The following is a 72,089-nucleotide window of genomic DNA, read 5'->3' as shown; positions in this document are numbered from 1 at the left end:
ACAAGTATTTTTATATAACAAATCTTTAAATGCATTAGTATTTACGCAAAGGAAACAAGTTTGAATCATAAACCATGTTCATCGTCTCAAACCACGCCCGAAGTCCGTATGGAAGACGATCGTATATTTTGACTCCCCCCCCCCCCCCCCCCGCCTTCTACCTTTTGCTACATGCCGATTTAGTCAGATACATCAGTGTAATAAACCATTTAACAATTCCTTTTCGGGCAGTTTCTAATGATGAATGAAGCAGAGACTGTCTACTAACAGGACTAAAGTCAATCACTATGACAGTGCGTCAGCACATGCAAGGTGAAGATAACGAACAGTGATCAATCTCATAACTCCTACAAGCAATACAAAATAGATAGTTGGGCAAACACGGACCCCTGGACACACCAGAGGTGGGATCAGGTGCCTAGGAGGAGTAAGCATCCCCTGTTGACCGGTCACACCCGCCGTGAGCCCTATATTCTGATCAGGTAAACGGAATAATCCACAGTCAAAATCAGTGTGCCAAGAACGGCTTAACAATCGGTACGAAACACGTCAGACAGCATTTGACCTAATGCGAGGTTGTATTGACGAACTAGATCGTTATAACGACCATAGAATTTGCGAAATGCTGACTTCAATCGAGACTGTTGAAATCCCTGTACCATCAACTTGTTTGTCAGTAGCTTACCTCGATTTAAAAACTGACTATACCCAGAACAAGCTCTTGCATATCGAATCAGTTGAGATATATAAACAACATATGCAGGTGATAATGGAATATTGCTACACAAATATGGGAAGTTGACGGTGGAGAAGCCGTCAGTTAAAGGTATTTATATTTTCCAGCAATTATCAAAATAATGAAAGGTGTAGGATCTAATCAGTTTTTGACACTTAAATTTTTTCACTATACTAACGAAAAAGACTACTAGAATCTATAATTTACTAGTCCTGTTGATTTGCTGCTGAAAGTAAACGTCCGAGTCGCAATGCGACGAGGGAAAGAGTGCGGGAGTGGGCTTGTCCCCTCTTAAAGAGAGTGGGAGTCCGGGGGAAAATGTAAATCTAGATGCAAATTGTTCATTTGAGACAAATAAATGAAAATTTGATGACCAAATTTATCCTCTATTTTTCCTGATTCTCACATCAAACCACCATATTTATGCTTGAATATTATGAAGAATACGTCGATGTGTAGCATAGTACCGTATTTTGTCGAATATGATATGCACTTGTTATTCAAGGATATTTGGTGTGAGAAAGGGGTGCGTATTATTTACCAAATAGTGGTTTTTTCTTCAGGTGAACCTCTGCGGCATTGAAATAAAATTGGTATCATTTGATAATATAAGTTTGATACCATCGCGACGTGCCAAAATTTTCCCGCGAAAACGTCAGCTTGTGGAATTTTATACAAGACAAAACCGAGATCTGTCTGGATTTCTGCAGAAATATCCATTTTTTTTTATTTAGTCATATAATTTATATAAAACACTAGAAAGTGACTTTAGCCTATTATAATGTAGGACAGAAAGTCACAGGACGAAATGTCACAAACAAAAAGTCACGGACAAAATGCAAAAAGTCAAAAAAGAAATTTGATGAAAGTAGAACAAAATGTCACCGGACAAAAAGTCACAGTTTTATAAGAAAATAAGATAAAAAGTCACAATTAATTTTTTTATGAAAGTAGAACAAAATGTCAAAGGACAAAAAAGTTTATAAGAAAATAAAAAGATAATTATTTTGATATACATTTGAAAACATGTTGTTTTTGTAAAGTTTAAGAAGATATATATGCAAAATTTATATTAATTGCAAACTTTAGATTGTGATGACAATTATAAAATTGTTATTCCTTTTATCATATGTCTTGTAAAATATTATTTTGATTTTTAAAAAGATTTTTATTGAGATAAAATAAGAATAAGATTTGTGATCATTTGGTTTTTAGTATACTACATATCAAAGCTGACATGAATTAATAAATAAGTACACCTTTCTCATCTTATCCGCCATATTTCTCTCAGGTAGCCTAATTTACTCTACCCGTATATACCCCAAATGTAAATGTCACACCTCAGTGATTTTTCTAGGTGGACTCAACCAGTGCACATCTCCGATAGTAATGTATATGGAATGAAAAACAAATGAAATCAGATTTTAAAACATTATTCTTTGTTCAAAATTACAAAATATTTATTGTATACCAATGCAACATTCTGAAAGTTTAGATAATTTTGCCAAAAATGCAAAAAAGAGCTTTTCTTGCATACTTGCAAGTGCATGCAAGTATTTGCAGTTTCTTATGAAATAAATGCGGAAAAATCATTTGCCAATTACATACTGATAGAATGGAATAAGCAAAGAGCATAAAATTTATTATTCATATCAATTGCAAAATACAGGTACATGCCATATGCATAATATGTAATGCACATGGCATATTCGTCACACACAAAAAAAACGTATCAAATACGGATGTCTACTCAACAGGTATCGGAGATTTGCACTTACCGAAAATATTAGATTCTCTTTATTCTGATAAATCCACGAAACAAAATGATAAACTCCATTTGTATGTCGTTAGAACTTTACAACACGTTGTCGTTCCATTATACAGACTGCGACACACTTCACCCGTGCCAAACAGGGTGTTTTAAATCAGGGGAGATGTCAGAGTCGAAATTATTTCTTTGTATTGAATGCTTGTCTGGTCGAGGTTTTGCAGTTTATAGAAATCGGGAATCTAATGATATACACCTAGCATCTGGTTGGATATATTGCGTGCACAATTCAAAATTTATTGATGATCATATACAAACTTGGATATACAAATAAGGGAATAATGATCGAAATATACACTTGTGTGAAAATGCGGGTATTGCATTTACAATTCATAATAAACAATTGATTACACAAAGACACATATAAAAGGAAATATACAAACGAAAATATAATTTTATTGTCTCTTTGGGGACCATATAATTATTTATGGTCTATGTATGTCCATATTCATTGATTGAACAGGAGAGAGAGAGAGAGAGAGAGAGAGAGAGAGAGAGAGAGAGAGAGAGAGAGTCTTACTTGGATGTACAATCTATCATTTCACAGAAGGAAAGAAAATCGATCACTGATATAAATGTAAGCTTACAAGCATTAAAAATTTCCAGCTATTTAAAAATTTGTTAATTACAATATATTGGAAACTTACAGGAGTTGATGCTTATAATTGAATTCATTACAATTTTTAAAAAAATATATTAGTTTGAACTGCGCATGTAGAAAATACTGACTTTGTATGTTAGAATAACGGAAAGAAGTAAATTGTCAAAAACGTGGGGGAGAGCAGACCAGCCTCCCTGTCCACCCAACCCCCTGTATACGTGCCTGAAACAACATATCCATTCGTGTTGAAAGAAAGGTGCATACTTGCATTTCATTAAATTCCAAAGGAGCTCGAATTTATGTGTTCCCCTATTAATTATTTTGTATGTAAGTTTCTTTCCAGACTTTAGAATCACGCATATGCTTTCAGTCAGAGCAGAAATGAATTCATTTTGAAGTACATCTAGTTTGAATGTAAATGTGGGATTCCTTCTTTTAATTTCACCAGACTCATTAGAACCCCCTCCCCAAACTATGCAGCTTTATTTTTATTGATATCTAAATCGGTATATGAATCCAGATATAAATTATATCATGTTTTTTCGTAATTATATAGATATTGATACTAATAATGAAAAAGGAAAATGTTTATACTCTTGCCTTTTGCATATCTTACTAATGCATTACAGTATATTGACACTATTATATCAGATATAACCTCGACACGAATTTTACTGATTTATAAATACTAACATCTTATATATCGAATACATTTGAATTTGAAATTTCGACGTACAGAGGTATGTTTATTTTCAGTATATATCCATTGCGCCAGATCTACGAAATGAAAATATTTATGAATAAATTACACTCAAGCCTGAAAGTAATCATTACGGCATGTTACAGAAACGTTAAAACACAGATATGATATAGTCCTGCAATGCATGCATGCGATTTTTCTGAAGACATGTATTTATGTATTCGTGAATGAAGTTCCTACGTTTAAAAATATCTTGGTCTTTATGAATTTTGTCTTGTGATTTTAGTTTACCATTCCTTACACTGCGTAAATAAAGGAAAACTTGGTAAAGAGTGCAATTCTATACCATACAATCAGTATACATGCATGTGTTGCAAAGCAATATGTACATGTAATAACCAGACATGTATCGTCATTTTTCATTGGGGGGGGGGTTTATTCAAAATTCCTTGCCATTCAAAATAATAGTTTAAAAATATGAACGAAAACAGCAATAAAATTTAAACAAACAAACAAACAAACCAAGATGTTTGGTCCGATGTTCAGTCCTAATGTGGGTGTGAAGTGTTAACGAGTCTTTTACTTTGACTGCCTCAATAATTTCCCCCTTACACTTCATTTTCCTCAGTCGTTGGGGGTGGGATGGGGTGGTTAGAGTCCTCTACTATGAGTGCCTCATAATATCGTCATTTTCTTAATTGGTGGTGGTGTGTGTCTTCTACTACTATATCAGAACTTTTAAGCTGGGGTCAAGTGGGGGGAGGGGGGTTGTCACCCAATATATCTTTTATTTGCATTACAAAATAACAAATAATGGATATTGTTATTAAAGGTGGGGGATAGCCACTCTTGTCCCCTCATCTTGATTCTGTGTGCTTGATAACGACGCATAATATGATAAACTCAATTATTACATTTTGCATTAGTATAATTAATTTGCGTCGAGTTCAACGCAGAATGCAATAACTCAAAATAGCATAGATATATAAAAGATCTATTGAATGCCAAATTAGCATAAAATAAAGTAATTGAAAATAACGTTATTTAAAGATATGTTTAATTCTTAATTATTGCGTGCTTTAAATGAATCAAATAAATCTGTATTATCAATCAATGAGAGCAATATTGAGTTACACTTCTCTTTTATTGAATTAACGATATCATTTGTCTTGATAAGAGCGCGATTATTACAAGATCATCAGTTGACCCTCTCTCTCTCTCTCTCTCTCTCTCTCTCTCTCTCTCTCTCTCTCTCTCTCTCATCCCATGCACTCGTACAGTGTTCTATATGCAAATTATATATGCATAAACAATTTATGTACCTAAATGATTCCCTGATATATAAATCTGCAAGACTCTGACCAGTAAGACATGCGATATAAGGATTCATGCACAATACAGGATAAATATTATACTCTGATACTTCCCCTGATTGAAGATAGCTGATCGGCACGAGCTAAGTGTGTCGCAGTCTGTACTATGGGCAATGGCATTTACTGTAGGAATACAAATGGAGTTTATCGTTTTGTTTCATGGATTATGCAAATAAAGGGAGTTTTACTACTACTTAAAGTATTTTCGACAAGTGTACACGTACATTTGCGATCCTTTACAGATATTACGAGTAGACCCAGGTAAATAATCGTTCGCATTCGATGCATTTTCATGGCGAGCATACATGTCGTGTGCATAAGTAAAGTAGTGATTATGTATTTGCATTTTGCTTGAAGTAAGTATGAATGGTATAGATTTTATACCCTTTGCTTATTCCATTTTATCAATAGATAATAGATGGAATATTTCTCCGCGTTTTTTGTATAGTTTTGACATATTTAATGCAAATGTACGAACATTCACGTAAAGAAAAGGCATTCTATATTTATTTATCCAAACCTTTAGAATGATTTCTCAAAACAAGAGGTAAGTGAACTGTGGTATAATAATTGCTATATACACAAGTTAATGACTTTTCATTTCTTATTATCCAATAAATAAATAATGAACTGAAAGTGCAAATGTGGCAAAACAAATAACAATAAGAATGATGGCATACGTTCCGTTCTACCTCCTATCTACTGGAAGAAATGTCTGGTGTTTGAATAACAGCTTTAGGAAACATTAGTGTACACCTGTTATTGTTAACTTAAAAGTATATATGGGGTCTTATTTGCTGAGTCATTTTTGTGACTTGTCCTACCGATTTTGTGACTTTTTGTCCTGTGATTTTTTGTCCTATACTGATTTTGTGACTTTTTGTCCTATGACTTTTTGTCCTGTGACTCTCTGTCCGTATACCTTAGAATACATCAATGCAAACAAATTTTACACAAAATGTATTTCGGATCGAAAGGTGTGCTGTGGACGATTATCAACTTTGAATAAATCGAGTGGAATCAAATTTTATCTTTGTAAGAATTGTAGGTATTCTATATTAATTATTTTGCTTTGAAAAATTAAAACAAAGCACTTACATGTATGTGGATTCAATATCGTTTTCACACAGAATAAATCGATATGTGAAGTTTTTATTACAAGTATGTGCAGGAATTTTACAATCTAGGCCTATGATGTTAATCCCAATTACATTTGCAGTCCGATAAATTTGACCTTCATTTGGTCTTTATTTTACACGCATACCAAACATAATAACTCGAAATTAAGGACACCACAGGGTCGTCCACTTCTACTTCATACTTAGATATTTTATTGAACCCTCGATCGAGGCCTCTGCTGGTGAACTGTTAGTCCCCGAGGGTCTCTACAGCCCAGTACTTCATTACTAGCTTGAAAATACGGATGTATATTTAATTGCTGTTATAAAATTTAGAAATTCATTTCAAAATTAAAGATTATCTCCCTCACACATAGCTCTTATCCTTAGACGAATTTGACTCCACTTTGTTGGCACACTATTTTTGCCTATAAAAGCTCTAAAACTTCATTGTTATTTCGGATTTTAGTTGAGCATCACTGAAGAGACATTATTTGTCGAATTGCGCATCTGATGCATCAACATTGGTACCGTATAAGTTTTACATTGAAATACAACGGCAAACTAACAATTCAACTTTATGACAAACGGGATGACTTCAACTTCTCCATCGTCACCTTCCCATATTTATGTAGCAAAATTCCATTATCACCTGCACATGGTGGTTATTTCTCTCAACGGATTCGGTACGGAAGAGCTTGTTCCACATATGGTCAGGTTTTAGATCGAGGCAGGCTGCTGAATAACCAGTTAATGGTGCAGGGGTTTCAGCAGTCTCGGTTAGAGTAATCATTACGAAAATTCTATGATCATTACAACGATCTAGTTTTCCAATACAACATATCATTAGGTCAAATGCTCTCTGACGTGTTTCATGTTGATTGTTAGGTTGTTCTTGGCAGACTGATTTTAACTACTGATTTAAACTTCGTTTACCTGATCAAGATATAGGGCTCACGGCAAGTGTGACCGGTCAACAGGGGATGCTTACTCCTTCTAGGCACCTGATCCCACCTTTGGTATATCCATGGGTCAGTGTTTGCCCAACTCTCTATCTTTTATTACTGATGCGGTAGATAAGATCGATATCTTCACCTTTATCCAGTGTCTGTCTGTAAGTTCCACTGTCCGTCCGGACGTCCTTTCATCCTTCCGTCTATAATATTTTCATATTTTCGATTTTTATCATAGTTTTATCATAATCTAAGACCATGCCTACTGGCCGCCTTCAGAATTGTTTTTATCGTCACGGAGAATTGCTATTAACAATTCAGTATTGAAATGCAATGACATTTTCAGGTCTTTTGAGTGAAAGCTCACGTGAGCTTTCCTGATCACATTTTCTCCAGCGTCCGTCTGTCCACACGTATTTTCATCTCTCTGTATGTAATGTTTTCACATTATCGACTTCTCAAGAAGCACTTGGCTAATTTCAACCAAGCATGCCACAATGCATGCTTGGGTATTTCGTTCAAATGAAGAACCATATCCTTTTCAAAGGGAATTAATCAACAATTAGTGAAAAACGTGTGACATCTTCTAAACGTTTTCGTCTAAAGAACCACCAGTCAATAGTCAATCAAACATGACAAAAATCATCCTTTAGGTACGGAATTCAAGTTTTCTTAATAAAATGAATGGTCATATTTTATCGAAGGGGAATAATGAAGAAAAACGTGGCCATTAAAAATCTTCTCTCGACCACTGTGCTAGAAAACTTGAATTTACATGAAAATTTCCTGAGAAAGTGAATTCAAATTTGTTCAAATCATTGCCTCCGGGGGTAGGGTGAGGCCTTAATAGAGGCTTATGCAAGCATCCCTGGCTAGTGCAGATTAGAGTTTGTTCAAAAAATGGGGCCCGTAAGTAGGGTGGAGCCACAATAGGTCATAAAATTTATACAAAGGAATATACAGGAAAATATCCTCAGAAGAGCAGAGACATGATTAATCAAATCAAGCAAGTGTCATTAACTAATTCAAATTTCTTCAAATTGCATTCCCTGGAGGTGGGATGGGATGACTATAGGAGATCAAAGTTTTAAAAGGGAATAGATGTATATAAGCAAACATCTTTGAAACTCTTCATCTCAATTATGGTTGAACCACTAGTCATGTTGATCTACAAGTACATGTGTATCTTCAGCTAGTTCAGATTCAAGTTTGTTCAATCCAAGGATCCCCGAAGGTAGGGTGGGATCAAAACAGGTAGTCATGGTTATGTATGGGAACATACAGGACGTTAATGAAAGCAAATTCTCTTCAATGGTACCTTGGCCACACTGAATATTAGCCAAATATTTATGTAACCCGTCGATAGACCAGGACAATATTCTTGGGTTTTCAAATATTATATTCTATGGAAAAAACCCACAACATTCGTACAAAATACTTAACATTCATACTTTACATGCAGTTAACTAACTCTAGATATCACCAAATTAAATTTATGCTTGGAAAGATTTCGTATATTATATGTATAACATTAAACTCTGAACTATTAATATAATAATAGATAAATCTTACCAGTCTGAATAACCCTATACAATATAAGTCCTTCATAAGCTACGTGCTTCAACCTTGACAGTGTGCGTAGGTATGGGGTGGACAGGTAAAATGTTTTTAATAGGCATGTGAACACTCTCTCTCTCTCTCTCTCTCTCTCTCTCTCTCTCTCTCTCTCTCTCTCTCTCTCTCTCTCATACACTCTTTCTATCTCTAACACAAAGGACATGTAAACAACCCGAACAACAAGTAGGTGGATCCAAGATCCAACACCTTGCTACATTTATCTATACGTCTGTCCGAAAGTTTCATAACTTTCGAATGGCGAGTGATAGTGCTCTCATATTTCATATGTGCATGTATTGTGGCAAAGCCTTCTTATGGCGCCAAAAATTTTAGCCGTGGACTTTGACCTACTCTTCAGACAATTTTCACCAATTAAATTTCTCCTAAACTATATAAGATAGAGCTTTCGTGTTTGTATATGGATTTTTTATGACAAGACCCTGGAAACTTGACTTACTCCAGAACAGCAAGGTCATGCTACTCATATGGCATTGGGGCATCCCCACGTTCGGTTACGTCATAACCCTTTAGGGCTAAGTGAGTTACAATATGGGATCAAATGTTCATGGGATTAAAGGTTGAAAAAAATCTTTGAAAAATCGCGAAAGCTGATCAAAAACAGAACCAATGTGATCTAAGTTAGCAATGTGGTTTATGGGCCTTTTGTTCATTTTGCATTAATAACATAATATCTTTTTAAAATTTTTTAGAAATAATTTCTTGATGTATTGACCTGAGACTGTATTTCATTCATTATACAAGTAATACATCCTAGTTTATTCCATATTTCATTTTAAATAAATTCTGGGGTTTTTTTTAAGTTTCATCATTTATTAAAAAGTATACATATTATTATTTGGGATGAAATATCCTCAGATACTCCCGCATAATTCTCACCAATTGGATTGGATGTATTTTATTATGATTATTTTATACAAGGCATATATATGAAAATACATGATATCACTATATATATACAGTGAAACTTCTCTAAACCGGCGGGCTCTCGGAGCGATAAAAACGGCCGGTTTATAGTGATGGCCGGTTTACGGAGAATTTAGCATTTAGAGACATTTTATCTCAATATTTTTCAAAGTAGGTACTGTTCACTTTGTTCTGGTAATCTATGATAAATCATCGGTAGTGATCAAATTGGTGCGTTTCTACTTGCAGGTCATTATAAAGTCTCGCTGAAATCATCTAATTTTAAACTGAATATCTATAACAGGATACTTAAAGAAAACACAGAAGCCTATTATTGGAATCCCTCTTACCTAAAAACACTCTGTTTACATTCATCGCTTATATCATTAACAAAGTTTGGACATTTTTAAAAAGTACAGTAGTAAATATGAAATTGTAATTTGAATATTTCTTAGGTATTTTAAGTCTATGGAAACCAAGAAATTTAATTTATTATTTAATAATTATCATTAACAGTCATGGGTTTGTTCTTTATCAACTACCGCTTATATCCATGCGATAGTATGGTGCAACAATATGGCGTTTGTTGTACTTATTCATTCAATATGTTCCTAGCTGTTTTTTTACACTTTGTACAGAATTTGGAAGGGTCGCTTGGATTAGACAAGTGCCACTTCATACCCAGTATAGCACAGGTAAACAATAGGAATTAGGGAGGCCACTTGTGTTTTTCATACCTCCGGTAGATAATTTCCCACCTGGCCAGTCGATCAGTCAATTTGCACACCTGCCCAATTTTGATCACTCTTTGGCCAAAATTTTCTGGTATTTAAAAAGTGTCCGGTATTATAAGGTTAAATTACACATGTTTGTTAACAAATGTACTTTTAAAAGTGGCCAATGTCCGGTTTTCAGGGGTGTCACGGGTCTTCGGAAATGACCTTAAAAACAGATGACTCGTGTCACAGTAGGTATGGCACGCTAAGGAACCCTCACCGCTCAATGGCCGAGCATAGACCTAAATTTGAAGCCCTTCACCGGTCTTAATGACGTCTCCGTATGAGTGAAAAGTTCTCGGGTGAGACTTTAAGCAAGATACAATCAATCAATCTGTGATTTCGTGATTGTCTGTGTTTTGAACACACACACCCCCCCCCCCCCCCCGCGCATATGACATACAAACTGTCATATGTATGTACAACAAAGTAAAAGAAAATCTAGACTCTTTTCTAATTCAAATTTTACTTCGGAATATAGTTTATATCATGAATATTCTTATTGATAGTAATTACTATACTACTCTATAAACAATTAACGATTTATGGCATGCACCAGCATAGTATTACTCAAAACTGACAATAATACATGTATCTGTTTACAACCGACCGCGAAAAGGAGGGTAGAATTATATTTTAAGGTATTTCTCCCATTCATTAAAATGACAAGGAAAAATGACTGAAACGCGTATTAATCAACTGCAACTGAAGAACAGAGGCATAGCCGGGGGTAGTTTCTTCCTCGACTGACGATAAACACGATATCGCTCCCTACCCGTTCCATAGATAATCTATTATACCAAAGGAGAATAATTCCTCTCTCGACAACGAAGGAAATCATTCTGTCATATGTCGGGAAGAGCTGCTAGAGTTTTGACGTTGAATACGCCACTGAGATTTTGTATTTGACGTCACAATGCCGAATTGTGCGGAAAATCTATGCTGCCGGTGAATAGTTTGAAGACTATCATCACTAGCGCAAATCCTAGCACAGAACCGATCACACGGCAGGGGTACATCTATTTTGGCTATAATAGTCGGCTTATTGTAAGATTTTGATATCGAGAAAAATATACTGAGGTATGATAGTGCCTTAGCTACTCGTGTCTGAGATTACAATTGCCAATACACATGTACCACGTATTACCTAAACATGTACATGCCTTTACATTCAATACAAGTACAAGAAATATCAGAATTCCTAAATTGAATTAAAGTTATGCTACTTTCAACTCATTTAAATGTTTAGGGAATAAAATTCCACTTTGTTTTTAGGGTGTTCATCAGAAAAATGTTATAAATGAAGAATGATATTTGAAGTACAAGCTAAATCCTATCTTTAAACTGTCCAATAAGTCATAAATATACTTGGTCTTTTATCAATACTAAATGTGCATGCTTTTATTCAAACATTTCAATTTTCAAAACTTATTTAGAAAGATTAACGATAATGAAAAGGAAAAAGATGTGCATATACATACAAAACCGTTGTCTACTGAGCTCTATATCTGAATTATTGAATTTGAGACAGTTCATACATTTGATAGTTTGACACCACACATGAAATATTGTGCAATGAATCAGTGTTTATATATGATTGATAAACTTAATCTATATAAACATTAAGTATAAAGGAAAAATATGAAACTACAAGTAGAAAACATCCATTTCTTCTTTATTGACATTTTCCTTCCAAACTGGCCAGAAATCGTCCTTTGCAAAAATTTGCCGATCACCCATTCTTTCGTAAAATTAGTAAGCTTATTGTCTTTTAAAATAATTCTTTAATTTGGATTAAAACTCTGTTGTTGATTTTTTTATTTTAACTTTTATGTTGCACATTGGACATTTCCCTCTATTTCCTTTGCAATTATGACTTCTTCATAGCCAACTTTTGAAACGCCCTCTGCTGAAAATCAAAGACAATTTTCATTGGTGTTCTTTTTTTCATTGATTTTAACTCATTAATGCATGTTTTACCTCATATCAAAATTTGGAAAAAATATCTATTGTAGAAACTTATTATGTCCGTCACCCTTCATTGCGTGTCTGGTGCATTGCCTGTATTTGAATTGCTGACGTTGAAGAAGTTTAAAAATCACTCAAATCAACTTTCGATAAAGAAATTCCAATTCAAACAAATTGTTAAGTATTTCGCAAGTATTCGTTTAAAGAGAGATCGAAAAAAATAATTGACACCGATCCAGTTTGTTCGAGTATCTTGCACTGTCGCATTCGGTCAATTTGGAAGTGATTCAATCTGTGACCAAGTGAAAGAAAAACTAGATGTATCAGTAGAACAATACACTAGAAACTGTCTTTATACTGTCTGGAATGGGTTTCTGGAACATGTGCGGTAAGTTTCGTATAAAAGTGTTTTCTGTAGCATTCAATTAAAGATAAAGATCAATTCAACACAATTAGCAGTGCTTCAAGGCAATACAAGCGCTATTTCATGGTAATCAAATTGAAAAATAAAATTACAAATGTAATAATATATTTCTGATTGAATATATAATTTCATACAATCAGAGTGAATCTGAAGAAGTAGACCCGTCAGATCAGCAAAATATATCGATCCGGGATTCATTGTCATCCTGTCAATACGTCCTGCTCGTTATATCCAATATGCATTGACCTCTGAGGTCACCAATAAAAGAGGGGTACTGCAAACGTGTCAGATTTGTAAACAATTTAAAGATAAAGATCATTGCAACAAAGTATCAAAGTTATAAAAAGTCCTTATGATAATGAAGGTTTAAACAAAAGTATGTTAGAATATAAAAACACACATCGTGTCTTCATTTTGTATTCAAAAACTGAGCAAATGCAACGAAAGCATTCGTATATGACTTGAGACTACGATCTTTTAATCTCTTTATTTACACAATTTATTTACACTTATAAAATTGCCAATGCTTCTCTTTCCATATTCGTTGCACCATTTTACATTGTCCTCAACAAAAGGAAATTGATATGCATGACTGTTTCTTTTGACAACAGGTTTTATTCCAGTTCTGCTATTGTATGATGTGCAAACAAAGTGCATAATCACTAGATCATTAGATGTATGCGGTTCGACTGGAGATATGTACAATTGTCAACATCAGCAATTGAAATTCGTACCAGGAAACATTACGTCAAACATTACAGCTATTGATCTTTCTGACAACGACATAGTGAATCTCCAGGATGACGACTTTAACGGAATGTATAATCTGAAAGCCATTTATCTTAATCGGAACAGGATAAAACACATCAAGAAGAACGTATTTCAACATCTGCCTAATTTGTGCATTTTAGATCTAAGCTCAAACCAACTTCGCAAAGGATCCATAGAAAAGGGGACATTTCAAAATATGAATTCTATTCAGGACCTCAAAATTAATGATAACCCCTTTCCTAATGGAGGATTTCCTGACGAAGAAATAGAACGTCTTTCGTCCCTGAGAAACTTATCAATGAGCACCACTACTTCAACTTTGCATTTTTCTTCAAAATTTCGAAGCTTAAAAACTCTTAAAAAGTTGGAAATTGATTCTCATGTCGATTTTCAGTTAAATAATAAGTCTTTTGAAAATCTTGCAGAACTCAAAATAGAATATGTACACTTTGTTTTTAGTGACTATTGTCCATGCCGAAATATTGACGAAGATTTGTTTTGGGCGTTTGCTAACTTAAAAGGCCTGCACTTTCAAACTTCGTGTGGTATGCGATATGCACTGAAATCGCTGATGAGACTTCAGTCTAAGACATTGAACTATCTAAACTTTTCAAGTTCATTCGCACTTTCTGCAGAGGTATGCATGGTTCTGAATGAAAATGAAGTGAAGTATCTGAGAAACGTCTGTGCTAAAACTGTTAGTTTGAAGGAAACGGGTATTGTAAGCATAGATGCAATGAAATCCTCCTTATTTATGAAATGTATTGAACAAATAGACTTGTCATTTAATCTGTTGCGCAACACGCCTTTTGCGTATGCAATTCTAGAAGCACCGCGAATCAAAGTCATAAATGTCAGTCACCAAAGTAGCCGTGGTTCATATTCATCTCCCAGTAAGAACCGAAAACCAATGTTTCAACAAATGCCTTTTAATTTGACACTGTCGCCTTCATTAGAAATTTTAGACATGTCCAATACAATGATTGATGCAAACACAACCAAGTTGAAATTTGAAATGTACGGAGCTAACCTACAACGCCTCAATTTAAGATACATCAGTTTCTCTTTTTGTACGAAAAGCAACTTCGAACTGTTTTTTCCTCGGCTGTGGTTCCTGGATGTCTCTGGTGTACAGTGTAACGATTTATATGTAGCATTTCTGAAAGATTTTCACCCCTTGTCGGAACTCTACATGAGTGATGTAAATCTCGATGTCGGTCTAACAAGAGATGTGAAGGGTGAATTTCTTAATGGTCTTACCAACCTGAAGGTTGTCGATTTCTCAGAGAACGCTTTAAAAGATTTACATCCGAACATTTTTCAAAGTCAGTCATTGTCTTTGGAAACATTAAAACTAAATGACAATCTACTCACTACAGTTCCAGATGCTCTTCGTGTTGCTACGTCACTACGAATTCTTGAAATGAGATCCAACAAAATTGTATCATTTTCGACCGAAGATATCATTACCTTAAATCATCTAAAAGGCGTTCAGATAGATGTTAGAGGTAACCCCTTTGATTGTTTCTGTAATGCCATTGATTCCCTGCGCAGGATGTCTGATCATCAAGAACTATTTCTTCATTTGAACGAGACCTACTGTATTGAGGAACCAACCAAAACGTTATTAACGGTAATTAATGATATGCGTTCAATAGAACTACAATGCATGTCAATGCGGTGGTTAGAAATATCGACTTCTGCTCTGTCGTTCACTTTTCTGTTTCTTGCAACGTTTACAATTTTATACCGCTACAGAATCCTCGTGCGTTATGGCATGTTGAGAATCCGCTTATTTTGGAGAAAAAGTTTTTCTGCAATCATTACATGTAACATTCCTGCATATGACGCATACATTTCATATTCATCCATTGATTTTGTTTGGGTACGTACAAAACTTTATCCAGCATTAACAGAAGAAAATCTTCAAATTGCACTTCAAGATAAAGATTTTGACCCAGGTAGTCCCTATGCAGAAGAAATAGTTAAATTCATTAACATGAGTAAATATGTTATATTCGTTATAACACGGCAGTTTATCAAATCTGAATGGGGATCCTATGAAATTCAGGTCGCAAAAATACACGCAATTCATACTAATGCAAAACTTGTTCTGATCATCAAGGATGGAATCCAAATTGAAGACCTTCCAAAAGACTTCTTGTTTATTTGGTGGAAAATCAAACCATTGGTGTTTAATGAAAACGAAACTGAAAGAAAACAAGCAAAATTTTTCAAACGTTTAATCACCACTATTAAGGATTAATCGAATACAATAACACAGCTTTTCTTGATGTTGTGTACTTTATATATATGTCACACTCAAGAATTTTTCACTGATATGTAGACGTCACCATTGCCGGTGAAGGGCTGCAAAATTTAGGCCTATACTCGGCGCTTACGGCCTTTGAGCAGGTTGGGATCTTCATCGTGTCACACCTGCTGTGATATGGGGTCTTGATTTTCCCGGTCCCATCCGAAGGACCGCCCCGTATAGTCACCCCTTACGAGAAATAAGATGTACTGAGGACCTATTCTAACCCAGATCCCAACGGAATTTCAATTTCGGACATAAAATAGACTTGTTTCAAATTAATAAGTTTCAGAGCACTTACGAAAAATAGCTTTAAAAAATAATGCATATATTGTAGCTATAGAACAACTTTTATAAACAATTTTTGCCTTTAATATCTTTATAAATTGAAATTATAGCCATTTCCTTATGAATGCAGTTGTGAACAATTCGTGTATGAATCTTGATAGATAGGTGCTCTATATAAATACCTTGGGATTTCGACAAACATGAAAGTAGAAAATACAATTTTTGAATATGCATGAGGATATGAACTCTGATATATCATAGTAGCATATATCAAGAATCGCGTTAGCGAGTTGTTTGATAAAATTAAAACATTTTCATAAAACTGTTTGTAAGGTAAATCTTAGTCCAATTTCCAAACCTTTTCCCCTCAGCTATGCAAACGTTTTCTTTTTTCTGAGATGCTATGCATATTGGGATACATTGACCATTGAAAACTACTTATGAATCATCAAGACAAATACATAATTCCTGAACGTCTTGTAAAATTTTAATTTCGCATTTGACGTTTCATTTTTACAACGCATACAGATAAAATCATTTTGAAATGATGCGACGAAACTACTACTATTCCGTGAAAAGTGACCTAAAAATAACGTAAATTGTAACACAATACACGTATCAACACTTCGCCGCAAGTTACGTCCCTTTGCGGGGTCAGCCAAAGGTCAATCGGTGAAAAACCCAGTTTTCCTTCTTTACCTTACCAAATGTAAGATGTTATTACTTTGAATTTTAGCCAATTACCAAGTTTTCATACAAGTTAATGGGTTGCCCCAATCTGGGGCATATTGTAGTTGACTGCAATTGATGGTAAAATAACAGATGTCAAAGCTACAGATAGGAAAATTACAAAGGCCAACGTAGGGAAATACGATTTTTATCCGGAAGATGGCGGACAAGGGACGTAACTTTCGCGAAGTGTTGATACGTGTATTGACATAACCATACTAGAGACATATCGACATGTTTATAGAATAATTATGTATGTTTGTTGTTTTTATAATTACTAAGAAGGTCATATGTGAATAAGACATAATAATCCGTATTTGTCATTGAAAACCTCTTTAGTTCTCGGATACATGGTTAATATAATATCATATCTTCATGTACACTGTTAATCTCATATCCTCTCTTTATGGGAAGTGTCAATTATATTTGTGTCAGAACGCAATCTTTTTAGATGTATGTAATTATCAATTAACCTAATGTACATAGATTTAGCAATCTTGATATCCATAGTAAATGAAATAATTATGTATATCCAGGAGTTCGTGTTTGTCCAACTCTCTATTTTGTATTCCTTATAAGATTAATCACTGTCCATTATCTTTCCCTTTCATATTTGTGTAGAATGATATATATTTATTTATTGGATTATCTATGATACTTCAAGATCTTTGGTATGAAATATAAACTTTGTGAAATAAATTCTACAATGGACATTGTGTTTGGAATATCGCGAACGAATTGGAAATGTTGTCTTTGGTTCGAGAGTCTCCCCATGGCTCGGATACATTCCCTGACTTCTACACAGTAAGCAGATTCAGATTCCGAAGTCCACACTATACGATGTTAGAAGAGCTATACGAACTAGAAGGCTTCCCTGTACTAGTGCTTACGGACGTGCATTTAGATTGAACACATTGTAGCATTGATAGGTTGTGCTTTCACTTTAGTACAACCAAATATCAAGAAACAGTAGACGTTGTGTTATAGTATTTTACGTATTTACTTGGATTTTGTTTTGACGAAAATAAACACAGCTGTAAACTTTTCGAAATTGTTTTTAATGAAATGTAAATTTTATCTTTAAATTTATTTTCACGGTACTTGACCTGTGTCACATACGTTTGCAATGTGTATACGAAATATCGGGACTAAAACAAAGTTTGGAACTCAAAAGAAAGTTAATAACATTACGTTTCACTTGCGCACCTCTTGTATACATATCAGTGATGGAGAATTAAGACAATCCATTTCTGATACAAAAAACATGTACCTGATTTGAAGATTGTCTTTCGGAAGGTTGCAAACAAATATCCTACTTAAACCTAAAACCCAAAAGCGTAAGTTATTAGATTAAATTTCTGATGCATACTGGTGGAGGGTAACATAAAACTAATTCACAGCACCGTGTATATCCTCTACTATATGTAGATATCTGCTCAGATTGTTAGATTTCCTCAAGTCATTGGAAGAACCGATAGCTAGGCAATAATATTGTAAAAAATCAGATTTTATACATCAATCTCCAGGTACGTAGAAGGCCCCCCATCATACTTTTCCTGACATCTGACATACTTTTCACGTTATTATCACATACAATCTTCGCTTTATTGCATACAAATATCTATTTATTCGCTTGTTCTTTTTCTTTTTATTGTAGGAGTAAATGGTAGAAGAAATGCAAGGTTGAACTGATGAAATGAACTCATGCATGTACTGCGTAAAGTGACGGATAAAGTCCCCTTTCCCTTTTTTCCCACGATTTTGAAATTCAGACAGAACTTATTTTCTAACTAATCAAGAATATTCAGACAAATATGAATGGGAATGTTTCATTATTGCTCCCCCTTCCAATTCTGCAAACGATGCTGATTGCTTCACATGTAGTTATGTGTATTTGTTTACTGAAAGGTTGTCCAACTTAATGCAGAAAACGAGATATCGTTGGGCATCCTAAATATCAAAACTACGACGAAATCAGAAACGATGTAATAGTTCGATATTCTTCATTGGAAGAACAGAACGTAAAACGAGTGTTTTGGCCGTCTTATTTCTATTCATATCATAACTTTGCATCATTTAAGTCTTCCTTCTATTCTAAGAGTTAACACTTTCTTATTCATTTCATAGATTTAAAGAAAATTGAAAGTCTGTATTTTAAAATATGTATTTTGAAAAAAATGTTTGCTATGTCCTTTACACATGAAAGGTGAAGATAACGAACAGTGATCAATCTCATAACTCCTACAAGCAATACAAAATAGATAGTTGGGCGGACCCCTGGACACATCAGAGGTGGGATCGGGTGCCTAGGAGGAGTAAGCATCCCCTGTCGACCGGTCACACCCGCCGCGAGCCCTATATCCTGATCAGGTAAACGGAGTTATCTGCAGTCAAATTCAGTGTGCCAAGAACGGCTTAACGATTGGTATGAAACATGTCAGACAGCATTTCACCCAATGATAGGTTGTATTGACGAGCTAGATCGTTATATCGACCATAGAATTTGCGAAATGCTGACTTCAATCGAGACTGTTGAAATCCCTGTACCATCAACTTGTTTGTCAGTAGCTTACCTCGATTTAAAAACTGGCTATACGCAGAACAAGCTCTAGCATATCGAATCAGTTGAGATATATAATCACCATATGCAGGTGATAGTGGAATATTGCTACATAAATGTGGGAAGTTGACGACGGAGAAGCTGAAATCATCACGTTTGTCATACGGTTGAGTTTTCAGTTTGCCGTTAATGTCTACTTTCAATAAATTATCTGAGGATGAGCAGATGTGGACGACTCGGTGGGTCCTTTAGTTCGAGCTCACAGGGATATATCAAATCGACATATGAATGAAAGTTATTATTGGAAATAGACAAAACGTCATCGATATATCGAAATGCCGAATTGAAGGCCAATGTAACTTAAAGGTACGTACAATTATTTTTTGTTGTTTCCAAACTGACATAATTAATGTATCTATAATAACGCTATATAATAACTTGTGTTTCGTAAACTATCTACGTTCATCCAAGATCGAAGGAATTGCCCGACACGGTAGATAGATATTGCACAGATCCAAAAATACCTTGGAAAATAACACACAGTAAACTAAAAAAAAAAAAGAGTCATGTGGACAGAACGGCTTCATTTTGAAAAAGAAAGTATTCAAAAATACTTTTAAAACTAATATCAGTTATACCTCTAACGCTACTAAGACCACCATTAACCATCTCATTTCATCTTTGATATATCCAGGAGTCCGTGTTTGCCAAACTCTCTATTTTGTATTGCTAATAGGAGTTATGAGATTGGTCACTGTTCGTTATCTTCACCTTTCATTAAGAAGCAGGCATCTTCAGCTAGTTTAATTTCACTTTACTGAAATTCAGGGTAGACAGGGGTAGTGTGGGTCACAATAGAAGTTCAGGGTTATAAATGGAAATATACAGGAAATTAATTGAAACAAATTTTCTTAAAATATATACGAACCACATCAAATCATTTCTAAATGCAAATGTGATTAAGTTTTGTGAATTCAAGGTTTTTATGCCCGAGTGACTATAGTCGTAAGTATATTGTGTTTTATCTGTCCGTCTATCCGAAGCCTTATCCTTATTCAACACTTTTGAAAGGTGAGTAATAGGACTCCCACATTTGATATCCACATGTAGTGTAACAAAGCCATTTTATGACATTAAAGTTTTTATGATTGGACATCGACCAAAGAAAATTTAAACCTATTCAATATTCCCTGAACTATTGCAGATACGGCTTTCATATTTGCACACATATTTCTTATGGCAAAATCTTTAATTTGAGGTAGAGCATTTGCTTCATAAACGGGAGGTCGTGAGTTGGAGCCCCGTTCGTGTCATGGCCGCGTCAAACCTAAGACGTAGATATCGGTAAATATTACTCCTTCGCCAAACACTCGGCATTTGGCATCGAAAATCATGGGTCTGTCGGAAATGACCTTACAATCGAAGGTCTCGTGTCACGGCGCGTTAGTGAAAGAACGAAGATAGGCGACAGAAAGGGGAAGATAACGAACATTGATCAATCTCATAACTCCTATAAGCAATACAAAATACATATAGATAGTTGGGCATATGAAAATTTTAAAACTCTGTAATTCTTTTCCAATTTTTCACTCATATATTTCTAAATGAACAAACCTTAAGTATATACTTAGGAGAAAAAATTGAATTCTTCTTCGATACATAGTTGCACTTAATTGAGTACAACATAGAGACAAAATGTTTAGCAGAGTCGTAAGATCTTTTGTGAAAATGGCCACCGGACCCCCAGGAGTAGTGTGGGATCACAATTGGGGATCAATTACAAGCTTATATATCGGAATATACAGGAAAATGTTTAAAACAAATACTCTTCAAGAGTAACCGGGCCACACTAAATCATATCGAAATGCAAATATTCCTGAATTATGTGCATTCCAGTTTTTATAATAAAGTGGCTATAGTCGTGGGTGTATTGTTTTTTACCCTCCTGTCCGTCCGAAACCTTATCCTTGTTCAATACTTTTGAATGGTGAGTGATAGGGCTCATTTCATATATGCATGGCATGTGATAAAGCCTTTTTATTGTACCAAAGCCTTAAACCTTGGGCATCGACCTACTGTTAAGAAGGATTGCTCCTTCGCCAAACGTTCGACATTTAGAAGTGAGATCCATGAGTCTTTCGGATATGACCTTAAAAACGGAGGTCCTGTGTCGCGTCAGGCATTAGTGCGTTATAGAACCACCACTCCTATGACCGTAATCGCTAGGTGTAGGTCTGATATTTGTAGAACGCCACCTACAACTGGGAATATCTCAATATGAGGGGAAATATTTCGAAAGAAACGTAACACAAACAGCCGACCAACCTTTCATTTCCTACCATGAGCCCCGTGGGGATCCGAGTTAGAATATGTCCTCGATACCCCTTGCTTGTCGTAAAAGGCTACCAAATGGGGCGGTTCTTCGTATGAGATTGCTAAAGTCGAGGTGTGGCAAAGCGAAAAAGCCATAAGCGCCGAGCATAGATTTACATTTTGCAGCCCTTCAGCATTAATGGTGATCTCTCCATATGTGTAAAAATTCTCGAAAGGGATGTTAAACAATATTCAATCAATCAATCATGCCATGATGTTTGACGTTGTAAACTTGACCTCAGAAGAGTAAAGTCATGTTAGTCAGAATGGTATTGAAGCGAGTTTATGTCGTGTGAATTCAAGTTCAGTCATGTCGTAGCCCTTTTGGGCCACAGTATGGGATCAAACTTTTCACTGGAATAAACATTGAAATAATCTTACGGTATTAAAATCACAATAGTTAATTAATAGCAAGGCCAAGGTGACTCAGGCACGGGATGATGGCTCGCTAATCAACTTTTTCCTATGAATACTACATCTTTTTTATGATAATATCATTAATATTCCTTTTTATATAAAATATCAGTGATATTCTTCATTCATTATCCTATCGATAAACACTCAAATAAGCAGGTATCTGCTTCTTTGATAGGAAAGAAAGCACTTGAGTCTTTTGGAGAGGGCCTTCCTTTCTTCAAAACTGGTTGCAGTAGCTCAGTGGTAGAGCGTTCGTTTCGCTACCTAGAGGTTATGAATTCCAGTCCTGCTCGTGCCAAGGCCACGTCAAACCAGACGTTAGAATAGGTAGTGATTATTCCTTCACGGAACTCTCGGCATTTAAGGTAGTACTCTACATCGTCATAATGGCTGACTTCCTTTAAAAACATGGATGAAAAAATCGATATCAGCAATATTTGACTTTTCCTTTTCCATTTAAATACCTAGCCGGGTAGCTCAGTAAGTTAGAATACCGACTGCTGATCTGTAGGTCGCAGGTTCGAGTCCAGCAGGGTTTTTTAATTTTTTTCTTCAGATTACCTTCTTCTAAAACTGTATTTTTTGACAAAATAAAGTAAATTCGAAAATTTTCAACTTCAAAATATTGTTGTACATATCCTCCACTTTTCATCTACATCAAATTTCTCTGGTGTAGCATACCTCCTTAAAAGTGACGATTGTAGGTCTTTCGGATATGAACTTAAAGACTGAGGTCCCGTGTTGCTCTAACTCTAACTGCTACGTCCCGGAGTGTTATGTCTAAATCTGTGATAGTTCACCTATGTACAGCTTATGACGTCTCAGTATGATTCTCGACGGGACGTGAAACAAACAATCAGTCAATCAATCCTTTCTCTAATCAGAAAAGATTATTCCTTTAACCTTTCTCTACCGGCGCATTTTAGAGGTTTTTAAAGACTTAATGACAATATTTTTAAATCGATTTAAATCTGCATGTATCACGATTTGGGGTAGGCATATGATTTATGATTTTGTTAGGAATTGGACAGGGACATTTTTTTTTTATAAAATTGTTCATGGTATCCCATGACCTCAAAGGGTCTACGAATTCACAGGTCATATAAGTGCACATTTTCACGATTTTTCTCTCTGAAATATTTATATTACAACCCTAATCTCGGCTGAGATTCAGCTTGGCTGAATATCGGAGCAGTCCTTCATAATTCATGTCTGGAAATTTACTCTCGGTTTCGGCCCGTTCTAGAAATTAATATGCGCTTAGGTGACACTACTGTTCGCTTCAAATAAGTGATTTGACTGTTCAACTAACTCTCTATCACTATTAATTTTGCATTGCTTACCGTTTAGGTATGAAAATCCCAAAATGAAAATAATCACCAAATTTTCCGTTCAAACGATAACTTCCATGGCACAATATTTTTTTCCTGAAACTGAAGAGTTCCTATAGTCTGTATTATCTAGTTACTGATACATTGTATCGCCACATACCGGCTTGTCTTTCGCTAATTTAAAAAACAAACTATTGGAACTCTTCAATTTTGGGAGATAAATATTGCACCATGGAAGTCATCATTTGAATAGAAAACTTAGTGATAGTTTGTTTTATGGAATTTACATACTTAAACGGTAAGTAATGCAATATTAATAGTGATAGAGAGTTAGTTGAACAGTCATATCACTTATTTGAAGCGAACAGCAGTGTCACTTAAGTGCATATTAATTGCTAGAACTCTAGAGCCTGAGAGTAAATTTCCAGACATGAATTATGAAGGGCTGCTCCGAGATTCGTTGAAGACGTCAGTCTAAATATTCAGCCAAGCTAAATCTCAGCCGAGATTAATTACAACCCCTCTCACTAGATTAGAGTCAAACTAGGAAATCTTAGATGTATGAGCTCATGTGCCTTTTAAAATACTACAAAAGCATCACAATCAAATTAATCAATTTTATCGATAAACAAATATTTTGATTACTAAGTAACAACACGCATGGTACAATTTTGACCATAATTTACCTCTCTGCATCTATTCGACACAATTTAAACATAATTACATTGCATGATGATTAGTACATTTTAAAAATATAATATTACAATAGATCTTCATCATTTTAAAAGGTTTTTAACAAAAATATGAGGAACAGAATTAAGGTCATAAAATGGAAACTTCGTACTTTATATACATATCCATCATTTTCTAATAAAATGACGTCTTACCATTATGTTCCACTAAATAGAATAAATATTGCAACATTAAAACAAAAATCTTTACTGTTAATCTAATAAGATTTAATTTTTCATATTCAAATATATTTGGTTGCTAAGCAACAACAACATATCAAATGTTATCAAAAAGTTCTACCTGTTTTCCTCTTAAAGTTCAATGTATGCGAATGTTCCAGTACTTACTCTCAATCACGAAATGTAAATGCACTTGCATCATATTTAACAAAAATTTTCTGTTTATATTCAACCTCTGAAACCCTATTTCTAGACATAATTCTTGATACTGGGTTGTTCCGATAGGGGCATGTGTTGACCAATATCTGTCTATCGACTGGAACTTCACAGCAGACATATATAAGATAATGCCCAAAAATCTGGGGGGAAGTATTTCTTATATTTAGCCCCAAGTAATAATGTATTGCCAGAGCTTTTGAATGCTCAATTGGCTCTGTAAATGTTTTCTATAAAAAAAATTATGCGTTTAATTACTTATGAAATTTTATAAGAGGTAATGGTAGTGCACATTTCATAAAAGTGTTAGATGCACAGCCAGATTAATTTTGGTAAAGGTAATCTTATAATAATGCATTTTGTTATTCATTTTAAACTGGCAATCACTGTCACAATATCGGTACTTCAAAACTAGCAATCCCTGTACAGTTCCTCTTCGGTGAGAGGCTGTGAACTTCCTTGGAAAGCTTATGACAACCCTTTCCCTTAGATATGGCCATCTCAGCATAATGGTTGGTGACAACAGAGATGGAGAAAACCAAATCTTCTGTCAAAAACAGCTTCATAAAAGCTGCAGAACTCTGAATAATTGGGTCCCATATCTGAAAGGAAATTGCAAATAAAACAGTATTGGCCACCATACCTTATTTGTCAGCATTTAGATTACTTGTCATACCTTATAATTTGAAACAGAATGATTTTCCGTATTTTGTCTCTTTTTGTATGCATGTGATACCTAGTAATGCAACGATAAACAATAAAATGGTACACGCATACCAGTGTACCATAACGCCAAGATTCCATAATTTGTGAATGTTTAATCTGGATTTATTTGAATGTTAACCAAATGTATACGGATTTAACCCTATATTCAACCTCAAATTGAATGTCCGGTTGTCGCTCCGAATGAAATCCCACATTTCTTGGATAAGGTGTTCCCGTGTCCTCCACATCAGCATCCTACCAATGCATGTCTGGATTTACCAGTAGACTGTCACTAGTGGAAGATACCTGGGAACTTCCCACTAAATATTGGTATTTCGATACCTTTTTTAAAGATGAAAAAATTATAATTAAGAATTATTGGTTTGTTTTAAAGCAAAATATAACTTTTATGGTTGCACAGGACAGTTTTGCACAAACGTACTGGTCAAATCTATTTAAAGATAGATATGTCCTATATTTGAAGTGACATTTGGTAAGGGATTACATACATCTATTAGAAATGAATGGAATATTTCATTATACATTGCGAGTGTAGCGGAGTGGGTAATGACAAAAGAGATATGCATCATGTAGGTGTCAGCATTATGTCTAGTACATACATGTACATGGGGCTAAATACTGAAGAAATTCAGGTTAAAACCTACAGCGAAATTACTGTAACTCAGAGGTAAAGTGAATGGCCCCAGATTTAAAGTGGAATGAATTGGTTCTTCATTGTACACAGTATTTAAATCATCTTACATGGTACTTTGATGGGGTGTGGAATTAGTCGGTTTTAGAGAAAATCTAGGCAAGGAGGGGGCATATCGTAGCTCGTAGCAAACCTGCACCAGCATGTATGGATCACATGTAATTTATGGTCATAAGCTACTAAGTGTATATAAAATACATGCATTTAGATAAAATAGAAATTTATATGATTTTTCATTACTAGCCTGTCATAACCAGACTTTGATTGATGTTACCCCCTATTTGGCCAATACATACATTTCGTTTTTATTTCTGTTACAATATGAGGAAAATAACCTAAATTATGGTAATAAATTCTATCATTACGATTTACAATAATGTAATATGTGTTTTCCTAGCAGATTGTGCTTTATTTTCATAGAAAGAAAGTGATATTATTGTAGATAGTATGATTTATGCATTTATATGTAACAATGCAACGGTACATTATTTTGCTGGCCTTGTGACGTAACAATGCACTAGTACATGTGTGACGTTAGATTATTTCTTGACGTAATGAATTACTGTATGACGTTATCAGTATATTATTATTATCGTTAGACGAGTCACTTGTTTTAAGCGAATCATAAGAAAAGTAGCGGATTCAGATAACACTTCAACATGTAAGTGCTGATATCTTTCTGTTTTGATTCTTCTTCTTTTTTCTTCATCGGAAAATGGGTACTGTGAAGGGTGACATCCAGCGTTTTTAAACTAATTATGGCAGATCTAACTGTGGTAGCGGTGATTGGACATTCATACATCAGAAGACTTGACACATTTTTAAAAGTTAATTCGGGTTATGTAAATTTGTTTAGACCAAAGTCTATTCTCTGCAACGATTCGTGGTCAAGGAGGATTAACAGTGAGAGGCTTAGCGACATCTAAATTACTGTGCAATTTTTCCCGAGCCCCAGGCATTTGTGGGTTTTGTTGTTTTTTGTTTTTTTTTTTGCAAATCGGGGCAACGATGTGTTACTACATTCACCTGCAAAGGTTGTAAGAGACATCATTTCTCTTACGAACTTTCTGATTCATGGTACGGGAGTTAAACACATGATTGTAGGTCAACTTATTCGTCGTAACCTCAAGAAATCAGCGCCTGGATGCAATGACGCGGTTGTTGAAATAAACCTGATCCTGGACTCTGCGTTTGCATCCTAACCAAATGTAACATTTTGGAAATATAGGTTTTTTTTTAGATAACCCCCAGTACATTGGGCCCGATGGAGTACATCTGTCTACAAAATCGTTTAACAATGAGCCAATACCTATGGTCAAAAACCTGAGCAGCATTAAATATGCGGTGATCAACACTTGCAGGCGACTGAGGCCAGTATATAAATAAATTAAATTAGATTATGTCGAAGTATGACATCGTCTTGCATCGCATCTACATGTAGCTCTTAAGTTTACAAATTGCAATACAAGTTTATAGTTTTTAAGAACATTTAGGGTGTGATATAAATAATGTTAATGTCATGGGTCAATGACAATACAAACACTTAAAATATTATATATGAAGTTGGCTCTCGAAATACATTTAGAATAGGATTTCTAAGTAATTGACGTTATTTGTCCAAGATGTTCGTTCATAATGTACAGGTGCACGATCTCTAAGTAATTTATGTTGCTTTTTTAAAGATATTTGTTTGCTATGTGAACTGCCCGTACATGATCTCTAAGTAATTCATGTGACTGTTTCTAAGTTGTTAGTTCACGATGCCTCAGTACATGATCTCTAAGTAATTCATGTTACTGTTTCTAAGTTGTTAGTTCACGATGCCTCAGTACATGATCTCTAAGTAATTCATGTTGCTTTTTTAAAGATATTGGTTTGCTATGTGAACTGCCAGTACATGATCTCTAAGTAATTCATGTTACTGTTTCTAAGATGTTAGTTCACTATGTCTCAGTACATGATCTCTAAGTAATTTATGTTATTGTTTCTAAGATGTTAGTTCACTATGTCTCAGTACATGATCTCTAAGTTATTCGTGTTACTGTTTCTAACATGCTAGTCCGCTAGTTGCCAGTACATGATCTCTAATTATTTCTTGTAACTGTTTCAAAGAAATTGATTTACTATGCGGCCTGACAATACTTGATATAAGTAAGTACCGTTTCCAATAGGTTAGTATATTATGTCTCGGTACATGATCTATAAGTAATTCCTACTACTGTTTCTAAGATTAGTTCACTATGTCTCAGTACTATATCTCAAGTTATTCCTGTTACTGATTAAATAAAAAATGGTTTACTATGTGATCTGATAGTATATAATCTCTACATTATACATTCATGTTACTGTTTCTAAGACGCGAGTTCACTAGGTACCAGCATATGTTCTTTTAGTAATCGGGGTTACTGTTTCTAAGTAATTGGTTACTTTATGGACTGCCAATACGAGGTGTTTTAGTAATTACAGGCATCGATTCTAAAATGTTAGCTCATTATGTACAAGAACCGCCACAGTGACTGAGAGGTTAGAGCGTTCAGCCCGCATGCGAAAGGCCGGGTTCGAATCCCGGCCGCGACAGACCTTAGTCGTTAAAATAGGTAGTGACAGTTCCATCGCCAAACGCTCGGCATCAGGTGTGAATGTCACGGGTCCTTGGAGATGACCTTAAAAACGGATGACCCGTGTCACAGTAGGTGTGGCACGCTAAAGAACCCTCACTGCTCAATGGCTGTAAGCTCCGAGCTTAGGCCTAAATTTGAAGCCCTTCACCGGTCATGGTGACGTCTCCATATGAGTGAAAAATCTCGAGCGAGACGTTAAGCAAGATACAATCAATCAATTATTATGTACCAGTACATGATCTATAAGTAATTCATGTTACTGTTATAGATATAATTTACGCTATTATTTTTAAGAGCAACTAAATTTGTCAAAAGCTTTAGGTTGGGAAATATCATGTAATTGTAGCAGGGGTTATTATCCTTATAATTATGAATTCATACATACATTGTAACTATAATAATAATTGCATTTTCCTCAGTTGTAACCATGCCGCGGAAGCGGCCAGCCGCAAACGAGTCTGCAAAAAAATCAAAAAGAACGAAAATTGATAACCAGTCGGCGAAAGCAGTCAAGCAACCACTAAACATCGATTACGAGAAATTAGCTGCAGAGATTTTGAAACAGCAAAATGGCAGCAAGAATCAAAACCATGCAGAAACGGATGAATCAACAGAGTCAACTGTAGCTCAGTCCTCTGGCATTGTGGATCAGTCGAATAGTCCTGACATTAGCCATATCATCTCTACTTTAATTAACCAAATATTTAATACAGGTGAGCCAGCAAAACCCATGGTTTCGCATCCTATCTCTCTGTCTGATGGTATCCCTCTTGGTTCAGTGGTAGCACAACGCACAAAACAGAAAATCTGGGAAAACCAGTACATAGATTTACGTGTGTTGCTGCAGCAGCGTGAGGATCCTGTCGCGTTGAATATTACTGCTGGGTCTGTGACAATTCAGCAGCAGGGGTCAGCAAAACCCAAAATATCACTGACTATTAATCAGTCGACAGACGCTCTTTTGATTTTCATAGCAATATATCTTGAAAAAGCTCCAAACCAAGCACTGCATTTGTTAAAGTATTGTTTCTTTATCAGGGAAATGCACAAAATATTAGGGGAGGGGGCTTGGAGAATTTACGATGAAAATTTTCGACAATTGAAAGAAACAGTAAATGTGCCATGGCAAAAGCCGATCGAGGAACTCAGAATAAAAGCTGTCACATATGTATCCCGTCCAGCCCAACAGCCTTTTCGGAAAGGGTCAAGCAGAGCGCAAATGTGTTTCTGTTATGCATTTAATAATGGAGAACAGTGTCAAAATGACCTATGCCTTTATTCACAAACATGTCATGAAAACCATTCAAGAACCAGTTATAGAGGAAATAAGAAAAATCAATCCTCAAATATCAAATCAAGAGCATCAACAGCCTCAGGGGGAATTTCTGCTCCCAACACCAGTTATCCCAGACAAGCTAAATTACTTTCTGGTCCAATATGATAGATCTCTTTCAGATTACTTAGTGCAAGGGTTTAAAAAGAGTTTCCGGTTGGGCTGTGTTGCTGATCGTGACCCACATATGTCTCATATATCAAAAAATCACAAATCAACAGCAGTATCATTGCCTATTATGTTCAAACTGGAATTTAAAAAGGTAGAATAGCTGGGCCATGTGATGAACCCCTTTAGAACATTTCACTGTGTCACCTTTAGGATTAGTGCCAAAAAGTACTTCAGGAAACTTTAGAATTATCCACGACCTTTCTTTCCCTAAAAATCAGTCTGTTGATGCCAACATTCCAAAGTAATTTTCGGCGGTTCACTGTGATTCAATTGACAATTTTGTCTGTTTTGGTTCAGAAATTTGGTCAATATAGTTTAATGGCAAAATCTGACATTGCAGATGCCTTTAGAATAGTTCCAATTCATCCACTAGACTAGCACCTTTTAGGTTTTCGTTGAAAAGATTCATTTTATTATGATATGCGTTTACCAATGGGAGAAAGTAGCAGTTGTCAAATTTTTGAAGCACTTACCTTTGAGTTACAGAGGAAAACGTTTTCAAGGCAGCAGGTATCTTTCATATCCTGGATGATTTTTTCTTTATAGGCCTACCGAACTCGTCACAATGTAGAGATGATCTAACAAGTTTTTTTATTTCTATGCAAACAAGTGGGTATCCCGATAAAGATGCAAAAAACACAACCCCCTACAACGAAGTTAACTATCTTTGGGATTGAGGTAGATACTGAAACGATGGAATGTAGACTTCCCTGTGAAAAAGTTGTTAAGGTTAACAAAACGCTTAATCAACTGGAAAAAAAGCAAAAGGTATCATTAAAAGAATAACAATCAGTCATAGATCTCTTAAATTTTGCATGTGGGGTTGTAGTACCAGGCAGAGCTTTTTTTCGGCGTTTAATCAATCTCACCTGTGGTTTAGATGATTCTACAAGGTATATTAAGTTAGATATGGAAGCTAGAGCTGACTTAGCTACCTGGTCAGATTTCATTCAACACTTTAATGACAAGTCAGTTTTCTTAGATATGGAATGAATGTCTTCGGATCATTTAAATTTGCAAACTGATGCATCAGGGTCACAAGGTTATGCAGCAGTGCTAGGTTCTAAATGGTTTGCAAATAAGTGGTCAGATGCTCTTGTGCAATATCAGATATGTATCAAAGAACGTTTCCCAATTGTAATTGCTTTAGAAATATGGTGTCAGGAACTTCGGAACAAGAAAATTCGATTTCTATCTGACAATATGGCGGTAGTGGATGTTATCAATAAGCAGTCAGCAAAAGAACATAATCTTATGACATTGTTACGACGGCTTGTGCTGGTGTCGATGCAATACAATATTCATTTCAGAGCTAAACATGTTTCAGGAAAATCTAATGTACTGGGTGACAGGCTCTCTCGTTTAAAATTTCAGGAAGCTTTCAGGGAAGCTCCATACTTGGCCAAACAACCAACACACGTTCCATGCCAGCTTTTGCACATTTGACACTGATGGCATGCGACTTAATACAAGCCTCTCTGAACTCTGCTACAAAAAAGGCATATCTACATACATGGGATAAGTTGCGTCATTGGTCAGCATCAAAGCTTACTCTCCCATTACAAAGCTCTACAATTTGTAACTTTTTGGCTCACCTATATGAAAACAATTATTCGGCAAGCATGTTAAACTTGCCAGACCCATCCCAAAATTTTCTAGTACAAAAATTGTTAAAAGGCTGTCAAAAATCATGTCATGGGGTAGACTCGCGACTCCCAATGACAGGGGAAATTCTTATGAAACTCATCAATGCCATACATTATACATGCTCCAATTTTCTTCACCGTGTGTTATTGAAAGCATTGTTTCTCACTACCTTTTTTGGATTTTCCAGACTAGGGGAATTAGTTACCAAGTCAAAACAGGCTATAGTTCAAGTAATACAAAGGTCAGACGTCCATTTCGAAGCAAAAGAAGAGAAATTAAGAAGTGTAAACTTAATTCTAAGTCATGCAAAAACTATGCAAGCTGACCAATCAATCACTATTTGCTTAGAGGTCCAGCCTGACAAGGAATTATGTCCAGGTTTTGCTCTCTTTCACTATGTGCGTAAATTCAAACATTCAAGTGGTCCCCTTTTTCAGTTTATTAACGGGGTTCCAGTTTCACATTCATTTGTTTCAAAACAAAAGCAAAAAACTGGACAGAATACCTTGTCATGCTGGACCTCTAAGCAAATAGTAATTGATTGATCAAAACAATTAGCAAATAGTAATTGATTGATCAAAACAATTAGAGGCAGCCATTTCATTCATGGGTTTGAATCCAAAATTGTACAGAGGTCAGTTTTCGAATCGGAGCAGCAACACTTGCAGCTAGGTTAGGTTTTTCTGAAAATGCGATACAGCAAATGGGTCGATGGAAGTCTGATGCTGTAAAAAGATATATAAGGACGAGTTCTTTTACTATTTCAATCTAATGAGTCAGAATATGTTTGTAATATTCTCCTGTAGGTGTCGTTAGATCACTCAACATTAGATGGGTCAGATTATGTCTGCCATCACTCTATGACTCTTAGTCTATGTAAGTTATTAGCGATGAGTAGGCCAGATTATGCTTCTACTTTCTCCTACACCTGTGCTGCTAGTATACATGTACTCCTGTATGTGCTAAATAGGTTACCCTGATGTAATCCAGGTCGTAGAGTCAGGGGTTTTGCGGGCTATTTGTAATTGTATAAGTATTCTATTGTGTTATGTATTATTTTCTCAAGATTTTCTTATATTAGAGAGGATTTTCTTTCCTCTGGCACGTTTATATGTTGTTTCCCTTGGGTGGCGGTCAATCCAATGTTTATTGGATTTTGTTGGCCTATTGTTTGTTGTCACCTTATTTTTCATCATAGTGATTATAATTATCACACTATATCTTATCATGTAACTTTGGGAGATCTTAAACCAAGTCTACGTACAATTTGATAAGAAAGTAGGATCTCCCTAATTGTTTATCTTGATATTTTCTTGTCATTAATAAATGACAATTTTACAACTACAATAATTACTTGTTTGTTAAGATGAAAAATAACTAGCTGCGATAAACATGTTTTAACTTCTAGATTTACCATATAGAAGGCATAAAGGCTTTTTTATAAACATAGAAAATTCTTGGAAAATAACCTCTACACCAGCGGCCATGAATGCCCATTCAGATTAAAACCACCCACCCCCTTCTCATTGTGCACTAAATCCAACCCTTCTTACACTCGCGCGTCAGGTAAGGAGAGAGAAGAAAAAGTAGGGAAATCAGACTGATTGATGTCGAGCCAGGACAGATTAATTTATGTCAGATATATTCAGCTCTTGATAAACAATTGGGTGTTATACACTTGGTTTAGATATCATAAAATGTAAATGTTTTCTTTCATGAAACGACAAATCATGGCATCAAATCGCGGTTAATTAATCGTGGATTGTTCATAACATAACAAAACAGCAAACTCTTTTTTCTAATCCGCCTATGTGGCTACGTCAACTTACATGTTTATACTGAATGCATGATCGTTTGGGTCATCCTGCAACATGATATCCAGGGCATCTCCTTCATTTGACATCAGGTATTTTTGAAGATGTAACACACAAGCCTTCGCCGCGCCGTGTTGTTTTCGCTGAAACGGAAACACGTGTATCACCCCCTAGCGCAAACATCCGTGCATCTCCTTCATTTGACATTGGAAATAAGCCTTCGAGCTTTCATGGGTTATCCTTGGTATTTATGTATGTATGTGTATACCGAATAAATATTTATTTCTTTTATTTGTGTTACCCGTGCACAATTCAGAAATCCCCGAGGCCGCGATGCGGATCACAGAAAAAAGTACATAATGCGGACTTATCTATTTTGTTTTCTTCGTTTGGCAGAAAAAAATTATTACTTACTATTCCGAACAAATATTACATAACGTTTACGTCTGAATTTGAAGTATGTTATTTATTTATTTTTCAATTTACTCTACCGATGTCACATTCTCATTAGGAGTTTTATGAAGTTACAAGTAGGTGGTGTAAATGTTGTACCGTGGTTCGTTTTCAGCTACGACTTTTGTCGCTAATTTTAAAGAAAACCGCGAGGCATGTCCCAAATTTATTTTAGAAAAACTACCGAGAATTGTTACACGAACAACGGTCCATCAAAAAAGAAATGTCCTATACTTTTACAGGCTCTATTTACTTTTCCCTATTTCCATATATGAATATAGGTTAAACGCCGATCTGTTTAAACATGGAGAAATAAAATCGTAAGAAAGCATACATGTCCAAAACAAATCCTATTTTCTTCGAACTTCACCAGGCATTAAAAATGATTTTTATATATACTGAAAGCAGAGAATATATGCTTTTCAAAAATGTAAAAAAAAAAAATTGAAAAAAATGTTGCATTGATAGGGAAAATAAAAAAAATCATATCAACGGGGGGATGGCCTTGCGACAAAGCGTTGCGTCATATTTAGACGAAACCATCTTTCACTTTAGGTGCTTTTTTAAAGTTAATGGCTTTCTTCACTTTATTGATTTTTACATAGTTTAAAAATGGAGAAAAGTTTCAAAAATATGATATATAGATCGAATATCTTATGGCCATATTTTCAAAGATTTAGAGGCACTCTTTTCGCGTAGTCCTGTTTTTACGCACCACCGGAGTAGAGAAGGTGTTAATCTAATTCAATGCATCACTGGCTCATTGACAGTAATTAAATCTCTGGAGTGAAGGGAAGTTTTAAAATCACTTAGATTTGGGGGTTTTTAAAGGGGGATTTTTCGTTTAAATCAAGGTCAAGTTAACCTTTACTGTAAACTATTTCTCCATTGTCGGCTTTAAGAGAGGTTGGAAAACGTGACCGAGATCCAACGAGTTTGTATGAGTAACTTATACTGTCGCATTCGGTACAGGAGGTAATTTAACCTCTGACCAGGTTGTCCAAAGACGGCATGTAGCAATAGAACAAGGCGCTGGACATTTTACGTTTGTGAAGTATTTCGACAAATTAAGACACATTCTTTAGACTGTCTAGAATGGGTTTCTGGAAAATATGCGGTAAGTTTCTAATGATAGCGTTTCATCTAACATTCTTTTAGAGCAATATAAGCTGATGGTACATGAATTGAAAAATAGAATAAAAATATGATAAAATAATTGGAATTGAATACGTATAATTTCATAGAATCAGAGTGAATCTGGAGCAATAAACCCGTGAAATCAGCAAAAACTGTCGATTCATGAATCATTGTCATATTTTAAGTAATTCCTGCTCGTAATGTCCAATGTAAATTCACCTCGGAGGTTACTGGTTCAGAAAAATGCGAAAGAGAGGCGCTGCAGACGTGTCAGATTTGTAAAGAATTTAATACGCAAAATCTAAAGCAAATTCAGTTATGAATTTTATTTGATTGACACATTTTACTAAATTCAATTACTTTCTTCCACTTAAATACTTAGTCATTCATGACACGATGTAATAATTCAAATGTTAACTTCGTACGACCTCGGTCTCAGAACATGCCAATTATGTTCAACAGTCATCGTTCCCATGTCCGTGTACATCAAAGCCGAAGATAACGCACTGTGACCGGTCGACAGGGGATGCTTAAACTAGGCACCTGATCCCACCTCTGGTGTGTCCAGAGTTTCGTGTTAGCCCAACCATCTTTTTTGTATTACTTATAGGAGTAATGAAATTGATAACTGTTAGCTTCACCTTTCATAAATTATACCGATAGGTGTCCATTGCTTCATAATTGTATCGTTGAAAAATACCGTCAGTTACACATTGTATTACTTTGAAGATCAAGATTACATCGGATTTATATCAACTTTAGATTTGTAATGATAATGACGGATAAACAAAATATATCATGTGTTTATTCTGTGTCCATAAAATGTGCCAGTGGGATGAAAAAATGCGAACGTGACTTGGGACTACGATCTCAACGAAATTTAAATATCTTCAAATTTTCAATGCTTCCTTATCCCTGTATGTTGTATAATTTTACATTGTCCTTCACAGAAGGAAATTGATATGCATGGCTATTTGTTTTGACTGTTTCCTTTGACGACAGGTCTTATTCCAATTCTGCTTTTGTATGATGGGCATGCAAAGTGCATCATCACTAGATCATCGGACATATGCGGTTTGACTGGTGACGTGTACAATTGTCAATATCAGCAATTGAAATCTGTACCAAGAGACATTGTTTCAAATATCACAGCCATTGATCTTTCTCACAACGATATACTGAATCTGAAGGATGGCGACTTCAACGGAATGCATAATCTGAAAGCCATATATCTTAATCGGAACAGGATAAATCACATCAAAAAGAACGTATTTCAACATCTGCCTAATTTGTGCATCCTAGATCTAAGCTCAAACCAACTTCGCAAAGGATCCATAGAAAAGGGAACGTTTCAAGATTTGAATTCTCTTCAGGAACTCAGAATTAATCGTAACCCATTTCAAAGTGGAGGATTTCTTGACGAAGAAATAGAACAGCTTCCATCACTGAGGAACTTATCAATGAGCGTTACTACAGATACCTTGTATTTTTCTTCAAAATTTCGAACATTAAAAAATCTTAAAAAGTTGGAAATTGATTCTTATGTCGATTTTCAGTTAAATAATAAATCCTTCGAAAATCTCGTTGAAATCAATATAGAATATGTACATTTCATCTTTAGTTACTCTTGTTCATGCAAAAATATCGACGAAGATTTGTTTTGGGCATTTCCTAACTTAAAAGGCCTGCGCCTTCAAACGTTGTGTGGCATGCGATACGCACTGAAGTCCCTGATGCGATTCCAGTTTAAGAAATTGAACTATGTAAACTTTTCTCGTTCATTCCCATACTATGGAGACATGATTGGTATGAATGAAAATGATGTGAAGTACCTGAGAAACGTCTGTGTTAAAACTGTTAGTTTGAAGAACACAAATAGTATTAACATACCTACAATGAAATCCTCCATATTTATGAAATGCATTGAACATATAGACTTGTCATTCAATACGCTTAAAAATTCCAATTTTGTAGGTGCAATTTTAGAAGCAGTGAGAGTCAAAGTTATAAATTTCAGTCACCAGAGTTACTGTGGTTCATATTCATCTCCCAGTGAAAACAGCAAACTAACGATACAGCAAATTCCATTCAATCTCACACTATCTACTTCATTGGAAGATTTAGACTTCTCCAATACGCACATTGATCCCGGCACAAGGAAGTTAAAAATTCAAGTGTACGGAATTAACCTGAAATGCCTCAATTTAGGACATACAAGTTTTCCCCTTTGTAGGATGGACAACTTGAAACTTGTATTACCTCGACTGTGGTTTTTTGATCTCTCTGGTGTACAATGTAAAGATTTAAATGTAGCATTTCTGAAAGATTTGCGTTCTTTGTCGGAACTCTACCTGAGTGATGTAAATCTTGATTCCGGTCTAACACGAGATGTGAAGGCTGAGTTTCTTAATGGCCTTACCAGACTGAAAGTGATCGATTTCTCAAAGAACGCCTTAAAAGATTTACATCCGAACCTTTTTCAAAGTCAGTCATTCTCTTTGGAAACGTTATTACTAAATGGCAATCTATTCACTACAGTTCCAAATGCTCTTCGTGTTGTTACATCATTACGAATTCTTCTACTGAAATTCAATAAAATATCATCCTTTTCGACCGATTCTATCATTACCTTAAATCATTTAAAAAGCGTTCAGATAGATGTTAGAGGTAACCCCTTTGATTGTTTCTGTAATGCTATTGATTCGTTGCGCTGGATGTCTGATCATCGAGAACTATTTCTCCATTTGAACGAGACCTACTGTATTGAGGAACCAACCAAATCGTTGTTTTCTGTCATTAATGATATGCGTTCCCTAGAACTACGATGCATTTCAAGGCAGTGGATGCAAATATCGATTTCTGCTCTGTCGTTCACATTTCTGTTTCTTGTAACATTTACAATTTTATACCGCTACAGAATCTTCCTGCGTTATGGAATGTTGAGAATCCGATTATTTTGGAGGAAAAGCTTTTCGATAATCACTACATCCGACATACCTGTGTATGACGCATATATTTCGTATTCATCCAGTGATTTTCTTTGGGTGTGCTCAAAACTTTACCCAGCATTAACTGGACAAAATCTTCGAATCACACTGCAAGATAAAGATTTTAACCCAGGTAGTCCCTATGCAGAAGAAGTAGTTAAATTTGTTAGCATGAGCAAATATGTGATATTCGTAATAACACGGGGTTTTATCAAATCTGAATGGGGATCCTATGAAATTCAGATCGCAAAAATACATGCAATTCACACTAAGGCGAAACTTGTTCTGATCATTAAGGATGGAATCCAAATTGAAGACCTTCCAAAAGACATCTTGTTTATTTGGTGGAAAATCACACCATTGGTGTTTAATGAAAATGGAACCGAAGAGAAACAAGCAAAAATTTTCAAACGGTTATTCACTATTATTAAGAATTAATCAAATGGAATAACACATACTTCCGTGTTCTTTGTGGTGTACTGTACTTATCATACAAGAACCCGTTTTATTTGTGGATATAGAATACACTCATTTTAACGCAATACGTTTCAGGACAAATACGAGAAACAAAATATTGATTGCATTAAAAAATACATGTATGAAAGCTGCACGACAATTTTTATTTTTAGTTTGTATTATTCAATGTTTTTGCGTTTTATATCTTTACAAATTGTGTGTATAGTCATATTCCCAGCGATGCAGTTATTGACATTGCATGAAAGAATCTTGACAAATAGAGTATGTCTATTGTAACGTCTTGTGATTCCAACAAAAATGACAATTCTGTATTTTGTGATACTAATATGCATAAATAATGACTTACAAATTGCTTTGTTTTTACAAAAAAAAAACGCATTTAGGAATTCAATAGATAGTGCCAAAATGAAATGGTAACTCATTCATGGCCAAGTATTGTATATTAGGTGTCGGTTTTCGCGCCTGTTGTACATTTTTATTTCTACTTAAAGACCAAAAAAACCACCGTACGGTTGCTTCACGGATGACTGAATGTGGGCGGAGCTTATCCATGGTCAATGTTATTTACCTGGAATTTTTCTGGCTAAGAGATCGGTTGTTGTGTATATTTTTATGATATACACAGGAAATTTCTCAGGTTATTACAAATTATGCTTAGTGTCTTGATTTGTGCAACAAAAAAAATAATTAAAATTTCTACCTACATGCATACCACATTTCTATTTCCCGTAAACCTTCAAACTTGGTCATATTTATGTATTGCAAATGACAGGTTTAGCCCATTTCTAAACATTTGCTTTTTAAAACTTCGAATTAAATTGTTATATATCGTATATAGATAATTTCCGAAATATAATATTACCCGGCGTTTCCAGGCACTTCCTGGTGTCCCGGGAGTTCGCGGTGTCGTGGGTGTAGTAGGTAAAATATCCATGTTTCGAGAGAATGAATAAATCCAAGTAGATCTGTGTACATGTACAACCAAATGAAGAATGGTCAAGATACCCCTCCATATGGGCCGTCTGTAGGGTTTCTGTAGCTGTAGTGTTTGCGTAATGGTGGTATCCCAAGCAGAAGCTGACACGAAGTATCCCCCTTCGTCTCTCTCTCTCTCTCTCTGTCTCTCTCTCTCTCTCTCTCTCTCTCTCTCTCTCTCTCTCTCTCTCTCTCTAGGGTTTCTGTGGACGTAGTGTTTGTGTAACGATGGCATCCCAAACAGAAGATGACACGAAGTCTACACCCCCTCCTCTCTCTCTCTCTTTAGGGTTTCTGTGGACGTAGTGTTTGTGTAACGATGGTATCCCAAACAGAAGCTGACACATAGCTAGTCTACCCCCCTTTCTCTCTCTCTCCCTTACTCTCAATCATTGACTGAATGAGTAATTATTGTCCTATGTATGCAACACTATTGCCATGCCATATTATTTCATCTATATTATTGCTACATCTCTCTCTCCCTCTTTATAAACATAAAACCGTGATAAATTATAAATAGCTCAATAACTCTCTCTCTCTCTCTCTCTCTCTCTCTCTCTCTCTCTCTCTCTCTATAAAGCCGTGATAAATTATAAATAGAAATATCTCAATAACTTATTTATGCTTTTTTTACTGTTGTTTGATTTCTGATTGTGTAATTTATAATCCATGTGGTATCTCAAACAGAAGCATTTTTAAAACTACTGTAACAGTTTTACTCATGGGCAATATAACCATTATACATGTTGATGTGCTGCGCCAATAAAGAATTGTTCATGTTTTTATAAATATAAAGCCACAATAAATCATTAATAGAAAATATTCCAATAACTTATGTTTGTTTGGTTTGGTTTTTTTTTTATTATTATTGTTTGATTTCTGATTGTTTAATCTATAATACATGTATAAAGATGGAGAGAGAAAATACGATGATAAATTGCATTGTATAGGGGACGTTAGAAATTAAAATATTCTAGGTGCGAGTCAATGCTATCAAAATTCAGGTATACTGGGGCTTTCCTCGAGATCTGAAGACTGCCGGTAATCATTAGCCATGATTGTTATCAAAACATCTTTCTCGGGTAGCTGTAGACCACGGTATCTGCAAACGTCAATCAACCTCAGCTCTATTGTTAAAAGTTTGATTGACCAGCGGCTTATCATTGATCGCGACACAGGTAAAATTTGGGGGCGTTAACTTAAAGTTGGGTCTTTAATTTCAATATCTGTTTATATTTTCTTTAATATATAGGTTATCTTTTGATAGAACATAATCATTTCTCTATGGATTGGCCCAAAGAATAACTTCTAGTTGAGACATTTTAATTTCCTTCTGACTTCGATGACAAAACGTTAATCTTATCACTATCTGGTGGCATAGATACAGGTCAAGCCTCGAACATATATAAAAGATCCTAAAACAAGGTTTAAACCCAAGTCTATGTCTGGAATTATAACCTTCTAAATCCACGATTTCTCTAAAACTGGCCATTTGTCACAGAAATCAAAACGGTGATATAGTGACGTAGTATGGGTAAAAACATACACTGTTTTCCAATGACGTAATAGGGAAGAGCGATGATTTCGCCATTCTTTCTATAAATAACAATATTTGAATAGCTATTTCGAATGAATACTTGCAGTTTTTGACGAAATTGAATTTCAGCTGTGAAATTTTCAATATGATTTTTAATGAACTGTCAGCTTTATTTTCAAATATATCTCCACCGCACTTGACCTTTAAGTGTGGCAGTGTTTTAAGCGTTTGTTGGAAGATTTAAACCAACTTTTCAACGTCTTATATTCATACATTCGGTTGAGCATCACTGAAGAGACATTATTTGTTGAAATGTGCATCTGGTGCATCAAATTTAGTACCGTATAAGTTCTACATTATGACCCCTGGTTCGAGGCCTATGCTGGTGGACAGTTAGTCCCCGAGGGTCTCTACAGCCCATTAGCTAAGTACTTCGTTACTAGCTTGAAAATACGGATGTATATTTAATTGCTGTTATAAAATTTAGAAATTCATTTTAAAATTAAGGATTATCTCCCTCACGCATAGCTCTTATCCTTAGATGAATTTGACTCCACTTTTTTGGCACACTGTTTTTCCCTATAATAGCTCTAAAACTTCATTGTTATTTTGGATTTCATACATTTCGGTTGAGCATCACTGAAGAGACATTATTTGTTGAAATGCGCATCTGGTGCATCAAAATCGTTACCGTATAAGTTTTACATGTGCATAGTTTGATTCATTTTTTCTATTCTAAAACTGAATATTTTCTAATTCATTTCATAGATTTAATGAAAATGGAAAGTTTTATCTGAAAATATGTATGTATTTTAAAGAATGTTTGCTTATGCTCTTTTTCGTAAAGGTATATACGTACAAAAATTGACATGTTGTTGTTTCCAAGCTAACATGATTATTTTGTTCCCGAACACATAGTGTCGGAAACATATTCTATTTGCTCCGTTTTCTATTATTATTGTTTACTTCTTTAGTGAGAAATGTTGGCGCTAATTTTAAAGAAAACCGCGAGGCATGTCCCAAATTTATTTATTTTTTTGTAGTAGAAAAACTACCGAGATTGATAACACGAATAAGGGCCCATCAAAAAGGAAATGTCCTCTACATTCACAGGCTGTATTTACCTTTCCCTATTTTCATATATGAATATAGGTAAAATACCGATCGGTTTAAACATAAACTTTATCAGGCATCAAAACTCATTTTTATATGTACTGAAAGTAGAGAATACATGCTTTTCAAAAATGTGAAGAAAAAAATATTGCATTGATGGGGGAAAAAATCATATCGTGGGGGAAAATGGCATTGCGACAAAGCGTTGTGTCATATTTAGACGAAGCCATCTTTCGCTTTAAATGCTTTTTTTTTTTTAAAGTTAATGGCTTTGTTCATTTTATTGATTTGTACATAGCTAAAAAATAGAGAAAACTTTCAAAAATATTATATATAGATCATATATCTTATGGCCATAGTTTCAAAGATTTAGAGGCACTCCTTTCGCGTAGTCCTGTTTTTACGCGCCACCGGTCAACTTGACCGGTGCAGTAGAACAAGGGTTAATCTAATTCAATGCATCAATGGATCACTGACCGTAATTACATCTCTGGAGTAAACGGAAGTTTTAAAATCACTTAGATTGGGGTTTTTCAGCACTTAGATAAAGGAGGATTTTTCGTTTAAATCAAGGTCAAGTTAATCTTTACCGTAAACTATTTCTCCATTGTCGGCTTTAAGAGAGGTTGGTAAACGTGACCGAGATCCAACGAGTTTGTATGAGTAACTTATACTGTCGCATTCGGTACAGGAAGTAATTTAAGCTCTGACCAGGTTGTACAAAGACCGTATGTATGAGTAACTTATACTGTCGCATTGGGTACAGGAAGTAATTTAAGCTCTGACCAGGTTGTACAAAGACAGAATGTAGCAATAGAACAAGGCACTGGACATTTTACGTTTGTGAAGTATTTCGACAAATTAAGACACATTCTTTAGACTGTCTAGAATGGGTTTCTGGAAAATATGCGGTAAGTTTCTAATGATAGTGTTTCATCTAGCATTCTTTTAGAGCAATATAAGCTGTATCTGATGGTACATGAATTGAAAAATAGAATAAAACATATGACAACATAATTGGAATTGAATACGTATAATTTCATAGAATCAGAGTGAATCTGAAGCAATAAACCCGTGAAATCAGCAAAAACTGTCGATTCATGAATCATTGTCATACTTTAAGTAATTCCTGCTCGTAATGTCTAATGTGAATTCACCTCAGAGGTTACCGGTTCAGAAATATGCGAAAGAGAGGCACTGCGCACCTGTCAGATTTTTAAACAATTGAATATGCAAAATCTATAGCAAATTCATTAATGAATTTTATTTCATCGACACATTTTCTTTAATTCAACTACTTTCTTGCACTTAAATACTTACTCATTCCTGACACGATGTAATAATTTAAAATTTAACTTTGTACGACCTCGGTCTCAGAACATGCCAATTATGTTCGACAGTCATCGTTCCCATGTCCGTGTACATCAAAGCCGAAGATAACGCACTCTGACGGGTCGTCAGGGGATGCTTAAACTAGGCACCTGATCCCACCTCTGGTGTGTTCAAGGTTTCGTGTTAGCCCAACCATCTTTTTTGTATTTCATCGGATTTATATCAACTTTAGATTTGTAATGATAATGAAGGGTAAAGAATATATATCATGTGTTTATTCTGTGTCCATAAAATGTCCCAATGGAATGAAAAAATGCGAACGTGACTTGGGACTACGATCTCAACGAAATTTGAATATCTTGAACTTTCATAACCCATTTACACAATCAAATTTTCAATGCTTCCCTATCCCTGTATGTTGTATAATTTTACATTGTCCTTCACAGAAGGAAATTGATATGCATGGCTGTTTGTTTTGACTATTTCCTTTGACGACAGGTCTTATTCCAATTCTACTTTTGTATGATGGGCATGCAAAGTGCATAATCACTAGATCATCGGACATATGCGGTTCGACTGGTGACGTGAACAATTGTCAATATCAGCAATTGAAATCTGTACCAAGAGGCATCAATGTTTCAAATATCACAGCAATTGATCTTTCTCACAACGATATGCTGAATTTGAAGGTTGGCGACTTTAACGGAATGCATAATCTGAAAGCCATTTATCTTAATCGGAACAGGATAAATTACATCAAAAAGAACGTATTTCAACATCTGCCTAATTTATACATGCTAGATCTAAGCTCAAACCAACTTCGTAGAGGATCCATAGAAAAGGGATCACTTCACGATGTGAATTCTCTTCAGGACCTCAGAATTAATGACACTCCCTTTCTTGATAGAGGATTTCCTGACGACGAAATAGGACGTCGTTCATCACTGAGGAACTTATCAATGAGCGTTACTACAGCAACTCTGCATTTTTTGTCAAAATTTCAAACGCGATGGCCGAGAACTTAGAGCGATCGCCCCGCATGCGGAAGGCCGGGGTTCGAATCCCGGCCACGTAATACCTAAGTCGTCAAAACAGGTAGTGACAGTTCCATCGCCAAACGTTTGGCATCAGGTGTGAATGTCACGGGTACTCGGTGATGACCTTAAAAACGAATGACCCGTGTCACAGTAGGTGTGGCACGCTAAAGAACACTCACTGCTCAATGGCCGTAAGCGCCAGGCATAGCCCTAAATTTAAAGCCCTTCACCGGTCTAGGTGATGTCTCCTTATGAGTGAAAAATTCTCGAGCGAGACGTTAAACAAGATACAATCAATAAATCAATCAAACTTTAAAACAACTTAAAAAGCTTGAAATTGATTATCATGTCGATTTCCATATAAGAAATAAATCCTTTGAAAATCTTACTGAACTCAATATAGAATATGTACATTTCAACGAAGATTTGTTTTGGCCGTTTTTTAACTTTAAATGCCTGCGAGTTAAAACGTTTTGTGGCATTCGATACACATTCTAATCGCTGATGAGATTGCAGTTTAAGAAATTGAAGTTTGTAAACTTACCTCACACATTCCCGCTCTCTGGAGAAGCCATGACGATGTATGAAAATGATGTAAAGTATCTAGAAAAAAAAAACGTCTGTGTAGAAACTGTTAGTTTCAAGGGCACGCGTATTGTAAACATAAGTACGATGAAATCCTCCCTATTCATGAAATGTATTGAACAAATAGACTTTTTGTATAATACGTTAAGAAACTCCCCGTTGGTATTTGCTATTCTAGAAGCACCGCGAATCAAAGTCATCAATTTTAGTCATCAGAGGTACTCTAGATCAAATTTATTTCCCAGTCCAAACCGCAAACCAATTATTGAACAATAGCCGTGTTTCGATTTACTCCGGAACACAGTGTTTATTCTGTGTTTAGTCACGCCGCGTCAAAAATGTTCCACAGGGTTACTTCCGGTTTATCGTTGTTTACCAACAGTCGACACTTCGTGTATTAGGCCTAGGCTTAATTTTGTCGATCATCATGAAATTGAAATACACATTTAATAGTTTGGGGTGTATGCGCTACATATTTGTTTATGAGCGTTTGATAAGCTACTACTGATCTACGAAATACAACGAAAGACTTCGTCAAGAACAGAAGACGATGCATGTCGTGTAACTCACACAAGGCCCATCTGTCTAGTAACCGGAGGGGTAAAGGAAAAGAACGTATTAGACTCACTGAAACCTGTCAAACAGGTAAAATGAAAATTATGACGACATTTTATATATATACAAAACACAATGTGCACTGCTTCATAAAGCAGGCATTAGGTCCACTCGGGTCCAGTACAGTCTAGGGCCTATGTGAAATAGAATTTACGTTACCAAATCAGGGCCAAAATGGGCATAAACATGTAACATATATAACCAGGTCCATTCCAAAGACTATTTCTACCTACGTAGCTATTAATAGCTACCTAGGTATTTAAAGCTACTTAAAGTAGCTACTTTTACATGTTTTTAAAGAAAGAAATAAATAATAATTAAGGCACATCTTTTAAACAGGTCAGTCGTTTTATGTATCATGTTGTGCATGTGCATGACAAAATTCGGAGTGTAAATTTAAATACTTTACGAGGGTGGAAAATGTAGAGGAAATTGCATGAAAAATCAACTCAAAAACTTTTAATGTAAGAGTGCATGAATGTTAACTTTAAAATTAATAAAGATTTGTAAAACATTCTAGACTTCTTATCATGTATCTTTGATCCTAAGTTCCTAGAGAATGGAAGTGGGTGCAGTTATTGATGCAAATTTGAAAGTAATCATTTTTTGTCCAATATTTTTGTGGTATTCATTGTCAGTATTAGTGAATCAAGAAATTTGGTACACGCCATGTTGCGCCGTTCCTGCGTTTGGCCACGAAATGCAAGTAAAGGAAAACGTAGGTAAAAAAATAGCTACCTGGAGTAGGTTTAAATACCTAGGTAGCTATAAGTAGCTACAAAGGTAGAAAGAGTCTTTGGACTGGACCTGATAATTATTGATATAAAATTTAGATAATGACAATACACAGTGAAAAGTAATAGATTAGCTATAATATTATAGGTATTTGAAATGGCTTTATTATTTAAAGCTAGTTTAGATTGAATTAGACTGGGTTTCTAAGTGCAATGATATAGCCATATGTGGGTGAGGATAAAATTATCTACTTGGGTATAGTCAATATGCTGTCTAATTTGAAAATAATTATTTAAACTAATACTTGTGTTACAAATTAAGTCTTTGGAGTTTGACTTCCAATGATGTACTCATGTAATTGGAAGAATTTTTAGCATGACTAGTTATTGTTGTAGTCATTTTATTGACTTTTCACAATCCAGTAGGTATTTGTGATTACTGCTCATATTTATATCACTGAACAAAATATATATCTGATCATGATTAAGGTAATATTATTCCTTTCAGCAACATAATTTCAATTATGTGTTCATAGACTGGTTCAGCACAATATCTAGTATACTTAGCTATATAAATATGCTAATCAAGCTATATAGCTTTTTAAAGCTAATTGAAATTGCTTGATATAACTATTTCAAATCTTCTATCAAATATATTTTTAAAGCATAAAAATTGAATTTCTAAGTGAAAATATTTCATCCTTGTACTTGAAACAACACACTGTAAACAAAAAAGCTTCTTAAACTCTGTACCTTAGGAAGAATTTTGATTCAAAATTGTCAAATGTTTAGGATTATTTAGTTGTTACAGATTCCACATTGTAAAGTCATCATATACTTATCAAAGCTTCGACACACACAAGGTAGTGGACAGTTATCAATACAAAAGAAATTCTCTTTTCATGAAAATTCTTAAAATGACATATGATCTATATCTAGAATAGTGTTGTGGTTAGTTCAAAGTACATGTATATTGTTATGTGTCATTGCACTTGAGAAATTTAATCGAAACTAGCTTAATGAAGCTGTTTGAAATAGCTTTATAAAACTATATAGCTAAATATAGAGATTGTGCTGGGCCTGATAGATATAGCAATGCAGAGGAAATCCGTCATATGCATCAAAAGTTTGAAAAAGGTGAATTGACAAATATAAATAAAATCATGAAAACTCATACATTCACAGTTTTAATATGAATTACTTCATGTATTTCCAAATAAGTTAAAAAATATATACATGTATGTACAGTGAACAGTATTTTTAACAAATACATGAATTATAATTTCAGCATTATTATTATTATTATTATTTTTTACATCTTTGCTTCTCAAATTGACAAAAGTCTATTATCAATATTGTGGCATCCCTCCTCTTTTTCAGGTATATGGGAACAGGATCATTTTCCATGCCTTTCACTTGAGGTCTTCAGTTTCATCATTAATCATCTGAATGTCGGTATGCCAAACTCTCATGATGTCATGCCATTACTGGATATTCCTTAACACTGGTTTATTTAAGCCACACTATCTATAACATTGCCAAAATATTAGACTGAAAATTTTCAAATACACAAGATTTGAAGCAGCAAAAGAAAAGAATTACATATGTATAACACACAAAAAAGAAATTAATTCTCACCTGGCTGATATGAACTTTTTACTCCTTTTTAGCTCCCTTTCACTGCATACCAGCCAATAACTAGCAGTCATTATATGCAGATCAGCCATTGTTATCAACCTGTGTATATATATGTTGAATGAAATATGAATGAAAATTGTTGTTCTTTGTTATTCTTTTTAAAATATATTATATATTCAATAGTATATTTCCTTACACAGTACTGAATCAAAGGGGTAGGAGAGCAAATACATAATATATAACCTGGCTCATGTTCAGCTGGTTCCATTCTTGTATATAAGTGATTTGAGTGGAAATGTACATATCTGATGTACATGCAAAGTACCTTGATTGCACAGGCAATATGCATCACTTGTGTTCGAATTTACTATTAAAGAGTACCCCAAGCGATGCATATTGCCTGTGCTTGATTGGTATTAAAAGTTGGAGAAAAGATCAATGTTCTTTGATATAATTCAAAATTTGCAGTGAATGAACCATCGGTATGGAGCTTGAATAAATGATCATGCAAATTCTAGTATAGATCCGTAGGGATATATTATCTGGTGTTCTCATATTTTATTTAATTGGCAGATATTTATACCCCCCCCCCCCCTCTCACTCCCTTGTGAAATTGCTTCGTAATTTTTATGAGCCTGAACCATCAGTTCATAATTGAAATTCTCTATTTAATGTCACATGAACACCGTTGTAAAATACATACACTGCTCAGATGTGGATGAGGGTACAAGTATACCTATTCTTAAGATTTACAAGATTTTGCACAGTCTATATTATATTTTTAAGAGTCAGTACAAACCTCTTGGTTTTCTTAAAAGTTAATATAAGGAAACTGGCTAGAACAATGATGTTTCTTTGTTGGTTCAGCTTTCACGGAATGTAATAATCGCACTCAATTTCGGTTGCTCGTGGTTTTCTACACAAATGACGCCATCGTTTCCTCTGCGTGAACGCTTTTCCCGGGTTTGGGAAAAGGTAAACTTTGACATCTTCCCAAGTAAATATATATCCCTTGCTATCCTTTATCTGATTTGCGACAGTTTGTGCCACAAAATCTATATTTTGTCAAAAACAATTTTGTTACCAGTGTAAACAAAATTAACCGGAAGTACCCCTGTGGAACATTTTGCTCATATCACGTGACCGGCGTGGCTAAATACGAAAAATCCCGGGTGTTCCGGAGGAACTCGAAACACAGCTATTGTCATTTAGTTTAACACTATACGAGTATCATTATGTCGTAACCCTTCCGGCTAAATTTGGGCACCATATGGTATCAAAATCTTTACGGGAATAAAGAATGAAAAAAAAATCTTTTTAAAAGGACACTCAAATGAGCGATGTCGCAGACGGCCCTTTTTGCATTAATACTACATCCTTTTCTAAAAGGTCAGTAACATTCTTTATTTTTATTTCTTACGATAAACACTCAAATCAAGATATTTGCTTCTTTTATAGAAAAGAAAAGAGAAATGACTTTAGCGTTGGGGCTTGGGGTGTCTTCCTTTCTTTAATCGGAAAACCTTTTAATTTTTATATATATATATATATATCCCTGTTTCAATTGTTTGTTTTTTATTATTATTGTTATTATTATTAAAATACTTTACACAAACAACTGATATACAATAAGTAGATGCACATGTTGATTGTCGATACACTTACATGTTTTACACATCACTGAATTATAAGTACACGTATTCAACACATAAATTAGCAAATATTATACACAAGCACTATACATCAGGCATAGATATACAAGTAGTATACATTCATTTATGTGTCTTCTACACATGTATGATGCAACACACATATTCAAAGAAAGGTCGACAGGGATTGCTTACTCCTCCTATGCACCTAATCCCACCTCTGGTGTGTCCAGGGGTCCGTGTTTGCCCAGCTATCTATTTTGTATTGCTTGTAGGAGTTATGAGATTGATCACTGTTCGTTATCTTCACCTTTTATTTATAGGTTTATAATTATATTGTACACAAATGTAGCTAGTGATGATAGTAATGATATAATTAATTGAAAGGCCCACATATGAAAGAGGATACACAATTATTAATAGTCCATGAAAGTATCCTCTAGATCTTCAACTGAGGGGCACCCCCCCCCCCCATTCAGAGGGTGGGATTATGACATTTAATGATGATATTCTATCTACTTTGTATTACTTGTAGGAGTTATGAGATTGATCACTGTTCGTTATCTTCACCTTGCATTCTCTAAGATTTAGTAATCTTTTTGAAAAAATGAAAAAAAAATTGTATTGCCAGTAGCAAATAGTATTTCTGAATATTGTGAAATACATGCTTTTAAGTTGCATATAATTCCTTCAGATGTTTTATCAATATTTTCAAGTCTACAATACATTTTATATTTGTATATTTTTAGAGCTATAAAGGATAAAAGTAAATTGAATACTACAGTTGTTTCATTTCTGACAAAGAAAAACCCAATGACCTTTTTCCATTTTACATCAAAACCCATGAAACTACTGACTAATTTCTATATAATCTGTACATTTACACAATCAAATATTAAGTGTTTTGAATTCTCAATCTTATCGCTACCCGTTTTACACTTGCAGGTCGTATTTTTATTGATTTTCTTACTGTACTAATTATTTGAAAGTATATTATGGAACAGTTTATAGTTAAATTCTGCAATTGTTTGTCTTGAAGCATTTCTACTTTATTCATGTATATTTTACCCCAGTGACTGTTGGCTATATCAAATTCTTTTTTTTATACTTTGCTTGCATGACTGGCACCTGAAACTTTTTCTTTACAAAAGTGTTATAAAAGTCTTTTGCTGTATGTTTGTTTTGGCAGTGATTGTTTATTGAGATCTTTAGATGTCTACATATGGTGAAGTCGTACTTTTGCTCGTATTTCTTGAAAATTGATTTTATTATTTTATATTCACAAAACCAATTATCATTTTTTACTAATAATTCCATTATATCCTCAGGTGCCATAAGAAGCCCTTTATCTGAGAATAAATCCTTGACATAAAGTATATTACTTTTAGACCAGTTAGGAAAGAAGATTGTTTTGCCTTTATATGAATATTTCTGATTTGACCATATTGGTTGTGTAAGAAATTGTACATTATTGTGATCAACGTGTATTTGTTTACACGCATTAAAGCATGTAAATACCTGTTTATAGAACAAAGGCATTGTCCGTATTATTTCGTAGTTTTCTTTTCTGTTTTCCGTAGTCATTGTCAGATAATTTATATCTATGTTATTAGGAGTAAGATAACTATTTATGTAGTTCAAAATACAATGTTTTGTCTCTTTCAATTTGCGGACCCATGAAGCCTTTAGGGCATTAATCTTCGATTCAACATCTTTTATACCCGATCCTCCATCTCTAACATTTCCAATCATGGTATTCCGTTTTATCCTTTCAGTTTAGTTCCATATGAAATTAAATATTAGTCTATTCGGGGTTTTTTATATAGTCTCTATGTGGCGATTCCAAAATACGTGCTAAATAAATAAGCTTTGTTAAAGCTAGTGTGTTTGTAACGGTACATTTTCCAAATAATGTTAATTTTCTTCTTTTCCAAGATTCAAATAACGTGTCTATATTGTGATAGACTTTCAACCAATTTTTGTTACAGCATTTAATTTTATCATGGCCAACGTAAATACCTAGGCATTTGACTGCCCCATTTGTTATATGTATTCCCATTATTTCTATAAAAAGATTTTTTTAAAGGACCACGAAGAATGCCTTCGGTTTTATTAATGTTTATCTTGGAGCCTGCATGAATGTAAAAATTGTGTATTGTGTACAAAGCCTGATTAACTGATTATATATCTTTCAGAGTTAAAGTCATACCATCAGCATGTTGTATATTTTTTACTTCTTTCTCATATCATAAAAAGCAGAGATAGTTGGTCTTAAAGCATTTATAAAATTCATTAGGTATTCCGTCTAAACCTGGAAAAATCGATTTCATATTTATAACTGTTTCTTTACATTCGGCTAAAGAGGGGAAGATATCGCAAATGTCTTTATCAGTATCTGATAACTTGTTGAGATCAATATAATTTAAATATAGATCGATGTCTTTATTCCAAGCTGACTTTGATGTATAAAGGTTTTCATAAAAGTCGCACATTGCACCAAGAATTTCATCATCATCTGTAAGCTTTTCATTTTCTTTTATTATTTCATGAATATAATTTTGTGATTGGCGTTTCTTTTCTAGATCGAGAAAATATTTTGTGGGTTTTTTTTTCATCGCTAACCCATTTTGCCCGTGATCTAAGCTATGCTCCCAGAGATTTTCCATCATACAAATTGCTTAATCTATTTTCTAATTCTCTCTTTTTATTCATGTCAATTAATGTATGGAGTAAATCTTCAATTTTAGTTATTTCATTCTCGATATTGGATATTAATTGTTTATATGTTTTTTGTCGTTTAATAGAAAATGATATGGACAGATCCTTAATCGATATTTTTAATTTTTCCCATTTATTAGTAGAAGAGCCTTCACTATCGCTTATATCTTTTATTAATTTGTTGACTTGTCTTTTATATTCGTTACATTTTAAAAGTGACGTAATGAGTTTCCAGTAACCGTTTCCTCACTATTTGGTGTGTATAGATATATTGAGCATCACTGAAGAGACATTATTTGTCGAAATGCGCATTTGGTGCATCAAAATTTGTACCGTATAAGTTTTTACATATATCTAATTTCAACACTTTGTGATCTGACATTCTCGTTCCGTTATTATGAGTACCAGGAATTTTACGAAGACTTACTTGTTTTACTCTCATTAATATATGTGCACTAATAAATATAAAATCTATGCGACTCTTTGGTATGTTGTTTGCATCACACCAACGGCAAACTGACAACTCAACTGTATGACAAACGGGATGATTTCAGCTTCTTCATCGTCAACTTCCCACATTTATGTAGCAATATTCCATTATCACCTGGATATGGTGTTTATATATCTCAACTGATTCGATATGCAAGAGCTTGTTCTGGGTATAGTCAGTTTTTAAATCGAGGTAAGCTACTGACAAACAAGTTGATGGTACAGGGATTTCAACAGTCTCGATTGAAGTCAGCATTTCGCAAATTCTATGGTCGTTATAACGATCTAGTTCGTCAATACAACCTCGCATTGGGTCAAATGCTGTCTGACATGTTTCGTACCGATTGTTAAGCCGTTCTTGGCACACTGATTTGACTGCGGATAACTCCGTTTACCTGATCAGGATATGGGGCTCACGGCGGGTGTGACCGGTCAACAGGGGATGCTTACTCCTCCTAGGCACCTGATCCCACCTCTGGTGTGTCCAGGGGTCCGTGTTTGCCCAACTATCTATTTTGTATTGCTTGTAGGAGTTATGAGATTGATCACTGTTCGTTATCTTCACCATGTAAAACCATCAAGTATGTCATGTTTTTCTTTCCATACGTCTTTTAAATCTAATTGTGTTAGAATTTCTTTTAAAATTTTTGAACTCTTATCACTGTTACACGGTACTTCCATGTGGCAGTTAAAATTTCCGCATACTATGATATTACTTAGATTATTTGTATTGTTTTAAATAAATCTTTTCATTCCTTTGAAAAAAGCTATCCTAGAAGTTTGTTTGGTGCGTAAATATTAATTAAACTATATGCTATATCGCCAATAATGAGATTGATCAAAAGTTTTCGACCATCATTGGTTTTGTGTATACTTATTATATCTATATCCAGTTCTTTTTGAAATAGAATAGACACCCCTCTACTAAATGTAGAGTCCAAAAAACAATGTATAGATTTTCCTTTCCATGAACAATCGTACTGAAAAAGATTCTTTTCTACATAATGAGTTTCTTGTATAAAAATAACATCAATCTTTATATCTGAAATCCAACTATAAAATTTATTTCTTTTTTCTTTAGAATTTAAACCTCTTTTGTTAACTGAAATAAATTTTAACGTAGCCATCACAACTTTGCAAAGTAAAGTAATGCAAGAAATTAATAGGTATACCTATCACACACACCCTAGAATTGTTCACTATCAGGCGGCCGTTTCACTAAACGATCGTAGATCGTAAACGTAGACTTAAATGTAAACGTAGCACGTAAGACCGTTTCACTAAAAGTTACGATTTGCGATTTCCGATCAATATTGATCGTAACCCTACGAGTGGTCTAGGGCTATCGTAAGTGCTCCTACATGAACGTAAATGAGCAATATGGCCGCCATGCTGGCCCGCCTGAGATCATTTTGTGGTAGTATTTACCTGACTGAGTTTGTTTATACTTTGGAGGAAGAAAACAATCACAATGACTTGCAGTCTGCTTTTGCACAAAAATATTGTACAGTCCGAGCCCGAATCTTAAATCAATTAGAGTTATCCTTCTTTGTTACGCACAACCACAGAAATGTCAGTCTCACAGGGGTCAAGTCCGTTTTGGGCCCGGGCTCTGTGATACCACAAATAGAGTAAATTCATTGTATCACAAAGTTCGGGTCCAAAACGGGCCTAGCCCTTGTTACCAGTTTGCTGAAATAAATAAAAAGACAATGCAAGAATTCATATTTTATAAAGTGAGGGGGGGGGGGGTGGTTAGTCAATATATCAAACTTTGCATGTAATAATAACGAGAACAGATATGGGGAGATAGCTACATATGCCTGCATCACCGTTAGATCACATGTATATTTAACATTAGAGAGGATCCAAGACATTATTCTCATGTTCAGAAATTAAATTTCTTTAGAAACAGTTGATTTAATGATCCGAGACGTTGCGATTCGACGTACTCAGCTTTTTCCCCCCGTCAGATCAATACCTTTGATGCAACTGACTAACTGCATAATACATGCACATTTTAAGGAAAATATGATAATAAAATGATTTGGTAATGGGAGAGGGGTTAAAATCCCAATTTTGCAAGTGCATTGTTTCTGTAGTTTTATGAAGGTCGTTAGAAATTAAACATACAGACTAGACCTATATGTATACACAGACAAGGGAAGGGTCATTATCGGACCCTTGGGGTTCCGACCCCTTTTTATAAAGTGCACTCCCGTGGGGATCCGGATTAGAATAGGTCCTCAGTACCTCTTGCTTATCGAAGGAGGCGACTAAATGGGGCGGTCCTTCGGATGAGACTGCAAACACTGAGGTCCCGTGTCACAGCAGGTGTACCATGAAAAAGATCCCTCCCTGCCCAATGGCCGTAAGCGCCGAGTATAGGCCTACATTTTATAGCCCTTCACCGGCAATGGTGACGTCTCCATATTAGTGAAAATTTACGAGAGGGACGTTAAACAATATAAAAATCAATCATCATAAAGTGTAATATCAATAATAATTTTTAATAAATGATCTGGATTATACATCATCACGTAAAGACGAAAGTTAGCATATGCTTACATGCCTAAACGGAAAAATATATATATAAAAGACAAACGCATGGGGAAAATAAATTTCAAGTCATTTTAGAGACAAATTGAGCCCATGATTTGTTTGAAATTTATACAAATAAGTGACTAGATATGTCATTAGTGTTACAGCTTATTTTACAACAATGATTTAACGCCGGAGTACGTACATATCCATGTTTTGATGCAGGATAAAATCTCCTATTCTTGTGTGCAATTTTATTTTCATTTTATTATTTGCTTTTATCAATATAATTTCATTTTCTTATTCATTTTTTTTAATCCGTTGAACATAGTTTACTTATTGATGGAAATTTGGCTCACATGAGCAGATCGATACATGGCATTTAAAATTCTAAAATGTAAATCTTTTATGTTATTTCTTATATCACCCCCACCCCCATTTTAGTTACATGAAAGTCAATAAAAATTATTCTATCAATTGTTTAAACATTCTAGGAATTTTCTTTACGTTACACTAGAGATCGGGCTCAAAATTTCCATTATTTTTGTTGACAACTTGCATGGGTTACTGCAGACGATAAGGATATGTTTAAAACCATGAGGAAATAATGAATGAATATTTCTTTTCATGGTAGGATTAATTTTAAATCTACCTCCATAGAGAAAAGAGTTCTAAAAAGTCAGACGTAAATCGCAATCGTAAGTGTTACGACTACGATAGGTTTCGTGAAACGCTCGTATACGTGCGAGTCAAATGATCTTAAACGTAATCGTACGTTTACGATCTACGATCGCTTAGTGAAACGGCCGCCAGGTCTATAGTCGACAGGAAAGTCAATTCAGCCATTAAAGACAGGCGATTCTAACCATTTTTATCGACGTGCGACGATTTAGGTGAAGTCTTTCTAGAACTGGAGCTCTCGTTTTTTCGCTGTGTTTTTAATTCACTGAGCATGGACGAGATGTTGAGTTGAGCTGCTTCTTTTGACGGTCATGGGGCGGAGACAGATCGCTGTGAGCGCTTATCAGTTGAGCGAGAAGTTGCAACGTTACCTAGTATTTCCCCTAGCTTATTTTACCTCGGCCACGCCGAGGGGCGGGTGTGGATTGTACCAGCTCTATCAAGCCCGGAAGCCCAGAAATCATCGTAGGTTGTTTCAACGAATAATGCTGATTTTTTGGCTTTACGAAGTGTATCACGAAATGTAGGTACTTGGTCGTACTTAGCCGTCTCAATTATGTAATTATTTCTATAACGTAAGAGGAAGTTTTAAAATCACCCAGGTTGGGTTATTCTAAACTTTACATGCACAGGTATTCTTGGTTTAAATCCATAACGAATTAATTGTTACTGCCAAATAGTTCTCTATTGTCGGTTTAATTAGAGGTCGGAAAAAATCTGAGACGGATCGAGCTTCTTTGAAATCTTACCCTGTCGTATTCGGTATAGGAAGTTCTTCAAACTGTGACCAAAAACTGGATGTAGCAGTGGAACAAGGCACTGGAAATATTTCTTTTCTGAAACATTTCGTCAAGTTAAGTCACAGTCTTTGATATGTCTAGAATGGATACCTGGAACATCTGCGGTTAGTTTCTAATAAAAGTATTCTCTATAATATTCGCAGTTGTGTTGAGTAGGGCCATAAAAATGTCAGAGGAAAAAAAACCATTATAAGCAGATCAATTTTTGACAAACTCTGTACACACGACCCTTATATACAAAAATATGCATATATAATTAAGTAGATATTGACCTCCCATACATTTTTCACCAGACCGACGGTCTCTACATCAGCTGTATATCACGTGATCAAATATCAAGATCAAATCGTACCGTGTATGTATAAATCGTTCCATTGGCACGATATCCAGATATCAATGCAAGTTGAAGTTAATATTACTTCAAAACATATTAATTTATTAATTTGAAAAGTGATGAGAGCAAGTTTATCGTGACTTGTAACATGTCTAATTTTTGCATTGAATATGCAAGATGCGGCGATTTTTGCATATACGAAGTTGAATCTAGCCTGAAAAGCATGTTTTCTGTTGAAGCCACAACTTGCTCCCCTAACTTTCCTTTTGCACTGAAGTTCACATGTCACATAATTCAAACATCTTTCACTCAAAATCCTCGGGGTGTCGTGCCATGATGAAATTTGTATGTACGGAAACACTGTTTATGCAAATGAGTTCATTGTGAAAGTCACTATATACGTGCAGATTAGGGGCAATATCAAGATCACAATACAATATGGATATTACTTTAGCATATATGTAAATTGAAAATATTTCAATATCAAAGAGAATTAATATAACCCATTTGACAGAAACTTTTACACGATTGCAGTTTATTGTTTGACAGCGAGGGTAAATAACGAAAAAATATTTTGACATTTCCAACCGCAAAAGGAATGTAGATATATACGTCATGACCTTCATCATGACGTATTTTTCATTGTGACGTCATATAATGTGCCAGTGCGGTAAATTACATTTTTTACAGCACTGCTATTTATGAGGAAAGCCTTAACTCAGCCGCGTTCCATTCAAGGTGAAAATCATTCCAGCGAATTTGTATCAATGTAATGAAAAATGCAATGCTAATGACGGTTAATCAAGAAATGACAAGTTCTTAAAACACAAATCGTGTGTTCAGTCTCTGTCCCCACACTATACGAATGGAACGAAAGCATACTCATATGACTAGGGATTACGATCACAAAGGAATTTATATGTCTTTATTTTCACAACTTTTGAAATTCCCAATTCTTCTTTTTTTCCTATACGTTGTTTCATTTTACTTTGTCCTCAACAGAAGGATTTTGATATGCATGATTGTTTCTTTTGACGGCAGGTCTTATTCCAATTCTGTTGTTGTATGGTGTGCATACACAGTGCATAATAACTAGATCTTTGGATATATGCGGTTCGACTGGTGACGTGTACAATTGTCAACATCAGCAATTGAAATCTGTACCAAGAAGCACTGCTTCAAATATCACAGCCATTGATCTTTCTGACAATGAGATAGAAAATCTGAAGGATGACGACTTTACCGGAATGCACACTTTGAAAGCTATTTACCTTCCTTGGAACAGAATAAATCACATCAAGAAGAACGCATTTCAACATTTGCCGAATCTGTGCATTTTAGATCTAAGCTCAAACCAACTTCGCAAAGGATCCATAGAAAAGGGAACATTTCAAGATATGAACTCTCTTCAGGACCTCAAAATTAATGGTAACCCATATCCTAGTGGAGGATTTCCTGACGAAGAAATAGAACGTCTTTCGTCCCTGAGAAACTTATCAATGAGCGCTACTACAACAAACCTGTATTTTTCCTCAAAATATCAAACTTTGAAAAATCTTCAAAAATTGGAGATTGATTCTGGTATCTCGTTTCATATAACTAATGAATCTTTTAAAAACCTTGCTGACCTCAATATAGAATATGTACACTTCATCTTCAGTGACGATTGTCCGTGCAAAAATATCAACGAAGATTTGTTTTGGGCGTTTCCTAACTTAAAAGGCCTGCGCCTTCAAACGTTTTGTGGCATGCGATATGCATTGAAATCACTGATGAGACTACAATTTAAAACATTGGACTATTTAAACTTTTATCAAACTTTTCCTAACTCTGGAGAAGCCATGATTCTGAATGAAAATGATGTAAAGTATCTGAAAAACGTCTGTGCTAAAACTGTTAGTTTGAAGGACACCAATAGTATTAGTATAGAGACAATGAAATCCTCGATATTTATGAGATGTATTGAACGGATAGACTTGTCACTTAATCACTTACGTAACTCCATGTTCATAATTGCCATTCTAGAAGCAGTGCAAATCAAAGTCGTCAATATCAGTCACCAGAGCTATTGTGGTTCAAATTCATTTCCCAGTACGAACCGTAAACTAATGAGTCAACAATTCTCATTCAATTTGACACTGTCAACTTCCTTAGAAGTTTTAGACATCTCCAACACGTTCGTTAATCCAAATCCATCATATATCCATGTGTATGGAGCTAACTTACAACGCCTCAATTTTAGATACACAAGTTATTCCCTTTGTACGAAGAACAACATCAGATTGTTTTTACCTCGGCTGTGGTTCATGGATCTCTCTGGTGTGAAATGTCAAGATTTATATGTAGCATTTCTGAAAGATTTGCACTCCTTGTCGGAACTCTACATGAGTGATGTAAATCTTGATGTCGGTCTAACAAGAGATGTGAAGGGTGAATTTCTTAACGGTCCTGCCAAATTGAAGGTGGTTGATTTCTCAGAGAACGCCTTAAAAGATTTACATCCGAACCTTTTTCAAAGTCAGTCATTCTCCTTAGAAATGTTATTACTAAATGACAATCTACTCACTACAGTTCCAGATGCTCTTCGTGTTGCTACGTCACTACGAATTCTTCAAATGAGATCCAACAAAATTTCATCCTTTTCGACAAAAGCTATAATTACCTTGAATCATTTAAAACGCGTGCAAATGGATGTTAGAGGTAACCCCTTTGATTGTTTCTGTAATGCCCTTGATTCCTTGCGCTGGATGTCTGATCATCGAGAAATATTTCTTCATTTGAACGAGACCTACTGTATTGAGGAAGCAAACAAAACATTATTAAGTGTGATGGATGATTTGCGTTCACTGGAACTACGATGTATTTCAAGGCTGTGGATGCAAATATCCACTTCTACTCTGTCGTTCACATTTCTGTTTCTTGTAACATTTGCAATTTCATACCGATATAGAATCATCCTGCGTTATGGAATGTTGAGAATCCGATTATTTTGGAGGAAAAGCTTTTCGATAAACACTACATGCGATGCACCTGCATATGACGCATACATTTCGTATTCATCCAGTGATTTTCTTTGGGTGTGTTCAACACTTTACCCAGCATTAAATGGACAAAATCTTCGAATCGCACTGCAAGATAAAGACTTTGACCCAGGTAGTCCCTATGCAGAAGAAGTGGTTAAATTTGTTAACATGAGCAAATATGTGATATTTGTTATAACAGGGCGCTTTATTAAATCTGAATGGGGATCCTATGAAATTCAGGTCGCAAAAATACATGCAATTCATACTAACGCGAAACTTGTTCTGATCATCAAGGATGGAATCCAAATTGAAGACCTTCCGAAAGACATCTTGTTCATTTGGTGGAAAATCAAACCATTGGTGTTTAATGAAAATGAAACCGAAGAAAAACAAGCAAAATTTTTCAAACGTTTAATCACCACTATTAAGGATTAATCAGATACAATGACACAGATGTTCGTGGTGTGTTTTGTAGTTAATATATATATATATATATATATATAGATAGATAGATAGATAGATAGATAGATAGATAGATAGATAGATAGATATAGATATAGATATATATATATATATATATATATATATATTATAACCAACAGTCTGGTGGCCTTTTCAGTGCTTTTACTTTACTGGCCTTGTATTTTCTCAGATCCGACACTTTAAGAAAGTAGGGTGTTGTTGGGTTTTCGTGCTTTTATATATATATATATATATATATATATATATATATATATATAAAGCACGAAAATGACGAACGTCACGAACAACCAGATTGTCAAATTTTCAGTACAACCTGTCCTTCCTCAGGATAAAGGTAAATAAATTAGATAATATTGTAATGTCAACAGATAATAATAGCAAAACAACAAAAACTGCATATAAATACGCCAAGCACTACACTTAAGCTAAATCCACAAACGTATGTACATACATACACACAAACGTATATACATCAATACATACACAGACACAAACGTATATCATACATACATACAAACGTATGTACATACATACATACATACGGTCAACAGGGGATGCTTACTCCTCCTAGGCACCTGATCCCACCTCTGGTGTGTCCAGGGGTCCGTGTTTGCCCAACTATCTATTTTGTATTGCTTGTAGGAGTTATGAGATTGATCACTGTTCGTTATCTTCACCTTGCATATGGAGAAACAAGTGAACTCTGTCAGCAGATCTTGTTATGCACAGGTACGGCAAATAGGCCACATCAGAAAATATTTAACAACAGAAGCAACTAAATCTCTTGTGAACTCCCGAATTACATCAAGGTTAGATTACTGTAACGCTCTCCTGGTTGGTGTTCCAAAGAAAGTCCTGAGCAAGCTCCAACATATTCAGAACACTGCCGCACGTCTCATATCCAGGACCTCTCGTTACAACCATATCACTCCAATACTAAGAGAACTACACTGGTTACCTGTGCAGTATAGGACACAATATAAGATACTTACTTATACTTACAAAGCCTTACATGATGAGTGCCCAACTTATGTCAAACAATTACTAGAGGTATATAAGCCTACCCGAAATCTTAGGTTTATAAAACAATCAGTCACTTTAGTTATTCCAAAAAGTCGAACCGTAACATACGGAGATCGGTGTTTCAGAACAATAGCTCCAAAACTGTGGAATGCCCTTCCAGAACATGTAAGGGGCTGTAGTATACTGTGTGCATTCAAGAAGTCACTGAAAACACATTTTTTCCATCAAGTTTTCCAGGACTAGTTTCTATCATTTCAGTCATTCCTGTAGCTTAGATTCTGTGAAAAACTGTGAAAACTAAAGACTGTGTGTCTTAGCTTTCGAGTACCATTTTGTGATGTTATATATATATATATATATATATATATATATATATATATATATATATATAAAGGGAATTGTATGTTTTAATGTATTATACCTGAGACATTATATGGTGTGTGTGTGTGTGTGTGTATTTCATTATATTTTAATACGCCCTGAAACTGATGTTTATTCTTATCTAGCATATTTATGGTATCTTGTGTTTTCATGTTTTATATGTACAATGAGGATAGGTACAGCTTTTAATGTTTTATTTATTTTCTATGTATTATGTGTATAACATTCCCTTGTAAGGTATATATGCATTGTAAAGTACCTTTGAGTGTACATAGTGTATGAAAAGGGTGCTATATAAATATGGTATTATTATTATTTAATGCTTACAGATGAAATTATTTTGAAATAATATGAAACAAATTACAAACAAGTCTGCATTTTACAATATGATATCCATAAAAAGGGACCTACAAATAATGTGGCAGTAAGTTTTTTTTAAAGCGCTTCTTAATTAAATATATAGCGCAGAAATGAAATGATGACGAGTACTGTATATCAGGAGTCGGTTTTCATGCCTATTGTACAATTTATTTCTACTTAATTTTAATTTCTGTTTTTGTTTTCCATAATACAATGGTTATCTTTTGATAGAACGTCACCAATTCTCTTCTGGGTTGGGCGGGTCTGATTAATAATATCTAGCTGAGTCATTTCCATATTCCTCTGCCTCCGATGAGATAGAGTCAAGGGTATCGCTATTTGGTAATTTCAAAACGGGTGCAGATTCAAACATACGAGGTTGAATATTTAAACTCAAGTCTATTTCCGGTATTGTCAATGTCAAAATCTACATTCGCTAAAACTGGTCAGTTGTCACAAAAATTAAAACGGCAATATTTCGGCTTAATGTTTAAAAATAAACACAAGTGCCTCATACTTAGATACAAGTATATTTTATTGGAAATGCATATTAAAGCTGACATGAATTAATAAATACGTACACCTTTCTCATCTTATCCGCCATATTTCTCTCAGGTAGCCTAGTTTACTCTACCCGTATATACCCCAAATGTGATTGTCACACCTGAGTGATTTTTCTAGGTGGACTCGACCAGTGCACATCTCCGATAGTAATATATAGGGAATGAGAAACAAATAAAATAACATTTTAAAACATTATGCTTTGCTCAAAATTACAAAATATTGATTGTATACTAATGCAACATTCTGGAAGTTTAGATAAGTTAGACAAAAATGCAAAAAAAAAAGAAGCTTTTCTTGCATACTTGCAAGTGCATGCAAGTATTTGCATTTTCTAATAAAATAAATGCGGATAACTCATTTGCCAATTACATACTGATAGAATGGAATCGACAAAGAGCATAAAACATATTATTTTTATCAATTCTTGCAAAATAAAGGTGCATGCCATATGCATAATATGCAATGCACAAGGTATAATCGCCAAAAAAAGTATCAAATACGGGCGTCTATTCAACAGGTATCGGAGATGTGCACTTACCGAAAATATTAGATTCTCTTTATTCTGATAAATCCACGAAACAAAATGATAAACTCCATTTGTATCTCGTTAGAACTTTACAACACGTTCTCATTCCATTATACAGACTGCGACACACTTCACCCGTGCCAAACAGGGTGTCTTCAATCAGGGGAAATGTCAGAGTCGAAAAATTTTCCTGTTTTGAATGCTTTTCTGGTCGAGGTTTTGCAGTTTGTAGAAATCGGAAATCTAATATCTGGTTGGATATATTGCGTGCACAATTCAAATTTTCTCGATGATCATATACAAACTTGGATATACAAATAAGGGAATAATGATCGAAAATATACATCTGTGTGCAAATGCGTGTATTACATTTGCAATCCATAATAAACAGTTCATTACACAAAGACACATATGAAAGGAAATTTATAAACGAAAATATAGTTTTGTTGTCTCTTTTGGAACCACATAATTATTTACGGTCTCTGTATGTCCATATTCATTGAGAGAGAGAGAGAGAGAGAGAGAGAGAGAGAGAGAGAGAGAGACCAGCGACCGTCCTACTTTGATTTAAAAAATATCATTTCACAGAAGGAAAGAAAATTGATCACTTATATAAATGTAAGCTTACAAGCATTAAAATTTCCAGCTACAGATGTACATGTATTTAAAAATTTGTGATTGACAATATATTGGAAACTTACAGGAGTTGATGCTTATAATTGAATTCATTACAAATTTAAAAAAAAAATAGTTTGAACTGTGCATGTAGAAAATACTGACTTTGTATGTTAAAATAACGGGGGGAAAGTAAATTGTCAAAAAAAGTGGGGAATGCAGACCAGCCTTCCTGCCCACCCCAACCCCCTGTTTTCGTGCCTGAAACAACATATCAATTCGTGTTGAAAGAAAGGTGCATATCTACATTTCATTAAATTCCAAAGGAGCTCGAATTTATGTGTTCCCCTATTAATTATTTTGTATGCAAGATTCGTTCCCGAATTTAGAATCATGCTTTCAGTCAGAGCAGAAATGAATTCATTTTGAAGTACATCTACAGTAGTTTGAATGGAAATGTTGGGTTCCTTCTTTTAATTTCATTAGACTCGTTAGAAACCCCTCTCCCAAACTATGCAGCTTTGTTTTTATTGATATCTAAATCGGTATAAATGAATCCGGATATAAATTATATACTGTTTTTTCGTGATCATATAGATATTGATACTGAAAATGAAAAAAGAAAATGTTTATATTCTTGCCTTCTGCATATCCTACTAATGCATTACAGTATATTGACATTGTATCATATCAAATAAAACCTCAACACGAATTTTACTGATTTATGCATACTAACATCTTATCGAATACATTTGAATTTGAAATTTCTACGTACAGCGGTATGGCCATTGCATCAGATCTACGAAATGAAAATATTTATGAATAAATTACAATCAAGCCTCAAAGTATAATCATTATGGCATGTTACAGAAACGTTAAAACACACAAATGCTATAGTCCTGCAATGCATGCATGCGATTTTTCTGAATACATGTATTTATGTATTCATGAATGAAGTTCCTACGCTTGAAAATATCTTGGTCTTTATGCATTTTGTTTTGTGATTTTTGGTTTACCATTCCTTACACTGTGTAAATGAAGGAAAACTTGGTAAAGGATGCAATTCTACATGCACCATACAATTAGTATACATACATGTGTTGCAAATCAAAATGTACATGTAATAACCAGGCATGCATCGTCATTTTTCATGATGGGGGGGGGGGGTACAACAAGGGAAAAATGGAAAATTGAATTCTTCAAAATTTCTTGCCATTCAAAATACAGTATAATCTGTCTAGACCGGCTATATGTGGTTCCAAAGAAATTGGCCGGTTTGCACAGAGTCCGGAGTGCAGAATGTTGACAAGAATGAGAGTTGCTTCTCTTGTATTCACTATCAATGCATACGTGTGTAATGATTGCTAACGTTTTAATATATCACAAAAGAATTCAAAATGTGAAAATATGTTTTATTGTCGTGCTCATTTGAAAAAGTTTCAATTTTTATTAAACAGTTTAAAATCTGGGAATTATTCGCGCAATTTTCTGTTGGTAAATTGTCGATTTCGTCTACATCATCGCCGTTATCAAGTGCTACATTATGTACGTTCGTCAAGTTTGTGTTGTGTTCGTTTAAAATTTGTCATTCCCAGCTTTCATTGTAAATGTATCGCTTTCAACTGTCTCAATTTGTGAAACGGAAACTAATGTAATGCCGAGTGATCGACCGGACATGGCAAGTTGTACTAACTAACTGCATATCATCACTGTCTGACTCGCCGTAGAGCTCCGAGAAGTCCACGAGGGGAAACCCTGCTTTTGGAAAAAATAACAGGATTGTTGCCGATTTTGTTTCATTCCAAGAATGTATCGAATTCATCGATTAATTGAACTTTGTCTTCTAATGTCAGTTCTCGTCTCTGTCGTTAGGGGTAGGGCGCCATTACCTCGTGCGTTGTGCTGTCATAATTGAAAAGTGCACCCCCTAAAAATCAGGTTTTATTTTAAACTGATCGCGACTCATCGCCAGTTGAACTCTTTTACTTACCTGTGGCTTCCCTTGAGACACCCTTTGTGTACTCTGCTTGTGATCGACCGAATACCGACAGGTTGGTCATCGTGGGGTGGCTGGTTTAAATGCGATAATTAGAGCTAATTACGAGCAGTTGGGACCTTGTGTACACCGAATACAATTGACCGCAACAATTAGGGTGGTGTATCATCGAGAGGCCGGTTTACACAGGATAGTTAAAGTTAATTGATAGCAGTTGGGACTGTGTAAGCCGGCCGATATACAGAATACGCAGTATCCGGAGTACAGGGAATTATTAATAAAGGATTTGTTAAAGAAATGTTAGGGACTATATTTTGTGGCCGGAATTGACAGAGCGCCGGAGTACTCAGAGGTCGGTTTGGACAAATTATACTGTAATAATTAAAAAAGATGAACGAAAACAGCAATAAAATAAAACAAAACACTCAAACAAACCAAGATGTTTTGTCCGATGTTCAAAGCCCTAATGTGGGGGTGAAGGGTTAAAGAGTCTTTTAGTTTGACTACCTCAATAATTTCCCCCTACACTTCATTTTCTTCAATCGTTGGGGGTCGGATGGGGTGGTTAGAGTCCTCTACTATGAGTGCCTCATATCTTCATTTTCTTAATTGGTGGTGGTGTTTGTCTTCTACTATTATATCAGAACTTTCAAGCTGGGGTAAGTGGGGGAGGGGTTGTCACTCAATGTATCTTTTATTTGCATTACAAACTAACAAAAAATGGATATTGTTATTAGAGGTGGGTGAGAGACACTCTTGTCCTCTCCCCTTGATGTTTGATAACGACGCATAATATGATAAACTCGATTATTACATTTTGCATTAGTACAATTTGCGTCGAGTTCGACGCAGAATATAATAACGCAAAATGGCATAGATATATATAAGATCCATTGAGCGCCAAATTAGCATAAAATGAAGTAATTGAAAATAACATTATTTAAAAATATGTTTAATTATTGCGTGCTTTAATTGAATCAAATAAATCTGTATTATCAATTAATGAGAGCAGTATTGAGTTACTAGTACTCCTCTTCTTTTATTGAATTAACGATATCATTTGTCTTAATAAGAGCACGATTATTACAAGATCATCGGTTTTTTTTCTCTCTCTCTCTCTCTCTCTCTCTCTCTCTCTCTCTCTCTCTCTCTCTCTCTCTCTCTCTCATCCCATACACTCGTACAGTGTTGTATATGCAAATTTATGTACCTAAATGATTTCCTGATTTATAAATCTGCAATACTCTGACCAGTAAATCATATGGTATAAGGATTCATGCACAATACAGGGTAAATATTATACTCTGATACTTCCCCTGATTGAAGATAGCTGATCGGCACGGGCTAAGTGTGTCGCAGTCTGTACAATGGACAATGTTGTTTACTGTTGGAATGCAAATGGAGTTTATCGTTTAGTTTCATGTTTTACTACTACTTAGAGTATTTTCGACAAGTGTACACGTACATCTGTGGTCCTTTACAGATATTGCGAGTAGGCCCAGGAAAACAGTCGTCTGCATTCGATGCGTTTTCATGGCGAGCATGCATGCCATTTTTATAAGTACAGTAGTATTTATGTATTTGCCTTTTACTTGAAGTAATTGTGAATGGTATAGATTGTATACTCTTTGCTTATTCCATTTTATCAATAGATAAAAGATGAAATATTTCTCCGCATTTTTGTATAGTTTTGACATATTTACTGCAAATGTACGCACGTTCATGTAAAGAAAAGGCATTCTATATATATTTATCTAAATATATATATTTAGAATGATTTACTACTGTACGATATGTTTATTATTATTTTGAGCACTGCGTGGTGTTCCAAAACGTGATTTCATTTCTTCTTGATGTCCTATAAATTAGTATCGGAGATGTACGTGTTACCTGTCGAAGCTACCCGCACAGGTAAATCGAAGACATTGATGTGAAGTGAAGCGTAGCAAAGCTCGTCCCCTTATATACCATGCGAACCCTGATACATATAACAATAGAAATTCCAACTAATATGGCGGATTAGCAGAGAAATATGGCGGACATATAGAATTATACTATATTTATTAATTCATGTCAGCTTTAACTGCAAACTAACAACTCAGCTTTATGGCAAACGGGATGATTTCAGCTTCCCCATCGTTAATAGCCCATATTTATGTAGCAATATTCCATTATCACCTGCATATGATGTTTATATATCTCAACTGATTCGATACACAGGAGCTTGTTCTGCGCATGGTCAGTTTTTAAATTGAGGTAGGCTACTGAAAAAAAGTTGATGGTGTAGGGTTTCAAAAGTTTCGTTTAAAGTCGGCATTTCGCAAATTATATGGTCGTTATAACGATCTAGTTTGCCAATACAACCTATCATTGGGTCAAACGATGTCTGACTTGTTTCATACCGATTGTTAGGCCATTCTTGAAACACTGATTTTGGCTACGGATAACGGATAAAGATATAGGGCTCACGGCGGGTGTGACCGATCGCAAGGGAATGCCTACTCCTCTTGGGTACCTGATCCTACTTCTTGTATAGCCAGGGGTCCGTGTTTGCTCAACTCTCTGTTTGGTATTGCTTCTAGGAGTTATGTGATTGATCACTATTCGTTATCTTCACCTTCCATGAGATAATAGGAAAGGGTGAGAATTATGTCATTCGTCTCTATTAATAACAATATTTGAATATGTATTGTAAAATTTTAATTTCGCATTTGACGTTTCATTTTTACAACGCATACAGATAAAATCATTTTGAAATGATGCGACGAAACTACTACTATTCCGTGAAAAGTGACCTAAAAATAACGTAAATTGTAACACAATACACGTATCAACACTTCGCCGCAAGTTACGTCCCTTTGCGGGGTCAGCCAAAGGTCAATCGGTGAAAAACCCAGTTTTCCTTCTTTACCTTACCAAATGTAAGATGTTATTACTTTGAATTTTAGCCAATTACCAAGTTTTCATACAAGTTAATGGGTTGCCCCAATCTGGGGCATATTGTAGTTGACTGCAATTGATGGTAAAATAACAGATGTCAAAGCTACAGATAGGAAAATTACAAAGGCCAACGTAGGGAAATACGATTTTTATCCGGAAGATGGCGGACAAGGGACGTAACTTTCGCGAAGTGTTGATACGTGTATTGACATAACCATACTAGAGACATATCGACATGTTTATAGAATAATTATGTATGTTTGTTGTTTTTATAATTACTAAGAAGGCCATATGTGAATAAGACATAATAATCCGTATTTGTCATTGAAAACCTCTTTAGTTCTCGGATACATGGTTAATATAATATCATATCTTCATGTACACTGTTAATCTCATATCCTCTCTTTATGGGAAGTGTCAATTATATTTGTGTCAGAACGCAATCTTTTTAGATGTATGTAATTATCAATTAACCTAATGTACATAGATTTAGCAATCTTGATATCCATAGTAAATGAAATAATTATGTATATCCAGGAGTTCGTGTTTGTCCAACTCTCTATTTTGTATTCCTTATAAGATTTATAAGATTAATCACTGTCCATTATCTTTCCCTTTCATATTTGTGTAGAATGATATATATTTATTTATTGGATTATCTATGATACTTCAAGATCTTTGGTATGAAATATAAACTTTGTGAAATAAATTCTACAATGGACATTGTGTTTGGAATATCGAGAACGAATTGGAAATGTTGTCTTTGGTTCGAGAGTCTCCCCATGGCTCGGATACATTCCCTGACTTCTACACAGTAAGCAGATTCAGATTCCGAAGTCCACACTATACGATGTTAGAAGAGCTATACGAACTAGAAGGCTTCCCTGTACTAGTGCTTACGGACGTGCATTTAGATTGAACACATTGTAGCATTGAGAGGTTGTGTTTTCACTTTAGTACAACCAAATATCAAAAAACAGTAGACGTTGTGTTATAGTATTTTACGTATTTACTTGGATTTTGTTTTGACGAAAATAAACACAGCTGTAAACTTTTCGAAATTGTTTTTAATGAAATGTAAATTTTATCTTTAAATTTATTTTCACGGTACTTGACCTGTGTCACATACGTTTGCAATGTGTATACGAAATATCGGGACTAAAACAAAGTTTGGAACTCAAAAGAAAGTTAATAACATTACGTTTCACTTGCGCACCTCTTGTATACATATCAGTGATGGAGAATTAAAGACAATCCATTTCTGATACAAAAAACATGTACCTGATTTGAAGATTGTCTTTCGGAAGGTTGCAAACAAATATCCTACTTAAACCTAAAACCCAAAAGCGTAAGTTATTAGATTAAATTTCTGATGCATACTGGTGGAGGGTAACATAAAACTAATTCACAGCACCGTGTATGTCCTCTACTATATGTAGATATCTGCTCAGATTGTTAGATTTCCTCAAGTCATTGGAAGAACCGATAGCTAGGCAATAATATTGTAAAAAATCAGATTTTATACATCAATCTCCAGGTACGTAGAAGGCCCCCCATCCTACTTTTCCTGACATCTGACATACTTTTCACGTTATTATCACATACAATCTTCGCTTTATTGCATACAAATATCTATTTATTCGCTTGTTCGTTTTCTTTTTATTGTAGGAGTAAATGGTAGAAGAAATGCAAGGTTGAACTGATGAAATGAACTAATGCATGTACTGCGTAAAGTGACGGATAAAGTCCCCTTTCCCTTTTTTCCCACGATTTTGAAATTCAGACAGAACTTATTTTCTTCCTAATCAAGAATATTCAGACAAATATGAATGGGAATGTTTCATTATTGCTCCCCCTTCCAATTCTGCAAACGATGCTGATTGCTTCACATGTAGTTATGTGTATTTGTTTACTGAAAGGTTGTCCAACTTAATGCAGAAAACGAGATATCGTTGGGCATCCTAAATATCAAAACTACGACGAAATCAGAAACGATGTAATAGTTCGATATTCTTCATTGGAAGAACAGAACGTAAAACGAGTGTTTTGGCCGTCTTATTTCTATTCATATCATAACTTTGCATCATTTAAGTCTTCCTTCTATTCTAAGAGTTAACACTTTCTAATTCATTTCATAGATTTAAAGAAAATTGAAAGTGTGTATTTTAAAATATGTATTTTGAAAAAAATGTTTGCTATGTCCTTTACACATGAAAGGTGAAGATAACGAACAGTGATCAATCTCATAACTCCTACAAGCAATACAAAATAGATAGTTGGGCGGACCCCTGGACACATCAGAGGTGGGATCGGGTGCCTAGGAGGAGTAAGCATCCCCTGTCGACCGGTCACACCCGCCGCGAGCCCTATATCCTGATCAGGTAAACGGAGTTATCTGCAGTCAAATTCAGTGTG

At 35.0% G+C, this 72,089-nt stretch overlaps 3 protein-coding genes and 2 long non-coding RNA genes across 5 annotated transcripts; 4 read left to right on the top strand and 1 right to left on the bottom strand.

Moving 5' to 3' along the window:
- Positions 1–12,798: 12,798 nt before the first annotated feature.
- LOC130050950 (toll-like receptor 2) lies at positions 12,799–18,166 on the top strand. The gene is made up of 2 exons (XM_056152005.1): positions 12,799–12,982; positions 13,630–18,166. The coding sequence occupies exons 1-2, from the start codon at positions 12,961–12,963 to the stop codon at positions 16,053–16,055; spliced, it is 2,448 nt and encodes an 815-aa protein (XP_056007980.1). The 5' UTR covers positions 12,799–12,960; the 3' UTR covers positions 16,056–18,166.
- Positions 18,167–24,404: 6,238 nt separating this feature from the next.
- Positions 24,405–26,112, bottom strand: LOC130050955 (uncharacterized). The gene is made up of 2 exons (XR_008799340.1): positions 25,805–26,112; positions 24,405–25,530 (listed from the first exon to the last, which is right to left on the bottom strand). It is a non-coding gene; the product is annotated as an uncharacterized LOC130050955 (long non-coding RNA).
- Positions 26,113–35,211: 9,099 nt separating this feature from the next.
- LOC130050952 (toll-like receptor 8) lies at positions 35,212–40,781 on the top strand. Its single transcript, XM_056152006.1, has 2 exons — positions 35,212–35,501; positions 36,524–40,781. Exons 1-2 carry the CDS (start codon positions 35,480–35,482, stop codon positions 38,944–38,946), a joined length of 2,445 nt encoding a protein of 814 aa, XP_056007981.1. The 5' UTR covers positions 35,212–35,479; the 3' UTR covers positions 38,947–40,781.
- A 5,082-nt stretch (positions 40,782–45,863) lies between these two features.
- Positions 45,864–48,692, top strand: LOC125659464 (uncharacterized). Its single transcript, XR_008799337.1, has 2 exons — positions 45,864–46,209; positions 48,294–48,692. It is a non-coding gene; the product is annotated as an uncharacterized LOC125659464 (long non-coding RNA).
- Positions 48,693–58,767: 10,075 nt separating this feature from the next.
- Positions 58,768–61,221, top strand: LOC125659473 (toll-like receptor 2). Its single transcript, XM_056152464.1, has one exon. The coding sequence runs from the start codon at positions 59,011–59,013 to the stop codon at positions 61,219–61,221; it is 2,211 nt and encodes a 736-aa protein (XP_056008439.1). The 5' UTR covers positions 58,768–59,010.
- Positions 61,222–72,089: the final 10,868 nt, after the last annotated feature.

This window comes from Ostrea edulis, chromosome 10 (genome assembly GCF_947568905.1).
Source record: "Ostrea edulis chromosome 10, xbOstEdul1.1, whole genome shotgun sequence".
Taxonomy (NCBI): domain Eukaryota; kingdom Metazoa; phylum Mollusca; class Bivalvia; order Ostreida; family Ostreidae; genus Ostrea; species Ostrea edulis.
The sequence above is the reverse complement of the archived record's forward strand: the minus strand, read 5'-3'. Positions and strand labels throughout refer to the sequence as shown.

What these genes read in the sequence shown, in the direction of transcription:
- LOC130050950 (XM_056152005.1), top strand. Translation starts at nt 12,961, where the DNA reads ATGGGTTTCTGGAACATGTGCG. An exon ending in GGGTTTCTGGAACATGTGCG is followed by an intron (nt 12,983 to 13,629) that starts GTAAGTTTCGTA and finishes TTTTGACAACAG; the next exon opens with GTTTTATTCCAGTTCTGCTA.
- LOC130050952 (XM_056152006.1), top strand. Translation starts at nt 35,480, where the DNA reads ATGGGTTTCTGGAAAATATGCG. An exon ending in GGGTTTCTGGAAAATATGCG is followed by an intron (nt 35,502 to 36,523) that starts GTAAGTTTCTAA and finishes CTTTGACGACAG; the next exon opens with GTCTTATTCCAATTCTGCTT.
- LOC125659473 (XM_056152464.1), top strand. Translation starts at nt 59,011, where the DNA reads ATGCACACTTTGAAAGCTATTTACCTTCCTTGGAACAGAATAAATCAC.